This window comes from Octopus sinensis, linkage group LG26, assembly GCF_006345805.1.
Source record: "Octopus sinensis linkage group LG26, ASM634580v1, whole genome shotgun sequence".
NCBI classification, from domain to species: domain Eukaryota; kingdom Metazoa; phylum Mollusca; class Cephalopoda; order Octopoda; family Octopodidae; genus Octopus; species Octopus sinensis.
In genome coordinates, this window is record NC_043022.1 from 14,248,718 (window position 1) to 14,320,806 (window position 72,089).

The 72,089-nt window shown below is 38.8% G+C and overlaps 2 protein-coding genes across 2 annotated transcripts; both read left to right on the plus strand.

The window, feature by feature from the left end:
• The first annotated feature begins 16,878 nt into the window (after window positions 1–16,878).
• LOC115224679 lies at window positions 16,879–26,915 on the plus strand. The gene is made up of 4 exons (XM_029795537.2): window positions 16,879–17,095; window positions 21,139–21,332; window positions 25,302–25,425; window positions 26,803–26,915. The coding sequence occupies exons 1-4, from the start codon at window positions 17,041–17,043 to the stop codon at window positions 26,913–26,915; spliced, it is 486 nt and encodes a 161-aa protein (XP_029651397.1). The 5' UTR covers window positions 16,879–17,040.
• An 841-nt stretch (window positions 26,916–27,756) lies between these two features.
• On the plus strand, window positions 27,757–55,671 carry LOC115224892. The gene is made up of 9 exons (XM_029795849.2): window positions 27,757–27,956; window positions 31,092–31,176; window positions 33,408–33,640; window positions 39,563–39,656; window positions 43,305–43,528; window positions 45,664–45,763; window positions 48,317–48,358; window positions 50,434–50,485; window positions 55,050–55,671. The coding sequence occupies exons 1-9, from the start codon at window positions 27,891–27,893 to the stop codon at window positions 55,270–55,272; spliced, it is 1,119 nt and encodes a 372-aa protein (XP_029651709.1). The 5' UTR covers window positions 27,757–27,890; the 3' UTR covers window positions 55,273–55,671.
• The last annotated feature ends 16,418 nt before the right edge of the window (window positions 55,672–72,089 follow it).

The window sequence follows — 72,089 nt, forward strand, 5'->3', positions numbered from 1 at the left end:
ATGGATCAAGCAGAGACCGAGGTTGGGCGAATGGCACCACAAATGTTGCCAAGCTCTGGAGCAGCTTTGCCATCTGGGATCAGACTTGTGCAACTTCAAATCCACCAGGGTGTTCTATAGAGGACTAGTGGAGGTGAGGTCTGATGCCATTCTTGGGGAGAATCTGGGCGTCGATAGGAAATACATGACCCACCTCTTCAGGACCACATTCGGGCCAGGACCTATGGACAATTTCCAGAGATCCCTGGCCTGGCAGTGCTATGAAAAAGCATTGCCTGTTCAAGAGAAGGTCTTCTGACATGGTTCAAGAAACACCTAACCGACCTGCCCAAGATGCAGTCAGAATGATGAAACCTTTCACCACGTCAGCCTGACTTTTAGAGATAGCTTCCTCTCAGCTCATAGCTGGGTGAGAGTGACCACTCTACATGTTTTACATATATATATAGGAAAAGTTTAGATTAGAAAAATATGTTTGTGATATATTTCAACATCCAAAGACCAATTCACTTATGGTAAAAAGGTGGAAAAACATCAAATCTGTCCTGTGCTGCCCCTGTCAAATTCTCAGATTCTGTTTCTAGCTGTTTAACCATTATCAATGGGTAATAATGAAGAGAGGCAACTCTGGACAGACTTATTAAATCCATAGCTTTAACTAAAACACTGTGTTTTAGTTAAAGCTTTAAAGCTGTTCAGAGTTACCTCTATTTGTTATTTCTCATTCTTAACAGCCAAACAGCTAGAAACATGTCTGGGAATCCAAAAGGGATAGCACTGACCAGATACGGTGTTTTTACACCTCTCTACCATAAGAGAGAATGTTTTCTCCATGGTAACTGCAGTGAATTTGCTTTTAAAAGTTGAAATGTCAAACATATTTTAACAAACTTAAATTTTGCATATGCCTAAACACATATCTATATACACTTGCATGCATGCATGTATGTATGTATGTATGTATGTATGTATGAATGCATGTATGTACTTATCTATCTATCTATCTATCTACACACACACACACACATATATATATATATCTGTAAAATAATATGTGACAATTATTCAATAGCCAAGATCAAACTCTGAGTTTCGGATGCCAAGGTGGAAATCCACAACATCATCTCTTCGGTTATCTGGCCAGATAACCGAAGAGATGGTGTTGTGGATTTCCACCTCGGCATCCGAAACTCAGAGGTTTATCTTGGCTATTGAATAACTTTCACATATTATTTTACAGATAAATTTCCTCTATTTACATAATATTGAGGTCTCTTTCTTTCTTTTGTTATCTTACCGTTTTTACCAATAATATATATATATATATATATATATATATATATATATATATTATATATATATATATATATGTGAATTAGAAAAGAAACACCTTTAATCAATTCAAAATGAACAATTAAATTACACCATCTAGAAAATTACATATAATAGAATTATTAAAATTAAAATAACAATAATATACCGATGATTAAGTAAATTTTTTCCCAAAATCTAATTTTTATATATATATATTATATTTTGTGAAATTTGATTTAGTATTTCTAAATTGAATTTTTCCCTGTAAGTTAGGAATAATATTCCCTCAAATAATTATTATATGTATATATATATATATATATATATATATACATGGTGGCTGCCCCCTCGTTATTGAGAATGGCCATTGCACGAAGCTTAATCAATGTTGTTATTGTGCAATGCCTGTGCAAGAAGATTTTTTTTTAAGTGAGGAAAGGCTGTGCACTGAGTCAATCTCACTCACTAAGCAACAGCAGCCATAATCCGAAAAGAAGAGCAAGTCAACATCATCGGTAACCACTGAGCCGCAGGTTTTATGTCGGAGTTATCCCAGTTACCCGAGTTACCTTCTCCTAGAAGGATGCCTTACCAAAGGCTAGCAGTCCTTCACTCCCCATGGTTTAATCGCGCAATTGGGTATAATTTCTATGTCCCCGCGCATGATACAGCCTTAAGACATTTATTGGATGGCCGTTGACTCTCAAGAGTTCCTCCGCCCTGTGACGAGTTTTGTTTTTCATCCCGCAGGGTGTCCAATAAACACCCTCCTCACCAAGCAAGCTTGGTGGGGTTGCCGGTTTAGTTGCCGATGACCCGACCATGCAACAGGTTGTACTGGGTTACATGTTACCAGTAGCACTCGAAAGTGACCTGACATAATATATATATATATACATATATACATACATACATACACACACACACACACACACACACACACACACACACACACACACACACATACATACATTGATTGAAGCACTCCATCGGTTACGACGATGAGGGTTCCGGTTGATCCGAATCAACGGAACAGCCTGCTCGTGAAATTAACGTGTAAGTGGCTGAGCACTCCACAGACACATGCACCCTTAACGTAGTTCTCGGGGATATTCAGCGTGACACAGAGAGTGACAAGGCTGGCCCTTTGAAATACAGGTACAACAGAAACAGGAAGAAAGAGTGAGAGAAAGTTGTGGTGAAAGAGTACAGCAGGGATCGCCACCATCCCCTGCCGGAGCCTCGTGGAGCTTTTTTAGGTGTTTTCGCTCAATAAACACTCACAACGCCTGGTCTGGGAATCGAAACCGCAATCCTATGACCGCGAGTCCGCTGCCCTAACCACTGGGCCATTGCGCCTCCACAATACATACATACATACATATACACACACACATACATGAGGAAGTGCAGAAAATTTCTTGGCTTTTGTTAAAAGATAATGCAGGGGGTTCAGTTAATTTTGATTTTATTCAACGTATTCCCCTCTCAGAGTCACCCACTTATTACAGTGGTCCTTCAGTTATTTTTAAGCCCAGTAAAAGATGTGGGAAGTTTGAACCTCCAACCAGACACTTTGTGACACCCTTGAAACCAGGAACTTTAGCGGCACCCCTTGTTTGTGTGTGTGTGTGTGTGTGTGTGCATATATCTACGTATGAATGCAATGTATGCATATGTCTATACGCACACATACATATATATATATATATATATACTTTTCTTTTTACTTTTTTACTTGTTTCAGTCATTTTGACTGCGGCCATGCTGGAGTACCGCCTTTAGTCGAGCAAATCGACCCCAGGACTTATTCTTTGTAAGCCCAGTACTTATTCTATCGGTCTCTTTTGCCGAACCGCTAAGTAACGGGGACATAAACACCAGCATCGGTTGTCAAGCAATGCTAGGGGGACAACACAGACACACAAACATACACATACACATATATATATATATATATATACATATATCTATATTTTTGCTCCATCTATACCGGATGTCGCTTCTCCCACCACCATTATAGGTGTCTACTCTTCGAACCCCCCTCTTCAATACGCTATTTCACCATGCATTACCCCTCTCGTAATATCCTACGTTCTACTTGCCTAGAACCTGTCATCGTTTCTCTGAACCACCCCTCCCCACTGGTGCTCCCCTATATTTCTGCACCACCCCCCTACATAAAAAGCACCATCCGAATGTGGCCGATGCCGGCACCGCCCCGACTGGCTTCTGTGCAGGAGGCACATAAAAAGCACCAACCGACCGTGGCCGATGCCAGACCCCTCTGGCACCTGTGCAGGTGGCACGTAAAAAGCACCCACTACACTCGCGGAGTGGTTGGCGTTAGGAAGGGCATCCAGCTGTAGAAACACTGCCAGACCAGACTGGAGCCTAGGGCAGCCCCTGGCTCCCCAGACCCCGGTCGAAACCGTCCAACCCGTGCTAGCGCGGAAAACGGACGTTAAACGATGATGATGATGATGATATATACGACAGGCTTCTTTCAGTTTCCGTCTACCAAATCCACTCACAAGGCATTGGTTGGCCCGAGTCTATAGCAGAAGACACTTGCCCAAGGTGCCACGCAGTGGGACTGAACCCGGTACCATGTGGTTGGTTAGCAAGCTACTTACCACACAGCCACTCCTGCGCCTATATATATATATATATATATATATATATATATATACATATATATATATATATATATATATATATATAATATATATATATATATATATATATATAAATATATTATATATATATATATATATAATATATATATAATATATATATAGATATATATTACACATAAATACATGTATATATATATATCCACCGTGACCACCGTGACCGATCAGGCTATCAGATGTTGTTACACATCATTGGTCACAATGCGCTTCGCATTGTTTTAGCCTTCAAATCATGCCACCCCGCTGGCTAAGCGAGCAGGCCAACAGAAGAAAGAGTGAGAGAAAGTTGTGGTGAAAGTGTAGAGCAGGGTTCGCCACCAACCCCTGCCAGAGCCTCGTGGAGCTTTAGGTGTTTTCGCTCAATAAACACTCACAACGCCCGGTCTGGGAATCGAAACCGCGATCCTACGACCGCGAGTCCACTGCCCTAACCACTGGGCCATTGCGACTCCACACACACACACACACACACACACACACATATATATATATATATATATACATATATTTACATGTTTATGTGTGTGTGTGTGTGTGAATGTTTGTTTGTGTGTGTGTGTGTGTGTGTGAGAGCATTTCACTGTCTCTACCTGTCTGGCAAGTTATGCGAACTGAGACCCTGGCCCTTGACCCAGTTCCTTTCAGCAACTCGGTGGCATTGTGCCAGCGGGCCGTGTCATATGAGTGCGTCAAAAGTTTAAGACTCTTCACAATAGAATGGCCTAGTAAGGACAAACATAAACAAAATGGGTTTCTGGCGGGCTTTTCCTTTTATCATCATTGCCTTCTTAAACGGTTTCTTTGTCTCACCCACGCTATAACTGTTATGTAATCATATAAATTCTTTCATTCTTTTACTTGTTTCAGTCATTTGACTGTGGCCATGCTGGAGCAATAACTCAAAGAGTTTTAGTTCACTGGAGCATCTACCTCCATTGCTGGCATGGTCATCTCGATAACGGAAGCTATCAACTATTTCTAGGTGTCCCCCTTGAAGCACAGTGCCAGAAGCATTGTGTCCAGTGGTGGCTCATAGATAAAATTAGTTGGGGTGTTATGGTTGTGAGCTGGCAGAAATATTAGCATGCCGGGTAAAATACTTTTTGGTATTTAGTCTGCCGCTACGTTCTGAGTTCAAATTCCGCCAAGGTCGACTTTGTCTTTCATCCTTTCGGGGTCGATTAAATAAGTACCAGTTACGCACTGGGGTCGATATAATCGACTTAATCCGTTTGTTTGTCCTTGTTTGTCCACTCTGTGTTTAGCCCCTTGTGGGTAGTAAAGAAATAGGTATTTTATCTGCCGCTAAGTTCTGAGTTCAAATTCCACCGAGGTTGACTTTGTCTTTCATCCTTTCGGGGGTGATAAATTAAGTACCAGTTACACACTGGGGCTGATGTAACCGACTTAATCCGTTTGTCTGTCCTTGTTTGTCCTCTCTGTGTTTAGCCCCTTGTGGGTAGTAAACAAATAGGTAATTCATCTGTCTTTACATTCTGAGTTCAAATTCTGCCAAGGTCGACTTTACCTTTTATCCTTTCATGGTCAAGAAATTAAGTACCAGTTGTGTACTGGAGTCAGTCTAATCGACTGGCTTTCTCTCCAAAAATTTCAGGCCTTGTGCCTAGAGAAGAAAAGAATATTTTAGTATTAAGAAGATGGTGAGCTGGCAGAAATGTTAGCACGCCGGGCGAAATGCTTAGTGGTATTTCGTCTGTCTTGACGTTCTAAGTTCAAACTCTGCTGAGGTCAACTTTGCCTTTCATCCTTTCGAGGTCGATAAATTAAGTACCAGTTGCATACTGGGGTCAAGTGAATTAACTGTCTCCTTTCCCAAAAATTTTGAGTCATGTGATTAGAGTAGAAAAAAAAAGATAAAATTATTCGGGGTGCTGCTTCAGAAAATGTTTAGCCATTGTTTTAATTTTGTGTAAAAAGAAACAAACATAAGTAAAAAAAACTATGTACGTTTCATGGCTACAATTAAATTCGAATTACAATTAAATTTTAATTTAATTTAAAATTATAGTCAATCTTCAGGTTAACTATAAAAGTTAAATAAATAAGCAAATACAGTTAAACAATATTTATTTGAAAATAAATAAAATAATAATTTTTCTTGTAGAAAAAACACCATTAACTAAATTTGAAACTTAAAACATTAGGTTTAATTCCTACAACACATTTATTATGTTAATATTTAATATTTCAATTGTATTTAAATTTAATTGAAACTTGAATTTAATTGTAGCCATGAAACATACGTAGTTTTTTTTACTTATTATATATTGATCATTCATTTTTATACTGTTTGAGATCTAGTTATATGTTTTATAAAAATATATATTTTTTTATTTATGATTTGGTTTATGTCTATCATTGTTTGAATTGCATAATAGTGTTTTTTTTCTGTAATATATACATATATATATATATATATATATATATATTTATGCGCAGGAGTGGCTGTGTGGTAAGTAGCTTGCTAACCAGCCACATGGTTCCGGGTTCAGTCCCACTGCGTGGCACCTTGGGCAAGTGTCTTCTGCTTTAGACCCGGGCCGACCAATGCCTTGTGAGTGGATTTGGTAGACGGAAACTGAAAGAAGCCCGTCGTATATATGTATATATATGTATGAGTGTGTGTATGTGTTTGTGTTTGTGTGTCTGTGTTTGTCCCCCTAGCATTGCTTGACAACCGATGCTGGTGTGTTCACGTCCCCGTCACTTAGCGGTTCGGCAAAAGAGACCGATAGAATAAGTACTGGGCTTACAAAGAATAAGTCCGGAGTCGATTTGCTCGACTAAAAAAGGTGGTGCTCCAGCATGGCCGCAGTCAAATGACTGAAACAAGTAAAAGAGTAAAAGAGTAAAAGAGTATATATATATACATATATATTATATATATATATATATATAATATATATATATTATGCGCAGGAGTGGAGGGTGTGGTAAGTAGCTTGCTAACCAGCCACATGGTTCCGGGTTCAGTCCCACTGCGTGGCACCTTGGGCAAGTGTCTTCTGCTTTAGACCCGGCCGACCAATGCCTTGTGAGTGGATTTGGTAGACGGAAACTGAAAGAAGCCCGTCGTATATATGTATATATATGTATGAGTGTGTGTAGTGTTATGTGTTTGTGTGTCTGTGGTTGTCCCCCTAGCATGCTTGACAACCGATGCTGGTGTGTTCACGTTCCCGTCACTTAGCGGTTCAGGCAAAAGAGACCGATAGAATAAGTACTGGGCTTACAAAAATAAGTCCGGAGTCGATTTGCTGACTAAAAAAGGTGGTGCTCCAGCATGGCCGCAGTCAAATGACTGAAACAAGTAAAAGAGTAAAAGAGTAAAAGAGTATATATATATACATATAATATCTATATATATATATCTATATATATATATATATATATATATTATATATATATTATATATATATATATATATATATATATATATATATATATATATATAATATATATATAATATGTATGTGTGTACGTATGTATATAATTTCAAGGGCAAGCCTGAATTTGATAATTCTCTCTTTGTTTAATCTCTGTTCGTTTTGTCTGTCCCGTCCTTTCTCTTGCTGTGAAGTTAGTTCACTTCTCTTCTGGTCAGCCATTGCACTGGTTCACATGAAACTTTTATCTCCCTGTTTTTCTCTTTCCTTCATTCTCGTTCTCATGTTATATATTATTGTTTGTCTATTGTGTTGCAACAATAGAGACAATGAGAATATGTACATACACACACACACACACACGTATATATATATATATACTCTTTTACTCTTTTACTTGTTTCAGTCATTTGACTGCGGCCATGCTGGAGCACCGCCTTTAGTCGAGCAAATCGACCCCGGGACTTATTTTTTTGTAAGCCCAGTACTTATTCTATCGGTCTCTTTTGCCGAACCGCTAAGTGACGGGGACGTAAACACACCAGCATCGGTTGTCAAGCAATGCTAGGGGGACAAACACAGACACACAAACACACACATACATATATATACATATACATATATACGACAGGCTTCTTTCAGTTTCAGTCTACCAAATCCACTCACAAGGCATTGGTCGGCCCAGGGCTATAGCAGAAGACACCTGCCCAAGATGCCACGCAGTGGGACTGAACCTGGAACCATGTGGCTGGTTAGCAAGTTACTTACCACACAGCCACTCCTGCGCCTATAATATATATATATATATAAAACATCCTATATATATTTTTATTTTTGTTTTTATTCTCTTATCTCCCTTTATGCTTCCTATATCCATCCTTTTCCAAAATAACTCCTCATATTGAACTCTTCTATTTCCCTCTGCTTAACTCTCTCACATTGTCTTTGATGAAGGGATATCCGCAATATCCCAGATCCAGCTGTAAGACCAACATTTTCTTTATAAATGTCCTCAAAATTCCACACAGCCTTGACTTTGTTGTCTTATTTTATCTAACACACACACACACAGTCACACACATACATTTATTTATATATATATATTTTTTATTTTGACTACACATGCATAAGCACTGGGGAACTGCAGTACTCCCTATTTCTACTCGATATTATTCAATATAATGAGTCCTTCTTTCTTTATACTTGCACATTATATAACCCTTAAGCTTAATGTCAGTAACCATCCCCTAGTTTATGAAAAAAATACAGTTCCAGCGATGCAGTGCTTCACTTTTGTGCTCATGCTCACATGTCTGAGATAGGAAGCTGCACACTAGGAAGAGAGAGCACTGTTGTTAACGCAGTAGGGTCTGTTGGGCACAGTCTGTGAGAAAAACCACACCATAACACAATTCATTCTGCCATAAATTTGAAAGCAACATGCTGTACTACTTTGCATTTGTGCCAGAAGCTCTGATACGAACATTTCGGAGTGTTTGTGCGTCAATCTGAGGACATGTACCAAGAGTGAAAAAAATCAAACATCCAGTCAACATCATGGTGTTTGGAGTTATCACTAGCGATGGCGAGGTTATGCCTCCACTCATCTTCCCACATGGCCTCAGGCTCAACACGGAGGCCTACATCAAGTACCTGGAGGAGGTGGTGCTACTCTGGGTAAAGAGAGTGGCTGCTGGAAGACCTTAAGGTCTGGCAACAGGACTCTGCACCATGCCACACAAGCAGGAGAACCCAGGAATGGCTTTCAGACAATTTCTGTGACCACATCACCCCTAACATCTGGCCACCTTACTCCCCAGACTGCAACCCTCTTGATTATTATGTGTGGGGCGCAGTTGAGCGAGAAACCAACAAAACTCCTTGTAACAGCAAAGATGAATTGAAGGCAAGGATTATGGCAGCATTCGCCAACTTAAATAAGGATTCTGAAGTCATCTGGAGGTTGAAGCCAATAGCGATTTTATTGAATAAATTTACTCTTTAGTATTTCAAGATATTTTTATGTAATTTTGGTAAATATATCTGTTAAAATGAGATGTGAGTGTTATTTTCATTTTTACATATACATATACATATATATATAGATATATTTATATATATATATATATGTATATATATATATCTCAGATGCAGCACAAAGCTTTGTCAGGGAACAGGTCGCGGTCTCAAAGCGACGAAAATGTTTTGACAAATTAAATTTAAATGTTAAAGTGAATCTAACGGTTTTTGTGTGTTTCTTAAATGGCTTATAAACACACACACATATATATATATGTATAAACTAATTTCAACAGATTTCACCCAAATTTGACGTTGATATTACTTAGTTTGGTTTGAAATAAAGAATTTGATTAGCTTAATAATCGTAACTTAATCCCGGGGAAAGCCGGATTATACTGCTAGTATATATATATATATATATATATACAGGGGTTGGACAAAATAATGGAAATACCTTAAAATTTCAAGCAAATTTATTTTAATATAGGATAGGACTGCCTTTGGCAGTAATTACAGCTTAAATTTCTTTGAGGTATGGACCTGTACAAAGTTTGAATTATTTCCAAAGGAATTTTTGTCCATTCTTCAGCTAAAACAGTCTCCAGTTCTTGTAATAATGATGATGGAAGATATCGACTCTGTACATGTTTTTCTAAAATGCACCATAAATGTTCAGTAATATTGAGATCTGGGGACTGTGGTGGCCAGATAAGATGTTCAACTTCACTAGAATGTTCCTCGTGCCATTCAGTAACAACTTTAGCTGTGTGAATTGGTGCATTATCATCCTGAAATATTGTTTCTGGAGGGAAACAGTTCCACAACCATAGGATGAATTTGATCAGATAAAATGCATAAATAGTCTTGACTATTAATTCTGCCACAAAGGGAAACCATTTGGCCGGCAGATTTCCAAGATATAGCCCGCCAGATTATGACAAAACAATGTCCATGATAACACTTCCAATCAGTTAAGATCAGAAGCCATGAGGGCCACTGCCTGGTACTACATCAGAGCATTTATTATTATCATCATCATCATCATTATTCGTGTCACTGCCTGGAATTGAAATCAGAATCTTAGGGTTAGTAGCCCGTGCTCTTAACCACTATGCCATATGCCTATGGGCGTAGTGGTTAAGAGCGCAGGCTACTAACCCCAAGATTCAGAGTTCGATTTCAGGCAGTGACATGAATAATAATAATAATAATATTAATCATAGCAACATTGAAAAATACCTTAGGATTGAGAACCCAGATTCTAAATCTCTCCAAGACAGCTGATGAAGTCTGGAGAAAATATCAGCTCAAACACGTTAACAACAAACAAGATGAGGACAAATATCCATCAAATGTAAATAATGTACATAATTCCTCATCTCTTAAATATAGGACTATATTCAATTTCAGTGTTTATCCATAACGTTGTTGCTTTTACACTTGTTAATTAAATTTACCTGCCCATAAAAGTCAAATTAACTCAGCAAGATCAGCTAAAATTACTTAACTATAAACCAGTGGTATAAAAAGCACCCACTGACAAAATTTCCAAATAAATCTTACTCTTTACTCTTTTACTTGTTTCAGTCATTTGACTGTGGTCATGCTGGAGCACCACCTTTAGTCGAGGAAATGGACCCCAGGAATTATTCTTTGTAAGCCTAGTACTTATTCTATCAGTCTCTTAAGCTGAACTGCTAAGTTACGGGGACGTAAACACACCAGCATTGGTTGTCAAGCGATGTTGGGAAGACAAACACAGACACACAAACATACACACACACATACATATATATACATATATACGATGAGCTTCTTTCAGTTTCCGTCTACCAAATTCACTCACAATGATTTGGTTGGCCCGAAGCTATAGTAGAAGACACTTGCCCAAGGTGCCACGTAGTGGGACTGAACCCTGAACCACGTGGTCGGTAAGCAAGCTCCTTACCACACAGCCACTCCTGCAACTATTGTCTATTTTTTTTCTTTTTCCATAATATTAATCATTTTCAATTGATTTCATGTTTCGTGACACATTTTAAGCCACTCAGATTGATCCAGAATATAACTTTCCCAAAATATTTAGTCTTAGTGATTCTTTCAGCTGATCCTTATAACTTAGCAGGCAGTCTACCACACAATCCCTTTGCTTCAGGGCCACTTAATGTATTGGGATAGTTTTCATACAATAATATTGTCCAAGCTTTAAAAACCAAAAACACAGAACTTTTTGTTTTATCAACCTTCGCCACATCCTTCTCCATAATCACAAGAAGTTGAAGTAGCATGGATTATAAAACCTGGAGTAGTCATTCGCTGAAAATATCAAGTGATCCTGTTTGTCGCTTCTTTATATATTATTCCAGTTTATAAAACAGCTGAATGGAAGAACGCAGAGAAATTAAACGGAATTTGTCTCTCAGAACTTAATATTCATTTTTCACTGACGTTATTACTGTTATTTCTTTATTTTCTACAGACAAAATGTACAAATAAGTTACACGTTTGCCTCATGTTATATATACAATAATAATAAAAGACCTTACCAAAAACATTTTTACAAACCAAAGACGTTATATAGACCTCCTTAGAGAAGGGGTGCGTATTATACACAAGGTTTAGGTTTTTCAGAGGTAAAGCCCCATAAAGATCCCCTGCGTATTATACTCAAGGGCGGGCTATACTTGAGGATGTATGGCAATTAAAAAATAAGAGAGACATACATACATTCATACATACACACACACAAATACATCTGTCTATACATACACACATACATGCATGCATAGATACATACATATATAAATATGCGAGCCTACACACACACACACTGGAATGCACACACATGCACACAACAAGGTCTCAGACAGACAATTGCAGCCTCTTTAGCAGACTAGGACACTGCAAAGTCCCAGGAAAGTTTGCAGATAGCAACAAAACAGCTTTGACAAAAACAACGAAACAATAAAAAAACAAATGATTTATTGTTTAACCCCTTAGAGAAGGATTTAGTGGTGACGGTTTGTGCTGTGTCCCCGGTATTAGGCCGTTCAGCAACTCTCTCTCTTTTACTCTTTTACTTGTTTCAGTCATTTGACTGCGGCCATGCTGGAGCACCGCCTTTAGTCGATCAAATCGACCCCGGGACTTATTCTTTGTAAGCCCAGTACTTATTCTATCGGTCCTTTTGCCAAACCGCTAGGTGACGGGGACGTAAACACACCAGCATCGGTTGTCAAGCAATGCTAGGGGGACAAACACACACACACACACACACACATATATATATATATATACATATATACGACAGGCGTCTTTCAGTTTCCGTCTACCAAATCCACTCACAAGGCATTGGTCGGCCCGAGGCTATAGCAGAAGACACTTGCCCAAGATGCCACGCAGTGGGACTGAACCCGCAACCATGTGGTTGGTTAGCAAGCTACTTACCACACAGCCACTCCTGCGCCTATATAATTATACATACAAGGAACTTGACAGACTCTTCTTAGTGTGGCATATTTGAAAACATGGTGTCGTGCAGAGCGAGACATCACACTGCTCACACACCCAGTGTTTTGATGTGATCAGTACTGCTTTCTGTCTGCAAGAGCTTCAACCAAGTTAAACAAATAATTGTTTCGTTAGTTGGATATTTAACCAATTGACTAAAAATAGAGAAAGGCAATTGAATCAAGGAGTGTGTTAATAACACTGGCTTTAATGACTCACCCTATTCACCACAAAATGTATGTATGTCATTATTCAGTTTTATTTCAGGATTTCCGGCCAATAGAGAAACAGCTGGTTTCTAACCGCGATCCAAGAGGGTCAAGAGGGTATCGTTGTAAGTATGTATGTATACTTTCCATAGAATAAACAAAAATATTACTTGCTTTTCATATAATGTGTGGTTAGTTGAACCTTGATTTTAGGTCAGTGACATGTGTTTGCATTGTATTGTATTGGCATCCTTTCTGTCTCGGGAGACAATGGAGTTGCGTATGAATTAATCTAGTCCGGCTTTTACATTTCATGTCCTGATACATTTCCTGCTGTGGCTGTGTAGTCCTATCCTGGACAAACACTCCCTCTGGCAGGTACCTCAAATGTAGCGAAGACTGTTCCTGGCTGGTTGTAATGCCATAGTTTCTTGTTGACGTCTTTTCTTGTCTTTCCATTTCTCCTCTCTCTCTCTGTCACACCTTTGTATTCCCTCTTTTACGGTACGTCGCCATTATCCACGGTTGCCAGCAACTGCCTCCCAACCGCTAATATTGATGTTGCAGGCCTTCATGTCCCTTTTGCAAACATCCTTGTAGCGTAAGATCGGTCTACCCACAGACCTAGTACCCCTAGCAAGCTCTCCGTAGAGTATGTCCTTGGGGATTCTGCCATCTTTCATACGGCTAACATGCCCAAGCCATCTCATACGTCTTTGTATGAGGAGTGCAAACATGCTTGGTATTCCTGCTTGCCTGAGGACATCTTTGTTGGGGATATGATTCTGCCATTTGATGCGGAGGATTTTTCGGAGGCAGCGCAGGTGAAAGATGTTTAGGCGACGCTCTTGGCGTGTGTATAGCGTCCAGGTTTCACTTCCATACAGTAGAGTGCTGAGTAGACATGCCTGGTAGATCTTCATTTTCGTGGTCTTGGTCAGCTTATTGTTGTCCCAAGCCCGTTTAAGTGCCTACTTTAGCACTCCCTGCAAATTAGAAGCAAAACAATTGAATAGTTCTCTCCAATGTACATTTACTCGCTCTCCTATGCTTCTTGCTGTTTCCCCTACGTATGTCGTTGTCTTGTTCCTGCATCGTCCCTCTATACATCTTATACTAGAATTTAATCCCCTGTGTTCCTGTTCGGTGTGTTGGTACAGAATCGATGAGTTTTTACCTTCCTTGAGTTCTCTCCAATTTTCATTTACCCGCTCTCCTATGCTTCTTGCCGTTTCCCCTACATATGATAATCTCATCTCTCTGTTGGAATTTTGCAAGCATCCACAGCATGTTATGGCATAAATTAAATTCTAGGAATTGCAAGAGAAATTTTCTTTCATTTTGAAAAGTTGTGCATTCCATAATTTGGAATTGCAAGCCTTCAGTTGATACAGACAGGTGCTGCAGTTTGGTTTACCATATTTTGTAACCATGAGGTTGGATAATCGTTTGAAAACCTTTACCAAACTTAGTATATTCTTCCAAAGTCTGTGGTTGCCTTTAGCTTTTACTGATAAGTTGATTTTCTTGTATTTTATTCATTTTAGGGGGGAGGGGGGAATTATCAAACAGAATAGGTATGTTGCATTTTTGTATATATTTAGATATTTCCTCATCTCATGGCTTTCGTAATCATGGGCAATATTCGTGTATGCTCCAGCATGGCCACAGTCTAACGACTGCAACAAGTAAATGATCAAAAGAAACAATAATTGCATTTTGAGTGGATGTGTTTGGTGCGTGATTAATTAAATCTAAATCATCTCAATTAAATACTTGGATTGTATTTCAAGAAAGGTCTTAGTAAGATGTCCAGAAAATTGCTTGTCTTGTATGTTTCACATGCAACGGCCTGCAATAATCAAGCTCAGTTTCAAATCCTCTGCAGGCAGTCTTTCCATGGGCTCAGATTTACAGTTGTTTTTACAAGCAGTACTTATGGCTTTTATTTTTGTGAATCTTGGATAGACCATAGAATTTGCTGGTTTTCTATCGGAAATTGCTTATATAGTCAAATAATTTGGGTGTCAAACACTTGGGGTATTTATTCAAGAAAGCTACAAGATTCATTTTGATTGGTAATATTTACTCTTTTACTTGTTTCAGTCATTTGACTGTGGTCATGCTGGAGCACCACCTTTAGTCGAGGAAATGGACCCCAGGAATTATTCTTTGTAAGCCTAGTACTTATTCTATCGGTCTCTTTTGCCAAACTGCTAATTTACGGGGATGTAAACACACCAGCATCGGATGTCAAGCAATGTTGGGAGGACAAACACAGACACACAAACAACATACATATATATACATATATACGACGGGCTTCTTTCAGTTTCCGTCTACCAAATCCACTCACAAGGATTTGGTCAGCCCAAAGCTATAGTAGAAGACACTTGCCCAAAGTGCCACGTAGTGGGACTGAACCCTGAACCATGTGGTTGGTTAGCAAGCTACTTACCACACAGCCACTCCTGCAACTATTGTCTATTTTTTTTATTTTTCCATAATATTAATCATTTTCAAATTGATTTCATGTTTCGTGACACATTTTAAGCCACTCAGATTGATCCAGAATATAACTTTCCCAAAATATTTAGTCTTAGTGATTCTTTCAGCTGATCCTTATAACTTAGCAGGCAGTCTACCACACAATCCCTTTGCTTCAGGGCCACTTAATGTATTGGGATAGTTTTCAACGAGATCTCTGGAGATATGCTGTGACTGCAAAGACCCGGGCTGCTTCCTGCATCAGTTCAGCATAGCCCCGGCCCATTCAAAGTACCCCGGATCCCAGAACGTCCCGCTGTGCTTGAGGAGACCTGTTGAGTCAAGTACATGAACATGAACATGAACGTCGAAATAAATATCAATGGAAATTGTAGTTGTGATGCCTGTGCCGGTGGCACATAAAAAGCACTATCCGAACGTGGCCGATGCCAGCACCGCCCCGACTGGCTCCTGTGCCGGTGGCACATAAAAAGCACCATCCAAACGTGGCCGATGCCAGTGCCGCCCCGACTGGCTCCTGTGCCGGTGGCACATAAAAAGCACTATCCGAACGTGGCCGATGCCAGCACCGCCCCGACTGGCTCCTGTGCCGGTGGCACATAAAAAGCACTATCCGAACGTGGCCGATGCCAGTGCCGCCCCGACTGGCTTCTGTGCCGGTGGCACATAAAAAGCACCATCCAAACGTGGCCGATGCCAGTGCCGCCCCGACTGGCTCCTGTGCCGGTGGCACATAAAAAGACCATCTGAACGTGGCCAGCGCCGCCTTGGCTGGCTTCCGTGCCACTGGCACGTTAAAAGCTCCAACCGATCGTGACCGATGCCGGTCCCCCCCCTGGCACCTGTGCAGGTGGCACGTAAAAAGCACCCACTACACTCGCGGAGTGGTTGGCGTTAGGAAGAACATCCAGCCGTAGAAACTCTGCCAGATCAGACTGGAGCCTGGAGCAGCCCCTGGCTTCCCAGACCCCGGTCGAACCGTCCAACCCGTGCTAGCGCGGAAAACGGACGTTAAACGATGATGATGATGATGATGAATATTGTCCAAGCTTTAAAAACCAAAAACACAGAACTTTTTGTTTTATCAACCTTCGCCACATCCTTCTCCATAATCACAAGAAGTTGAAGTAGCATGAATTATAAAACCTGAAGTAGTCATTGGCTGAAAATATCAAGTGATCCTGTTTGTCGCTTCTTTATATATTATTCCAGTTTATAAAACAGCTGAACAGAAGAACGCAGAGAGATTAAACGGAATTTGTCTCTCAGAACATTTGATATAGAAATTCTTATCTGCTTTGCAAGAGATCTGACAAAAAGACAAGGGGAAAATCACCATTTCTGAAGACTGACCAGTTCCTTCCATCTCCTACCATGATGCTTCTTCTATATTGGAGTATTTTAGTCATAATATTCCCTCAGTTAATAAGTAAGTTCTCTTCATTATTTATTTGTGCAATCATTGTCGTTGGCTGTGGATGATTAAAATCTTTCTTTCCTTCATCTGTGTTTCCCATTCAGTTGTTGCAACTGCATTAGTATCTTGAACAAGAACCTCAACTCAACTAAATTTTCACACTTTACCATTCGAACTAGCCATCCAATACATATATATATATATACACCAACTGGCCATGTCCAGACCCTCACACCCACCATGCAATGCCATTCTAAATCTAAACAATCACATCTTGAAATCTTGAAGCTACAAGAGAATGAATAATTAATTCAAGGCAACGTGAATAAACAAGGATTACATTTGATAGAATAGTCCGAATGCTAAAGAGTTAAAGAGTGGAATTTGGTAGGTGGCGCTTCTGTGGTCGCTTCATTGTAGAGTCCATTTCTGTCCCTGGTCTTGGGTGGTCAACTTCATCTATCACTTGTTTCAACCTTTTTCACACCAAACTACCTGAGACTGTCTCTGGTTGTTTGATATAAACTTCTTTGTTTGATATAAACTTCTAAATCAAAACCTTCTGTCAAAATTTCATATTAATTTCATTTCCAAACACTAGTTTAATAATGATAAAAGTTATTTTACTAAATTCTTCCTTATTTCCAAACATTTATTGAAGCAAAGATAATCTGTTTCAACAGATATATTCCAACAAAAATGTTAAGATGAGCTGAATTAAGGCATCATCATCATCGTCATCATTTTTCATCTGTTTTCCATACGAGCATGGGGAGGATGGTTTGACAGGATTCGGTGAGCCACAGGGCCACATCCATCCCTCGTGGCAGATTTGGCATGGTTTCTATGACTGGATGCTCTTCCATCAAAATTTCCTGGTAAATCATATATTCCAATCTCCAGTATTGATAATGACTAAATTCTTCATTATTTTCAAAACTAATTGACAATCGCAATGTTTTCCAGCAGAAATATTCTAAGAAATGGTTCAATGCTATCACCTGACTCTTGAAGAATGTTTGCACAATTCCCTCTGCTGCAATCAATCCTTTCAACTTTGTCTTCCTGTCTGAAGACAACTCATTTGCATCATTCTTGGGGACTTGGAATATTTTTGGCCAAAACTAAAAATCTTACTCTCCATCCCAATTACCTTGATAAACTCCCTTTTAAATTTATTGATCTGAAATCAATTTAATTTTATAAAAACAAATCAATAATATATTATTTCTTGATTATTATCTCTCCAGTGTTAAGGCACATGACCTAGTGGCCAGGAAACTGGGTTCACAATCATAAGTTCATGGGTTCAATTCTTGGGGGTTGGGGGGGGATACATTGTGTCCTTAAACAAGGTGCTTCATTTCATGTCACTCCAATCTACTTGGCTGAAAACAAGTACCAACCTAATGCTAGTACTTTAATTTTATCAGCTGAGTACACTGGGGTTTAGTGTTGGTACAGCCCTTTTTCCTTCCAGCAAGGCTGTGTTGTGTGTGTGTAAGAAATAAAACCACCTAAAATCATTTTTGGTGTTCATATTAATCTGTCAAATGTAATGCTTAATTTGCTCACCTTATTCAGGTTCCAGAGGAGGGTCCACAATATTTGCTTGCAACTTTGTGTCTGTGTTTGGTCCCCTAACATCGCTTGACAACCGATGGTGGTGTGTTTACGTCCCCGTAACTTAGCAGTTCAGCTTAAGAGACTGATAGAATAAGTACTAGGCTTACAAAGAATAATTCCTGGGGTCGATTTGCTCGACTAAAGGTGGTGCTCCAGCATGACCACAGTCAAATGACTGAAACAAGTAAAAGAGTAAAGAGTAAGATTTATTTGGAAATTTTGTCAGTGGGTGCTTTATATACCACTGGTTTATAGTTAAGTAATTTTAGCTGATCTTGCTGAGTTAATTTGACTTTTATGGGCAGGTAAATTTAATTAACAGGTGTAAAAGCAACAACGTTATTTTTCCTGCACTCTTCTTGCTTATTTTTATATTTTTTTATTTATTATCAGTGTTGCTTAATATGTTTTGTTAAAATTGCTGTTTCTTTTCAGATATCATCAGAAAAAGGTAATTAAAAGTCATTAAAATGACAGATCTATCAGACTTTCAAGGAGGTCAAATTGTTGGTACTCGTATGGCAGGCACCAACGTAGCGAAAACAGCCAAAATGTTTGGTGTATCAAGAATTACTGTCTCAAAAGTAATGACTGCCTTTGAGAAAGTGGAAAAAAGCTTTCTTGTCAAAACAAAGTCTGGAAGAAAACCAAAACTTTCAGATAGGGACCACCAGAATCTTATACGAATTGTTAGAAAGGATCACAAAAGTACAGCTCCTAAAATTACTAAAGAGCTTAATGACCACCTCCAGAACCCAGTTTCCACAAAAACTGTTCGCTGGGAGCTGCACAAAGCTGGATTTCATGGGAGGGCTGCAAGCAGAAAACAACTTCTTTCAAAAACAAAAGTTGCAAAGCAATTAGAATGAAGTAAAAACCTACAGAATTGGTCCCTAGAGCAGTAGAAGAATGTTATTTTCTTAGATGAACTATCCTTTACCTTATTTCTGACCACCAGCTGAGTATACGTGTGGAGACAGCCTCAAGAATCATTTGACCCAGACTGCCTTCTTCCAACTGATAAGCATGGAGGAGGATCTGTGATGATCTGGGGAGCTATATCTTGGAAATCTGCCGGCCAAATGGTTTCCCTTTGTGGCAGAATTAATAGTCAAGACTATTTATGCATTTTATCTGATCAAATTCATCCTATGGTTGTGGAACTGTTTCCCTCCAGAAACAATATTTCAGGATGATAATGCACCAATTCACACAGCTAAAGTTGTTACTGAATGGCACGAGGAACATTCTAGTGAAGTTGAACATCTTATCTGGCCACCACAGTCCCCAGATCTCAATATTACTGAACATTTATGGTGCATTTTAGAAAAACATGTACAGAGTCGATATCTTCCATCATCATTATTACAAGAACTGGAGACTGTTTTAGCTGAAGAATGGACAAAAATTCCTTTGGAAATAATTCAAACTTTGTACAGGTCCATACCTCAAAGAAATTTAAGCTGTAATTACTGCCAAAGGCAGTCCTATCCTATATTGAAATAAATTTGCCTGAAATTTTAAGGTGTTTCCATTATTTTGTCCAACCTCTACACACACACACACACACACACACACACACACACACACACACATATATAGATATATAAATAATAATAATAATAATAATAATAATAATAATAATAATAATAATAATAATAATAATAATATGAGGGAATATTATTCCAAACCTACAGGGAAAAATTCAATTTAGAAATACTAAATCAAATTTCACATATATATATATGTATGTATGTGGGTATGTATATTTATATATATGTATATATGTATATATATATATATATATACATACATATATATGTATACATACATATATACATTCATACATACATACATACATATACATATATATGTATATGTATATATTTATATATATATATATGTATGTATGTGGGTATGTATATTTATATATATATATATGTGTGTGTGTGTGTTGTGTGTGTGTGTGTATGTATATGTGACCGCATGTGTACCGTTGACGATTTTTTTTCCTCCGTCTTCCCTTCTCTGGATCTTTCCTTTTCCTATGTTTCTGACAAAGAGCTCCGCTCGAAACGTAAAGCCCTCCTTCTTCTCTTCCTTCCTGAGCGTCCACTAATACTATATTTGTTCCATGTCCTCGCATTGTTGTGTTTTCTCTTTGTGTTTTCATGTTTGGATTAACTATATATATATATATATTATATATATATATATATATATATATAATATATATATATATATATATATATATGTGGTGGAAAATTAGTGCTCTAATTTTTCTTGCATAACTGGGGTGGGTCATGCCCACAGCTTCTGGTTGAAATGAATAATAGAATACTGATATAACTATTCACATCGTAAAAGAATTTTCATGCTAAAAAAATTGATAAATCTTTTTTTCCCCCCTTTTTAAAACCATTTTCTAGTTACCAAGGCCACAATGTGGAGTGTAATGCTTCACTTTGATAGTAAATACAAATTTGTACACATTTCTTTGGATAAGGTTAAGTATGTAAACATAACAAGTGAGAAGGAGCAAGGAAATTTCAACACTGAATTTGAATTAGACAATGCAACAAAGCCAAGTTTTGTAGAATCTGATACGGGTAGAATCTATTGGGTAAGTAAATTGAAATATATATGCACACACGCACATCATTTATTACAGAAAAAATTTAAAAACACCTACTAATTGTTTCATGCCATAGAGGTGAAATTCATTTGGCAGATTTATATAACATGTTTCAAGGATTACATGGAGACATGTGGCATGTTATATAAAACTGCCAAATTATTGTATCTCTACAGCATGAAACTATTAGAAGCACTTTTTAAAATTTTGTGAATATTAAATGACATTTATCTGTCACTAAAATAGTTTTTCTATTGATCCTACCTAAAACAAAACAGTAAACTATATGTATATAGCAAAAACTAACCATGCTTCTCTCTCTAGACTCATTCTTAAGCTAAAACATTACTCAGTTTTATGCATTATAAAAGAGTGAATTGTTACTCATGCCAAACCATGTAGCAGTTCTAACAACAAATGCCATCTCTGCATTGCAGAACTCTTTTCCATTATATTGTAGCAATATTGCTATCTTCACTGTTTGAGATTACAAACGTCTTTGGTTAGTTTAACCTTGTTGTGTCCACTGATCTGATTGGTTAGCATCTAAGCGCGGTCTGTCTCTCTACTTATTTCGCGCACAGCTTTTGGATAGGACTTTTCATTTGAGCCATTTTAACTCCATAAATAGGCTGATTATTTGATGATTCGCCGTCTTTCGGCTTAAGACCTTTTAAGGTCTTGGTCGGAGACCACACAGAGCTTACTCAACCATGTTCCAGTTCGAAAGGCAGACGACAGCCAAGCCAACCATACTATGAAGACGCTATTGTAAACCAGCAATAGACATAACGTCATCACCAGCATCTTCTCCATCTACGAAGACTTCAACTTGTACACAACAAGATAAATACAGATTCAACTCATGCTGTTGGTGTGAAAATCTCACCACGGAAAAACAGTTGCAGTATATATATCTGAAAGAATATCTATATCAAGAGAAAGATATGCACAACAAGTGATTCAACTAATCTGCACTCCGAGACTCAAATCTTGTTATAGAACTCATTATCGTGTACTACATGAACTGGTAAAATAGCTCTAAAGTAACTCCATTTTAACTCAAATTGTTGAGAATTCTCTTATGCTCTGTTGTATTCGCATGCACCATATTCTGTACTTCTGTCGCACACACGAACACACAGACACAAATATTATAAGCATGCATTCATGACACAACACTACGCTAATAATCACAAATCACTTTGTACTCTGTGAATAAAATCTATCTTCTCTTTATAAAAGTAGAACGGTTTTTGGCGTCCTTTATTCATTTACTTTGGCACGGTATACAAACGAGTCTTATGGCATTGTTGTTATCATTTTTGTCTCGGGAGACGATGGAGTTGAGCATAAAACAGTCTAGTCCGGCTTTTACATTTCATGTCCTGATACATTTCCTGCTGTGGCTGTGTAGTCCTATCCTGAACAAACACTCCCTCTGGCAGGTGCTTGGCTGGTTGTAATGTCATAGTTTCTTGTTGACATCTTTTCTTGTCTTTCCATTTCTCCTCTCTCTCTCTCTCTCTCTGTTACTCCTTTGTATTCCCTTTTTTACGATACGTCGCCAATCTCCACGGTTGCCGGCAGCTGCTTCCCAACCAATACCGGATATCTCTCTATTCTCTCCCCTCCTCTTTCTTATCTCCTTTCTTCTCTTTTTCTATCTCCCTCCCTCTCTATTATGGCATATATATAATGTTATATTATGTTGGGATGCGGCCGTGCGCTGTACAAGAGGAGAAATATGTCACCAAACTCATCACGTACGGTCGTATTCTAACAATATAATGCAGCAACAGCATTAACCCCTTCGTTACCGTATTTATTTTGAGGTGCTCTGTGTTTCTTTCAATTATTTTAAATATAACAAAGAATTTAGTAAAATAACTTAGCTATCATTCAGCTAGTGTTAGGAACATAAATTGTGACTAAGGTTTAGTGGAAGATTTTAATTAAAATCTTTTGTAAACTAGAGAGCCAGAGCTGGTTTCAGCCAGGTTGGTAACAAAAGGGTTAAGAATTGTTTCTCTATTATATATTTTAACCCTTTTGTTACCCTATTTCTGTTGAGATGCTCTGTGTTTCTTTCAATTGATTTTAAATATAACAAAGAATTTAGTAAAACAACTTAGTTATCATTAAGCTAGTGTTTGGAACATAAGTTGCGACTAGTTGCTCACCATGAGCTGTATAGAAATAAATTATTATTCTTAATGACCACACACTGTCCACATTTTGTTTTCTCTACATGCCACAGACTGCTTGAAGCTTACTAACTTCCTACACTTGGATCTATGAGCCATGCACTTATATGTCAATATATATATATATCTCAGGTGATTAAGAATATGTGTCTGGGTGAAATCTATAGAAAAACAAGACGAAGACAGGTGTATGAACAACAAGCGAGTGTAATAGTTTGACGCTTGGGAAAATGAAAAAGTCTTTTATGTTTCAAGCTTATGCTCTGCAACGGAAAGGAATAAGAGAAAAAGAAACAGAGAGAGAATAAAAAAAACTTGTAGATTTCAGTGTTAGGTAGATAAATAGATAGACAGATAGATAGATAGATAGACAGACAGACAGACAGACAGACAGATAGATAGATAGATATACAGACAGATACGCAGGTAGGCAAGTAGACAGACAGATAGATAGATAGATAGATGGATAGACAGACATACATGCAGGTAGACAGACAGACAGCCAGATAGATAGATAGACAGGCAGACAGACAGATAGATAGACAAACAGACAGACATATAGATAGACAGATAGATAGATTTCTTTATTTAGCCACACAGGGCTTAACACAGAGGGAACAATACAATGTAGAATTTCTCTTTTTGGGGACGTGTCACAAATAGATAACAAGGTGACATTTTTTTAACAATTTGAATTCCCAAAAGAGGAAGAACATATAACACTGACTAGAGTTATCCATAGAAAGAAAAACCTACGATAAATAACCATGGTAACCTCTGCAAAAGGAAAAAAATTATGAGAGCATTATGTGATGCATTAGAGTAAATGGTACCTTTTTATAGTCTCTGTTGAGTTAAAATCATTTTTGGATGGGTGGTGTTGAGTGGGGTGGTAATTAGGTTTTTAGGGTCTGTTGTTATGGAAAGATGTTTTGGAATAATTTTTTATTGATTAAATTTGGGGTTATATTCATCATCATCATCATCATCATCGTTTTACGTCCGTTCTCCATGCTAGCATGGGTTGGACGGTTCGACCGGGGATCTGGGAAGCCAGAAGGCTGCACCAGGCTCCAGTCTTATCTGGCAATGTTTCTACAGCTGGATGCCCTTCCTAACGCCAACCACTCCGTGAGTGTAGTGGGTGCTTTTTACGTGCCACCTGCACAGGTGCCAGACGAGGCTGGCAACGGCCACGGTCAGATTGGTGCATTTTACGTGCCACCGGCACGGAAGCCAGTCAAGGTGGCACTGGTATCGGCCACGATTCGGATGGTGCTTTTTACGTGCCACCGGCATGGAAGCCAGTCGAGGCGGCGCTGGCATCGGCCACGATTCGGATACAGAGGCCACAATTCGGATAGGGCCACGATTCGGATAGTATTGTTTATTATTCATTCATGCATGAAGAACTTTGGAAACAAGCCTGTAGGCTTGTTGGGGAGGCACAAGGTGTGAGAGTATTCTTGTTGCTTTTGCTATTATTGGATTTAATCCTTTTGCTTTGGCAATATATAGGTCAAAGGCACAAAAGTCCAGTATTTAAATCCTTATGAATTGTGTGTGTGTGTGTACACTACTGATCTTAAACTGAGAAACAAAATACTACTTGTACACTATTAATGTTTTACCATCATCAACCACCAACACCATCATCATCATCATCATCCTCATCACCATTATCATCATCATTATTAACCTATTTTAAATAATCTGCTGCTCTTAATTTTGTTGATTTATTTTATTTTAGGCAACTGTTCAAAATCTTGATCTTCAAGAAAACTATTATGGCAATTGCCCTTACACATTTTGTGATAAGACAATGATCACATTGCGGAAAAGGAAGCTGTTTGCCTTAAGGCTGTTTTTTTTATGTTTGTTGTTTTGGCTTGTTTTTTCCTTTGCAACTCATTAAGGAATTCTTTTGTTTCACACACACAGACATTGAAGAATAAGGATTATAGGATTAATGTGCTCAACTACAAACATCAGTTTCAGGAGTTCAAACCTTATTGCTGCCATTCAATCCCCAGGAAAGACACATTATTCTATTGCTTAGTGGTTCAATTCACAGTTGTGTAGTCAGTAATGAGAAAGACAAACAAGTGCAAAATCAATATCTCCAATCAATCACAAATCATGATTTGAAAGTTTCCAGAACTTTTCCAATTAATGCCAACATATGAAAATGGATATAAAAGTAGTATTTTCTAAAATGGCAAAAGCACTAAAGTTTACTCTGAGTTTAAGACTTTGTATAAATAATTTAAGGGTTCATTTATGAAAAATATTTATTGGAATTTCATTTTTAGATGAAGAAAGGAAAAATCTAGAGGAAATTGTTGGAGACTCTTAAGGAGAAGGGGAGATAATTTTAAGACATTGGAATTAATTTAAATGATTATCAAGAATCGAAGTCTGGTCATAATCTACAGGCAATAGGAGGGAGCAAAAGATGCATTTTTACAATTTTTTCAGTCTTTGTCTCATATTTAAATTGTAATTTTTTAAATACTTTTCAATGAGAAATTATCATAAACTGCTTGTTATCGAAAGTTATAATGCTGACAATAACAACAACAATATCAACAACAGAAATAAACTTTGAAATGGCAATAAGTAAACAAACAATACAAAATGTCCACTAACCTATGGCATGTAAATTACAAACCGTAAACTTAAGTTCGATTTAAAAGACATTGTCAATGTTTCGAAATATTTCCATACATGCAATAAAGACAGCTTCTGCACCTGCAGTGTTATGTAATGTCCTGACTTTGAGCATTAAAAAGATTTCATGTAATGTGTTCAACTGCTTCTTAACCACAATCACAACAAGAGTAACAACAAATACAACAACACAAGAATAGAAATAATAATGGACAGTGAAATATGAATCTCTTGGTCTCTTTTGCCAAGCTGCCGAATGATGAGGACGCAAACACACCAGCATTGGTGGTCAAGCGTCTCTATATGGTTCTACACCCACACCACCACAAGTATGAGATGCCTCTACCAGAAGGCTCACATAGCTTCCACTACCACACCACAACCACCACAACAGCAATCTCATCCCCATTACTGCATGCATCGAAAGGGAGATGTATTATTTAGTAAATTAACAAACCATCAACTCCTTTCTCTCTACATGGTGGTTTCGGAAGCAATGTTTCGAAGATGCACTGGCCGATCTAATATGTTTACAAACTTGGGATATGGCTATATTCACACTCCTGGTATATCTCTGATAGGCTCTGGGCCTGAGGATGCTGTTTTTAGCACCATTGCTGATGCAGTCAATATAGCACAAAAATCTGGTGGTGTTATCACTATGGTTATCACTTCTGGTTGCCAATGTAGCTGACGGCATTAGGGTGGGTGTGGCCTGTGGTAACATATGGTGTGGGGCTGGTCATCCCATCAGTGTCGATGATAACTGTTTGGTCATTATCTGTGGTAGTGGTACTGGGAACGCCCGATACCTCGTCTGTGTCACTGGTCCTGGATTGGCCATCATCTCTCAGTGTGGTGATTATACTGGTGGTCACTCTGTGTTTATGACAATGGTTTGTCCATCATCTGTGGCGATGGTGCTGGGGCCGTGTGTAACGCCCTCTGTGATGCTGGTCTCGAGCTGGTCATCATCTCTGGGGGTGGCAATTTTACTGGAATGAGATCTGGTTAATCTGCTAATATTGCTGTTGGATGGTAATGCAGATAGCAGGTCTGGGTATCACTGTAGCTGCATAAATGACTCTTCAGCCTCACATTGGCCTCCCACTGGACAGTTATTACATAACCTGCAAGAACTACCTGCCTCCTCCTTTGTATTGTGGGTACTTGTTGAAATGTTTTTATGTTAGGTGCATCACTAAAGGAGACTTTTAGGTTGCGCCTGTTAAATAATTGCCTGTATCTATGTGTGTGTGTGAAATGTTTGTCTGTTAATCTAAGGAAAATCCTTCACACATGCTTGCCTAAAACCATTTGGCTGGGAAGCAAACTTCCCCCTATACAGTCCCACCTAAATGTAAAAACTGTAATAAACTATGGTGGAATAGCAGAGACCATATTTTCCAGTCATGTTCTTGTAATTTCCTTTTAAACCTTCCTCCTTATAAAAGTAATTACCATTTTAAGTTAATTAATTTTGAAACTTTGCTGTCACTGATGTCCAATTTTCTCTCTCTCATTTCTAGTGGCACGCTGGACTCTTGAAGCTACACGTAGTGACATACATAATAATAATGATTCTTTTTATATTTTGGGAAATGGTATTGATTTAAATATTACATTTAAAAGAAATTCCAGAACATCAAATGCATCATTCTTTCTTGCAATGCGATACAATAAATGGTCAGAAATAAGTTTTCTCATTGGAGGAAGATTTTTGTTGGATAAAAAGGTGAACCAAACATTTACTTTGTTTTCATTTGGAAAGAAATTTCCCTTCTTCTCTCAACTTCAACATTTTACATGGTTCCAGGGCTTCTACAGTTATCTTTTCTTTTTCACTTGTTTCAGTCATTAGACTGCGACCATGCTGGAGCACCGTCTTGAAGGATTTTAGTTGAACAAATTGACCTCATTGTTTTATTTCAAAGCCTGGTACTTAGTCTGTCAGTCACTTTTGGTGAACCACTAAGTTCCAGGGAAATAAAAACACCTACACAGGTTGTCAAGTGGTGGTAGAGGGGGGGGGAATCAGACACAAAGTCAATGACACACACACACATAAATACATACATATATATATATATATAATATATATATATATATATACATATATACATATATACATATATATATATATATATATATATATATATATATATATATATATATATATATATATATATATATGTGTGTGTGTGTGTGTGTGAGGAGGCGCAATGGCCCAGTGGTTTGGGCAGCGGACTCGCGGTCGTAGGATCGCGGTTTCGATTCTCAGACCGGGCGTTGTGAGTATTTATTGAGCGAAAACACCTAAAAGCTCCACAAGGCTCCAGCAGGGGGTGGTGATCCCTGCTGTACTCTGTCACGATTCTTTCTCTCACTCTTTCTTCTGTTGGCCTGCTCGCTTAGCCAGTGGGGTGGCGTCATTTGAAGGCTAAAAAACAATGCGAACGCATTGTGACCAGTGATGTGTAACTACATCTCCAGCTCTCTCTCTCTCTCTCTGGCCAGGTAACCATGTACCTCCTCTTCAACAAGAGACCTGTTTTTGTCTCTCTGTCTCTCTGTCAAACTCTAACCTTTCATAATCTGAGAAAAGATCTCCTCCTCCTCCAATTCCCCCTCCCCTCTCAAAGGATCTTTGTCTTGCTAGTTACATGGTGACCCTTACAGAGCTGGTGCCATGTGAAAAGCATCCAGTTCACACTGAAAAGTGGTTGGCATTTGGAAGGGCATCCAGCTGTAACAAACATGCCAAACCTCACCTCGCCTTTCCTGGAGCCATGTAAAAAGCACTCAGTACACTCTGCAGGGTTGTTCATGTAAGGAAGGGCATCCAGCCATATAAACCCTGTCAAAACAGACACTGATCCTGGTTCAGTCTTCTGCCAAAACAGTTCTTGTCAACCTGTCCAACCCATGCCGGCATGGACAGCGAACGTCAAATGATGGTGATGAAGATGATATTTACATATTCAAATCTGAAATAGAAGCAGTGCTAGCGTAATAAACATTATCAACCCCATAAAAGTAATGAACATGTCTGGTGTATTTGCCTTAGGCTGAGATTTGTCATGGTGGAGAAAACTCTCTCAAAGCACTTGCCCATGACTTTTAAATGTTTTGAGCCCTGGTGCTTTGCAAGAGTATTCGCAAACATGCTAATAGCAACCTAGTGGCAAATATGTTAAGCACATGTGTTTCTCATTTTGGACAAGTGTGTTTTGTTAAAGCCCCAGGAGAAGCGAAGCCTTGTGAGTGGATTCGGTAGATGGAAACTGAAAGAAGCTCATCACATACACATATATATATATGTAGAGGTACGTGTGTGTGTGTGTATGTGTGTGTGTGTGTGTGTGTATGAATAAATAGATACATAGATAGAAAAAGAGAGAGATAGACAGATAGATAGATGTATATATTTGTATGTCTTTGTGTTTGTATTCACCCCTGGTGTTGGTTTGTTTACATTCACATAACTTAGCAGTTTGGCAAAGGAGAACAATAGCATAAGCATGGGAGTTAAACAGAAAATATGCACAGGAGTTGATTTGTTTGACTAAAACAGTTCAAGTCAGTGCCCCAGCATGGCCACAGCACAATGACTGAAACAAGTAAAAGATTCCAGGTTCAAACTTCAAAGAAGGGTGTCTTCTACAGATATCTAAATAACATTAAATTTTTGTTAATTAATACATTAGTTTATTAATATAAGTTTAATTAATAAGGAATCTTGTTCTCCTCATTTAATTTCTCAGTTAACGAGTGTAAAAGCAATTTTCAAATTTACTTTACATTTAACATCTTCATGTTTATTGTCTCTTAGTATTCACTGATTATTTTAGGGGTGGGTTATGTGTCCCTTAGGGGCCACACTAATCCAGCGGTGCAGAGGACACTAAAATGATGATGTCAGTGGTGGTGGTGGTGGTGGTGATGATGATGACAGTACTTGAGCCATTGGTGATCCATGAGGAAAGCTGGATCTACTGTTATGATCCAGAGATCAAAAGATAGAGTGCTCAGTGGAAGCATCCTATCTTCCCCAGACCCAAGAAGGCCAGCCAAAGAATGTCCAATGGAAAGCTCATGTTGAAACCCTTTTTCCAACAACAAAGGCATCATCTACATCCAAGCAGTTCCCTTTGGCCAAACTGTCAACAAAGTGTACTTTGTTGACCTTTTCAGGGAGTTCCAGAAGAGATTTCATTGCAAAAGTTCAAGGCTCTTCCACTCAGGTCAGTGGCCCCTGCACCAGAGCAATGCCTCTGTCCACAATTCCATTTTGGTAACCAACTACTTAACAGAAATGGCCATCAAAGCCGTCCCTCACCCTCCCTAAAGTCCAGACCTGGCTCTCTCTAACATTTGCTTGTCTCCCAAGCTGAAGGAGAACCTCAGGGGCAATGATTTTGAAGATATTGAAAAGATGAAGGAGTCTATGACAAGGATCCTGGACACCTTCTCTTTAAAGCACTTCCATGGGGCCTTCATTAAGCAGTTGGAACACTACAACAAGCACATTGAAGTCCAAGGATCCTGCTTTGAAGGAGATTAGAGTTTTGTATTTCTTTAGAATTAAGAAATGTCTCTCCTGAAAAAGTCTCAAAACTTCTGCAATGCACCCTATATTTGAACAGCTGAGCTCCTGTAAACATGGTATTGCGTGACTATTTATAAAGCTATCAATATTTGAAAGAAGATTTCAGTTGAAGGAGAGATAAAATTGCTGAGTGGACAGATAAGTTAGGTATTTCTCATCTGTATAATTACTGGATCCAGAACTAAGTGACCCCTGTTCAAAACCCATGTAATTCCTGGAGACATAATCATCTCTTTTCCCCTTTTTTTCTTTTACTTTTAGGTAAAACTGAAGAATATGGAAAATTCCAAAATATATTCCTGTGTAGCCACTGAGTATCCTAGGCTTAGATGCTTGTTGACAAATGGTAAGTTCATAAAAGATATTTCTTATCTCATTTCCATTTAGCATGGATCAGAAGAAATTCATTGAAGCAGGTTTTCTATGGCTGGAAGCATTTAATCTCATACACACACACACACAAGCACACGCATACTCATTCATACACACAAACACCCCCCCACACACACACACTCACATTCATACACACACACTAATACACACACACTCACTCATACACACACACGCTCACGCATAGACACTCATATATTCATACACACACACACACACACATATATATATATATATAGGGAGCTTGCTTCCTAGCTACATGGTTTCGGGTTCAGTCCCACTGCGTGGCATTTTGGGCAGGTGTCTTCCGCTATAGCCCCCCCCCCCCGACCCGACCGAAGCTTTGTGATTCAATTCAGTAGGCGGAAGTTACTGCCGTGTGTGTATATGTGTGTGTAGGTGCTTGTGCCTCTCCGAAAGAGAGAGAGGGATATATGTGTGTGTGTATGCCTATCACAGGCTGCTTCTAGTTGCAGTCTATCAAATCCACTCACAAAGCTTGGCTCAGCCAGGGGCTATACTAAAAGACACTTACCCAAAGTGCCATACAGTTAACCTCCCTGAAATTTGAACCTGGAATGTTTAAGTTCAAAACCCACAGCCACTGGTGAATAATAATACTATGTTTGGTAATACTGACCAGAGCTATTTTGGCTTGATTCCTAAACTTTGTTATAATGTCTACCGATATTTTCCCAGTTGGTCTCTCACACCAACCCTACAATATCATTTTAAAAATTAACAGCTACCTCATCAAAATCTCATAGCTACAAGATAATGCATGATTAGTTCAAAACAATTAGGATAAAAAAGCATTAATTGTGGCAGAATAATGCGAACACTAAAGGGTTAAAACAGTAAGTTGATGCAAGTCAGCTGACAAGAATGTAAAATTTGGACAGCCAAAGCATGGTCAGCCCTGATCAACATGGATGTTGGAAATCAGTCCTGACAGACAACCTGAAGAAGAATTTTGTTTCCATACAATGGTAGAGTCAGTTCTTTTATGGATCAACAGCCTGGACACTTACCAAAACACTGGAATCCCAGCAAGATGGAACTTACACCCAAATGTAAAGAGAAGTCTTAAACATATCTTGGAGGACTCATCTGATCAAGAAACAGCTGAATAGAGATCTGCTGCTTGCTTCCAATATTATAAGGGTAAGACACACTTTGAAGGACATTGCTGGAGAGCTATAGAAGAGGTGGCAAGTGACCTACTGCTATGGACATGAGAGCATGGCTGTACTCAAGCTGGTCAACCAAACACAACATATGTAGACCAACTCATCAGAGACACTGGATGCCCCCCTGAAGACCTCCCTCAACTAATGCCGGACTGAGGGGGATGGCATGTACAGGTTAAAAGTGTCCGAGCAAACTCGACCAGATTATGAAGACGAAGCAGCAAGTTTGTGTCGTAGAACCAGACACGGTTTCAGGTGGGTTTGGTATGGAAAGGGTTGAATTTACCTTAAAGAAAACCTTTCATTGAAATTGCATCTTAATTTATATTCCAAATACCAGATTAATAATAGCTAAATTATTTAATAAATTGTTCATTATTTTCAAATTTAATTGAAACAAATCAGATTTTAACAGAAATATGGTAAGAAAAAGCAAAGGCTAGGTGCAGGTGTGGCTGTATGATAAGAAGTTTTCTTATTGCCAACCACATGGTTCTGAGTTCAAACTCTGTGTGTAGCACCTTCGGCCAGTGTCTTCTACGATAGCCTTGAGCTGACCAAAGATTTGTGAGTGGATTTGCTAGGTGGAAACTGAGAGAATCCTGCCATGTGTGGGTGTGTATCTTTATGTTTGTGTTTGTCCTCCACCACTGCTTGCAATCCAGTGTTGGTGTGTTTACATCCTGTAACTTAGCAGTTCAGCAAAAGACACTTTGAAAAACAAAATAAGTACAGGGGTTGATTCATTCAACTAAAAATTCTTGAAGGTGGTGCCCCAGCATGGCCACAGTCTAATGATAGAAACAAAATAAAAGATTAAAGGTTAATGTTAACAAAATCATTTACTGTTGAGGAATAACTCAAATCTCAAAATGTCAAGTAATTCCCCATTTTTACTTTTTGATTGCTGGACATATTTTTGTTAATGAATTACAGCCACTACACCACGTTTGCTATTGTTATTTTTCCTTTAATTATTTTCTTCTTTCTTCTTTAGATTCCATGTGGAAAATAGAATTAACCTATCAACCCATGCAAATATATCGTGAATTCATTATGTCTGCATCTATTGGAGTGATTGGGAGTGAAAAAAACACTTCACAAACTGTAAAATTCAGAAAGTTAGCTTACGTCCACAAACTATCCTCTGTTATCAATATTCCATATAAAAGCATCAGTGAGGTGGAAATAAAATCCATGTCCATTTACCAATCCATTCACATATCCAAGGTAAGTATTTTCACCTTCTTAAATTTGTGTTTGCTTTTCTTTCATTTCTTCCTTCCTTCCTTCCTTTGTCATAGTTATTGTTAACCATTTCATTACCAACCTGGCTGAAACCGGCTCTGGCTCTGAGTACAAATGTCTTCATTTCATAAGTTCTGAATTAAAATCTTGCACCAAACCTTAGTCACAATTTATGTTAACTAAGTTAATGATAACTAAGTTGTTTTACTAAATTCTTTGTTATATTTAAAGTAATTGAAAGGAACACAGAGCATCTCAACAGAAATACAGTAACGAAAGGGTTAAAGTAAAAAATGTACATTATATATATATATATATATATTACTATGGCAATCCCTCAAGGTCGAGGATGATGGTCTTCGTGCAAATTTATTGGTGAGTCCGCAGGTGACTGATAAGACCAATTCTTGCTCGAAAAGATCGGTCACAGTGCGGACATCTAGTGCCGGAAGGGAGAGTCGCACGTGGTTGTTGTTGGCGCTCCTTCCGTCGTCGTCTTTTCTCCTCCAGCTCTGCAGACCTTTTCGACTCGAAATTCGCCGTTCTCTCATGGATGGTGGTTTTCCAGAGTGGTCTGTTTTTTGCCGTTTCCTCCCAGTTGGTGAAGTCAATGTCACACTTTTTGAGGTTCGATTTCAGGGAGTCCTTGAAGCGTTTCTTCTGGCCTCCTTTTGTACACTTGCCGTCTTTGAGTTGGGAGTAGAAGATCTGTTTGGGAAGTCGTTCGTCAGTCATTCTAACCACGTGGCCGCTCCATCTTAGTTGGCCTTTGATGACATAGGCTTCGATGCTGGTCATTTTTGCTTCTTGTAGCACGCTGACGTTAGTTCTTCTGTCTTCCCAGCTGATGTTGAGGATCTTCTGAAGACAGCGTTGGTGAAATTTCTCGAGCGTTTTCAGGTGGTGACTGTACAGGGTCCAGGTTTCGGATGCGTAAAGGAGGGTTGGAATAATGACTGCCCTGTACACCATGAGTTTGGTTTCGGTTCGGATGTCCCGATCAGCAAAAACTCTTGTTCAAAGCTTGCCGAAAGCTGTTCCTGCACACTTCAGACGGTGTTGGATTTCATCGCTGAGGTCTACCTTTGCTGACAGATGGCTCCCAAGGTAGCAGAAGTGGTTCACATTGGCAACTGCTGGGAAGATATATATATATATATTAAAGAGATACCACCATGCTGAAAATAGCAGTCGCAACTTGACTCTAAAACCACATTAAATGTTCATATAGCACCAGGAGAGAAGACAAAGAGACAAAATAAACTAGCAAAAATTTATTGGTTATGATATTGATACTGACTGAATTAGTACTGAGTTTATATATCCTAGTTTATATAGAATGGGTCTAAAAGTTGTTTTGTTCGCATGAAGGTTTAAGAACCGCATCTCCTTAATACCTGGCCCTAGCGCTCAGAAAACGAAGCACCACACAAATTTCATTTGGTTTACTCCACCCTTCTCACTCAACATCAAGACTTGCGTAGGAAGGATTTTCCTTAGATTCATAGAGAAACATTTTACACACACACACACACACACACACACACACACAAACACACACACGTAGATGGAGGCAGTTGTTTAACAGGCACAACCTAAGAGTTTCCTTTGGTTGTGCACCTCACATAAAAACATTTTTTCAAGTAGCAAAAGTGCAAGGGAGGAAGCAGGTTGCTTTCACAGGGTATGTGATAACTGTCTAGGAGGAGACTGCTGCGAGGCTGAAGGGGGAAGTTTGCTTCCCAGCCAAATGGTTTTAGGCAAGCATGTGTGAAGGATTTTCCTTAGATTAACTGACAAACATTTCACACACACACATAGATACAGGCAATTATTTAACAGCACAACCTAAAAGTCTCCTTTAGTGATGCACCTAACATAAAAAACATTTCAACAAGTACCCACAATACAAAGGAGGAGGCAGGTTGTTCTTGCAGGTTATATAATAACTGTCCAGTGGGAGGCCAATGTCAGGCTGAAGGAGTCATCCATGAAGCTACGGTGATACCTAGACCTAATGTCCATTATACCAGTAATGTAGCATCAAAAATTAATATTATTAGCAGATTAACCAGATCTCATGCCAATACAGCTGCCATGCCCAGAGATAATAACCAAGCCAGGACAAGCATCAAAGAGAACATCACCAAAACCCCTGGTACCACTGCCACACATTAAGGAGAAATAACCCATCCTCATTAACGCTTTTTCGTATTCCTCAAGTTCTGAGTATTGTCTCATATTTGTGACATAGACATTTTAAAATTTTGTATTCATATAGAGACTGACAAGCTGTCCACAAGACTTTGGCTTTGCGGGTGCAAAACCTTGGGTAACTCTATATAAAATTTTGTTGTAATATATATATATGTAAAGGTAGACACTCCGAGTTGATGTGAAATATTTTGTATAATATATATAATTAAATAGATGGAGTTAAATGCAGGTGTTATTCAAATTCTTTTACTTCCGACATATGTTTCGAAGACAACATTGGTATTATTCCAAAAGGAATACAATGGTGTAAAACAATGCAATCTTCTCATCAGGGAAAGAAAGAAACCAAACACATCAATAAGACATTTTAAAAGAATGTGATAACTGTGTATAGAGATGAACGGAACGCTGTTAATTTTTTTTTAAAATCTATTAGTAGATATAAAGTCAAAGTTAGCCTATAGGAAGAGAAGGGGTAAAAGAAAGGAATAAGCAGAAAGCTAATAAAGGAGAAGAGACTTTGCTATACGGAATGGAATCTGCATAGCGCGAAACAAATCCATCATTGCGTTTACATACTAGTCCAAGAATCAAAATCAAAAATACAAAATGACAAAATATATACTCTATCCATATGGTATATTTATGTTTGACATTTTAAATTTGGCTGCGTGCCTGCATAAGTTCATCAGCTCACTTCTTTGATTCAAAGAATTATTGTCTTTGAATAAAATATAGAGTTTTTCTAATAGGCAAAGATTGCATTTGAAATTATTCTTGTGTGCTCCATGCCTGTATGGTGCCGCTCTGTCCAGAATGCTCCATGTCACGTTGAAAGGTGGGGTTTCCTTTTCTTTTAGTTCCCAGACATATTTTGCTAGGCTGGTCCTCTTCCTATTTTCTGGGTATCTAAATGAATTTTTATGCGAATAAAATCGTGTTTTAAACGAGTTTTCTGAAGCCCCTGTATGTCTTGTATTCCGATGAGCCTTCTATTTGTACCTTCGCTCTATAAACTACTCCTTTTACTAGACATTTCCCTTCTAACGGACAGGAGGATTCATTTTTGAAATTGCATTTCTTGATGGGCTCGGCACCATGTTTAATCTCAATCAGATTCCTATTATGCTGGCTAATGTAAGAGGCGAAATTTCTGCAACAAGAATAGCTAACCTTCAGGTTCTTCTATTAAATTTCCTATAGAATTTATGGTCCTGCTTAAAATGCCTAGAGACTAATTTCAAAAATTCCTTACCTATTTTAGTCTTTACGGCCAAATTGAAAGCCGGGTTGAACCAAAAAACTTTCCTGGTCCTAGTTCTTCGCGCAGCATTATTATCAGCATTAAGCTGGTTGTACTGGATCTTCTCAGAGAATCCACTATTCCTTAATGCGCTATCGTAATAAGGTGCAGCATTATGGAATGCTGCCTCATCCGAAGAAATTGAAGATATTCTCTACCTACATTGCTGACTAAGTTCCTAAGGATAACTGGCGGATGGTTCGAATCTTTGCTAATATACAATAGCTTTTCATTGGGCTTACGGAAAGGTTTAAATCTATCCAACCTTACATTAAAATTTACGTCTAAAAAATCTACACTATTCAGGTTAGTATCTATATATATATATATATATATATATATATATATATATATATATATATATATATATATATATGTATATATGTATATATGTATATATATATATTATATATATATATATATATATATATAATATATATATATACATATATATATATACACACACACACATATATATATAATATATATATATATATAATATATATATATATATATATATATATATACATACACATACATACATAAATACATGCATATATATATATACATATATACACATACATGTGGTGAGAGAGAGAGGGGGAAGGAGAGAGACCCATTTCTAACCATCTGTGTTACTCTCCCCTCACACACTTACAAAAGACCCCACTCACTCCTTTCCTCCCATAACCCACAGTCTGTATCCCCTGTCCCCTAAGAGTCTTACCTGGCACAGCATCTCTATCACATTTAGCCCCTCCCAACCACCCCAATATGTGTGGTAGCCATGTTTCCCCGTCTGTAGCAAGAAACCTGTGCTTGTCCCTCTATCATACTTTAGCCTTGGCATAAAGCCACCTGACCACCCTCATCGATCAACGTAGATGTTTATATTAATTTAACCCTTTTGTTACCAACCTGGCTGAAACCCCCTCTGGCTCTATAGTACAAATGCCTTGTTTTCATAAGTTTTAAATTAAAATCTTCCACCAAACCTTAGTCACAAATTATGTTCCTAACACTAGCTTAATGATAACTAAGTTATTTTACTAAATTCTTTGTTATATCTATATATATAAAACTCTAGTTGTGTGAGTGTCTGCCCCCTTCGATTTAGATTCCTAACTCCTCCCACATTTTGCGGTGCAGTTTAACCAAATTCGGGTATCTTATAGTCGTGATTCATATTGAGCCCGTCTGACTATTAGCGCGCGTCAACGATGAGTCTACGATTTTAATAATAATTTAACATCATTTTTTATTCCATTTTAATGCATAAAATGCATCGTGTGTTGATGGCGGCGGAGTTGGCGTCCACGCTCACAGCTGCACCTGTTTGCTTCTCCCCCTTCCCTCCCTCGTGAAGCTGTGGGGAAGGGAGTGTAAAGAAATCAACGTCGTAATGCGTTGTGAAGGAAACCAGCGTTCTTTTAGAACAACGACTTCATGGCTTGAAGATACCAAAACAAAAATGGCTAAGAAAGCCCGAATTTATAAGGGAAGTAACTCTCTAGAAATGCTTATATAGTTATTTCCCTTACAAACCCGAGCAACGCCGGGCGATACTGCTAGTCTTTATATATAAAAGTAAGGTTGTGTGTCTGTCTCCTACGATTTAGATTCCTAACTACTCCCACATTTTGCAGTGCAGTTTTACCAAAGTATCTTATAGTCGTGATTCATATCGAGCCCTTCTGGGTATTAGCGTGCGACTACGATGAGTCTACGATTTAAAAAAAAATTTACCATCATTTTTTTCCATTTTAATGCATTTTTTCACTATTATATAAGGGAAGTAACTCTCTAAAATTGTCTACGATGAGTCAACGATTTAAAAAAAATTTACCATTTTTTTTTCCATTCTAATGCATTTTTCCGCTATTATATAAGGGAAGTAACTCTCTAAAAATGTCTACAATGAGTCAACGATTGAAAAAAAAATTTACCATCATTTTTTTTCTATTTTAATGCATTTTTTCGCTATTATATAAGGGAAGTAACTCTCTAAAAATATCTACAATGAGTCAATGATTTTAAAAAAAATTTACCATCATTTTTTTCCCATTTTTAATGCATTTTTTCGCTATTATATAAGGGAAGTAACTCTCTAAAAATGTCTACGATGAGTCTACGATTTAAAAAAAAATTTACCATCATTTTTTTTTCCATTTTTAATGCATTTTTTTGCTATTTTTTGGTTATAACTCTCTAAAAATGCTTATATAGTTATTTCCCTTACAAACCCGAGCAACGTCGGGCGATACTGCTAGTTTAAAATAATTGAAAGAAACACAGAGCATCTCAAAATAAATACTGTAGTGAAAGGGTTAAATATGTCATAAAACTAATCAACTTGAAAACCATTTTTAAAAATCATTTTTCAGATTGTCCTAACAAAGATGCTTACTGATGAAGAATATGACTGTATTAACATAAATAGGAGCAATGCAGGGGAAACTAATTGTAAAGTACGAAAAGGTAAGTACGAAAAGGTAAGAACAGCTAAATGAAACACAAGTGGTCCCTCTTGTGGTCAAGGCTATTAAAAGGGAGATAATCATTTTGTGGGAATTCAAAGCAGGTTTAATAACATTTTAACCCTTTCGTTACCAACCTGGCTGAAACCGGCTCTGGCTCTTTAGTATAAATGTCTTGTTTTCATAAGTTTTGAATTCAAATCTTCCACCAAATCTTAGATAAAATTTATGTTACTAACACTAGCTTAATGATAACGAAGTTAATTTACTGAATTCTTTGTTATATTTAAAGTAATTGAAAGAAACACAGAGCTTCTCAACAGAAATAGGGTAACAAAAGGGTTAAAATATATAATAGAGAAACAATTCTTAACCCTTTCGTTACCAACCTGGCTGAAACCAGCTCTAGCTCTTTAGTATAACTGTCTTGTTTTCATAAGTTTTGAATTCAAATCTTCCACCAAATCTTAGATAAAATTTATGTTACTAACACTAGCTTAATGATAACGGAGTTAATTTACTGAATTCTTTGTTATATTTAAAGTAATTGAAAGAAACACAGAGCATCTCAACAGAAATACAGTAATGAAAGGGTTAAATTGAAATTCAAGAAATTTAAGGAATGGGATATGTAGAAGTTATATATTTAAAAAATTTTGTGTTTAATTAATATGAAGTTCTTAAAATCCTTTGACTGTTTGATAGGACAGATTGTCACAGTAATAATAACCCTCTTAATAATTTCCATAACTGTATGGCTCTTATATAAAACCTCTATTAATTAATACTTGCAAAACCATTTAATACATTTCTAGTGTTAACACTATTCTTTCGTTGGAAGTGAGTCGTAAGGTTCACATGTACTCTTTGAATGAACTGTAGAAACGATCATTGGAATACACTCTTTTTTATTCTTTTTACTTGTTTCAGTCATTTGACTGCGGCCATGCTGGAGCACCGCCTTTAGTCGAGCAACTCGACCCCGGGACTTATTCTTTGTAAGCCCAGTACTTATTCTATCGGTCTCTTTTGCCGAACCGCTAAGTGACGGGGACGTAAACACACCAGCATCGGTTGTCAAGCAATGGCTAGGGGGACAAACACAGACACACAAACACACACATATATATATATATACATATATAAGACAGGCTTCTTTCAGTTTCCGTCTACCAAATCCACTCACAAGGCATTGGTCGGCCCGGGGCTATAGCAGAAGACACTTGCCTAAGATGCCACGCAGTGGGACTGAACCCGGAAACATGTGGCTAGTTAGCAAGCTACTTACCGCACAGCCACTCCTGCGCCTATACTTCATTTCCTTTTAATATGGTACCAATAACTCTTTTTGAACATCTTTTACTCCCTCCATTCCATAATTTCAATGGTTGTACACTGCACTTATTTGATTGTATTGTCTGTTGAAATGTTTTGTTGTTTATTAAATTGTAATTGATGCATAATTGAATAAATAACACTCACGCTCATAACACAGACATTTGAATTAATTTTTACAATCCAGCCGTCCTTTCACACAGAATTTCGTCTTTTTCTAAACCAAAGGCACCGAAGTGATTATATATATAACTGAACTGTGATTAAGTAAATCAGAAAAAATATATATAAGTTGAAACAGTCTGTTGGCCTTTTATGGTTTTATAATCTTTATATATAAAAGTAAGGTTGTGTGTCTGTCTCCTACGATTTAGATTCCTAACTACTCCCACATTTTGCGGTGCAGTTTAACCAAAACCGGGTATCTTATAGTCGTGATTCATATCGAGCCCTTCTGGGTATTAGCGAGCGTCTACGATGAGTCTACGATTTAAAAAAAAATTTACCATAATTTTTTTCCATTTTAATGTATTTTTTCGCTATTATATAAGGGAAGTAACTCTCTAAAAATGTCTACGATGAGTCTACGATTTGATATTTCTAATATTTATGTGGTATCCAAATAACATACCAGTGAATTGGAAGTTTAACACACCCCTTTGGAGGATTTCTGTCCCTCAGTTTGTTACTTCATATATATATACTCTTTTACTCTTATACTTGTTTCAGTCTTTTGACTGTGGCCATGCTGGAGCACCGCCTTTAGTCGAGCAAATTGACCCCGGGACTTATTCTTTGTAAGCCCAGTACTTATTCTATCGGTCTCTTTTGCTGGTGTGTTTATGTCCCTGTCACTTAGCGGTTCGGCAAAAGAGACCGATAGAATAAGTACTGGGCTTACAAAGAATAAGTCCTGGGGTCAATTTGCTCGACTAAAGGCGGTGGTCCAGCATGGCCGCAGTCAAATGACTGAAACAAGTAAAAAGAGTAAAAAAAGAGTAAAGAGATGCTTCTATCTATATTCGCATTCTGAAGAGATTTGCTTAAACCAGTAAATCGAAACGATCGTAAATGCCACCCTCATCTCTGCTTCTTCCTTCTTTGTTACCTATTTAATTAAAGACATACCAGCGAAAACCACGAGTTTCCCATTGTTACTATATCCATTTTCTTCTCCTATATAACCTAAACTCCAGCTTACCAACCGAACCACTTGCTACCGTACAATCTTACAAAAGAATGTACCTACCCAGGTAACAACCAGGAGTGACTCTGGATTTAATTATCCCTTAGAGGTATTAGACCACTCTAACTTGATACCTATATATATATAAATATATATATATATATTATATATATATATATATATATATATATATATATATATATATATATATATATATATATATATAATATATATATATATATATATATATATATATATAAATATATAAATAAATATATATATATATATATAAATATATAAATATATATATATATATATATATATATAAATGTAAATAGAACATATGTATGTATATTGCTGTATATTATTATTATTATATATATGTATATATATATAGGAGTATGGATATATGCACTCATATGTATGTGTATATTATACTATACATTATATATTATGGGTATGTACCCACTATTGTATGGGTGTAACTCCTCTGATTTTCATATTTAATTTAGTTTGTTCTTCATAATCTCTGAAGAGGCCTTGAGATATTTTTGTAAGTGTCTCATTTATAACTACATATTAACCTATCACACATAACGAGGCACCCATATCTGCAGGGCTGAAACAGCTGTAAGATGTAGTTTATATTTGTATTTGTATGCATTTATTTATATTCACTTATACATACTGTACTTATTGTATCATATTACTCTTTCATGTACGTTGTTTTGTTCTATATTATTATGTTTGACCTTAATGTTCATCACATTACAATATAGATGTTATTGTTTCACTTTTGACACGTAATACCAAACCTGTGTAACAGATTGCTCAAGATTCACATTAGGCAAGAAGTTGAAAGCTTTTTTGGTCCATGACGCTCCATATATATATATATATATATATATATATATATATATATACATATAAGTAATGCATGTGTAAAACTTGAATGAAATCAGTTGGGTAGTTCTGGAGTTTTAGTGATGCACACGTAGACATACAGACATGCACACACGCACACACACACACACACTCGCACTCACGCACGCATGCACACACACACACATTCTCAGGTTTGTATATATAGATGAAGTTAAAGTCACATATTCTATATTTTTATTTCAGGCAAGAATTGGCTGTTGAAAGTTATTTCTCCTGAAGCACAAGAACGAAATTTCTCCGTAGAAATAATCCAAGACATGTCTTTTTTCACTGAAGATTTGATGTGGAAATATTTCTTTTCATATGGATATATGTATATCCAGTATTTTTCCTTGAAGAGTTATGGAAACGGAGAAATCACAGATATAAATCTCCATTTTCATAATAAATCTCTGAGAATCAATGAAGTAAATATATTTTCTTAACCTACTTTAACCCTTCAGCATTAAAAACGGTCCCATCATATCCAGCCCCTATATTCTCCTTGTTTTATGTTCAAACCAGCCATATCTGACCTCTCACACCTACCCTACAATCTTATTCTAACAATAAACATCATTGAAATCTTGAAGCTATGGTCTAAAGCATGATTATTTCAAAACAACGGGAATCAATCGGCATTACATTTGACCGAGAAACCTGAATGTCTGAGAGGAAACATGTAGAGATGTTAGGGGGTCAGGCTACATGTAGAGATGTTAGGGAGTCAGGCTACATGTAGAGATGTTAGAGTGTCAGGCTAAGTGTAGAGATGTTAGGGAGTCAGGCTACATGTAGAGATGTTAGAGAGTCATGCTACATGTAGAGATGTTAGGGAGTCAGGCTATGTGTAGAGATGTTAGGGAGTCAGGCTACATGTAGAGATGTTAAGGAGTCAGGCTACGTGTAGAGATGTTAGGGAGTCAGGCTACATGTAGAGATGTTAGGGAGTCAGGCTACATGTAGAGATGTTAGGGAGTCAGGCTACGTGTAGAGATGTTAGGGAGTCAGGCTACATGTAGAGATGTTAGAGAGTCAGGCTACATGTAGAGATGTTAGGGAGTCAGGCTACATGTAGAGTTGTTAGGGAGTCAGGCTACATGTAGAGATGTTAGGGAGTCAGGCTACATGTAGAGATGTTAGGGAGTCAGGCTACGTGTAGAGATGTTAGGGAGTCAGGCTACATGTAGAGATGTTAGGGAGTCAGGCTACATGTAGAGTTGTTAGGGAGTCAGGCTACATGTAGATGTTAGGGAGTCAGGCTATGTGTAGAGATGTTAGGAGTCAGGCTACATGTAGAGATGTTAGGGAGTCAGGCTATGTGTAGAGATGTTAGGGAGTCAGGCTACATGTAGAGATGTTAAGGAGTCAGGCTACGTGTAGAGATGTTAGGGAGTCAGGCTACATGTAGAGATGTTAGGGAGTCAGGCTACATATAGAGATGTTAGAGTCAGTCTACATGTAGAGATGTTAGGGAGTCAGGCTACGTGTAGAGATGTTAAGGAGTCAGGCTACATGTTGAGATGTTAGGGAGTCAGGCTACATGTAGAGATGTTAGGGAGTCAGACTACATATAGAGATGTTAGAGTCAGTCTACATGTAGAGATGTTAGGGAGTCAGGCTACATGTAGAGATGTTAGGGAGTCAGGCTACGTGTAGAGATGTTAGGGAGTCAGGCTACATGTAGAGATGTTAGGGAGTCAGACTACATATAGAGATGTTAGAGTCAGTCTACATGTAGAGATGTTAGGGAGTCAGGCTACATGTAGAGATGTTAGGGAGTCAGGCTACGTGTAGAGATGTTAGGGAGTCAGGCTACATGTAGAGATGTTACTGAGTCAGGCTACATGTTTTATGGAAGTGAATTTCATACTTCAAAATGACTGGGTTCACACTTTCTGTGGGGGTCAACTTCTGAGACATACTTATAATGAGGGATAGCCCTGGGCCTGACCCTCCCCCACCACCATCCTCACTATACAACCCACCCTCTCACCTCTCAACTCTGTCTCCTCTTTTTCTCAACCCTGTTGCTAATCCACTGCCACCACCACGGTGATGGCAGTGGTGATGACGATGTTGCTGATCAAGATGATGATATTTGCGGCAGTGTTGCATTTTACAGTGACAAGCAGTGGGAGCAGTGTGTAATTGCTGACCGTTCTCTTCATCTGCAGGACTAACTCCATATCCATATCGTCAGTGGAGAATGTTAAGTCACTCTCTTAATTAAGATCAAAGACGCTAATAACCCGTTGAGGGATATTTCTGGTTTGGAGAAAAGGCAAGCAGTAGAATCTCTTTATCAAACTTGTGAGAAAGAAATATTATTGATCGATTGATCTATTGACTGATTGATTGACTTGAGATAAGATTTGAAGGAAGAAGGAATTTAATGCTTCCCCCGCTGGCACCACCCCCCACTTCCAGCAAAGAACATTGACACAAACAGAAAGTGCTAAGGACAAACGACACCAACCCCTTGACAAGGAACCGAGGCAACTCATAATCAGAACTCAAACAGCTGAGGTATCTTAACGATATTTCAAATCTATCATTTCAGATAAGTCTGATCAGCAATTACACAGAGTATAAATTCAAAAGAAATGAAGAAAGCAGTACTCACAATTCCTCGGTGGCAAGATTTTCTCGAATAACAAAAGGTATTTGGTGTATCTGAACTTGTCTCATTCAACCCTTTTCTTACCATATTTCTGTTGCAATACTCTGTCTTTGTTGCAATTAGTTTTGAAAAAATAGGAAGAATTTAGTAAAATAGCTTTGTCATTATCAAGATGGGGTTTGGGGAAAAAAGGAACATATAGGCACAGGAGTGGCTGTGTGGTAAGTAGCTTGCTAATCAACCACATGGTTCCGGGTTCAGTCCCACTGCGTGGAAACTTCGGCAGGTGTCTTCTGCTATAGCCCCGGGCTGACCAATGCCTTGTGAGTGGATTTGGTAGACGGAAACTGAAAGAAGCCTGTCGTATATGTGTATATATATATAAGTGTGTGTGTATATGTTTGTGTGTTTGTGTTTGTCCCCTTAGCATTGCTTGACAACCGATGCTGGTGTGTTTACGTCCCCGTCACTTAGCGGTTCGGCAAAATAGACCGATAGAATAAGTACTGGGCTTACAAAGAATAAGTCCCGGGGTCGAGTTGCTCGACTAAAGGCGGTGCTCCAGCATGGCCGCAGTCAAATGACTGAAACAAGTAAAAGAGTAAACGAGTAAAGAGTATGAAATTTGGATGGAAGGTTTTAAGTGATGACCATTCACTTTAAACAGGATATTTGTATCATAGAAGGAAGGGCAGTGTTGAACAGGTTAGCATGAAAAGGGTTAAATGTTTTGTATTTGGTGTCTCAAGTGTTGATGACCATTTCTCGTCCATTTACAACCCTTCCCTTGCTCCAACCATCAGGTCCATCAAGGGTAGCACGAGTTTCATCCATAAACAAAACTGTTGAAAAGCCCAACTTCTTGTTATCTTCTGCCCATTTCAGATGATTTTGTGTGTGTATTGTGTTCAAAGGAACGATATCACTGGTTTACCTTTCCAGGAGACAACGTCAGGTAGTTCTGGATACAGGTGTTATGCCAATGTGCTTGGAAGCTTCTCCACCTGTAATACCTGGTTTCTTTACAGCTTCATGCTTAATTCATGACAGAGAACATTGAGAAACAGCCCTCGATTGCCCCTTGTCGGCCCTCTTAACTATCTTCATAGGAGCTGTAACAATTTTTTTCACAGTTTGGTGATACTTTCCAATTATTTTAGGTATTTCTAATTTTGGTTTACCTTTTGTAAGTTCAGAAGTAATAACAGATTTCTTTAAAGCGGTTGAGTCACACTTGCGACCCATAATTACATGATTATCAGACAATTCATTAATAATTTGGAACACCAAATCTTCACAAAGCCATGGATATGGCTACAGTTTATTTATTCTTATGCAAAGCCTCGTGTTTTTTACATGCCATGGACATATGACTGTTGCCATCATTCTGTGGAAATTTTGTTGAATGCCAATGAGAAGTTTTCAAATAAAATAAATAAATGTTATGTTGTTAATAATATGAAACACATACACACACACATATTTATGTGTATTGTGAAAGCATCTAACCCGAGCCAGCTCGGAAAGCTGATGTTAAAAGATGATGATGATGATAATGGTGATGATGATAATAATGATAATGATGATGATGATGATGAGGCCCAGACATGGTCATGTAGTAAAAAGTTTGTTTCCTAACCAAATGGTCCAAGTTTTTCAACAAAAACCTGTCATGTGTATGGATATATATATATATATATTATATATATATATATTATATGTAAATATGCACCCCCCCCCCAACACACACATGTGTATGGATATATATATATATATATATATATATATTTATATGTAAATATGCACCCCCCCCCAACACACACATGTGTATGGATATATATATATATATATATGAAAAGGATGTTATGATACTATTCTATACATACAAAAACAGCCACACCAACAATCCAACATATGTCCATCATCAGCTGCCCCATGGATTTCATTATAGTTTCAACACCTGGGCAGGACCATTCAATTCGGCAGTGTCAGCAGCACTAAAAGGAGTGTTGTTTGAGAACAAACATACCTAAGGAACCACCACATTCATTCCATCTTAATTCTAGGAAGGATTAAACATTAACTTATTAATTACACCACAAGAAACATGTTTCCCCTATCTACAACAGTATCAGTAAATAAATTCAATAAGTAAATCTATAACCAACCTCTGTGGAGGCGCAATGGCCCAGTGGTTAGGGCAGCGGACTCGCGGTTGTAGGATCACGGTTTCGATTCCCAGACCGGGTGTTGTGTGTGTTTATTGAGCGAAAACACCTAAAAGCTCCACGTGGCTCCGGCAGGGGTTGGTGATCCCTGCTGTACTCTTTCACCACTCTTTCGTCTGTTGGCCTGCTCGCTTAGCCAGCGGGGTGGCGTCAATCGAAGGCTAAAACATTGCGAATGCATTGTGACCAGTGATGTGTAACAACATCTGATGGTCTGTTCGGTCACGTGATAACCAACCCCTAAATATATAGCTAAACAGCAACCAATCCTTTAAGTCGTACGTCTTCTCAAATCAATAATAATGTTCATTCATATTAGAAAGATTTTTGCTGATTTTTAATTAAAGCTTTTCTTTACTTTTTAGAGAAAATTAATTGTAATGAAATATCTCTCATCATGATTATAGGTAATTATTGTTTTTCTTCATGTAACATCTCATAATTTTTCCTAATAAATTTTTTCCTTATGCAACCACAAGGTTTTGTGTTCAATCCCACTTCATGACACCTTTGGCAAGTGTCTTTTCTTCTAGTCCTGGGCCAGCCAGCAAAACCAATGCTTTGTGAGTTAATTTGATAGAAGCTTGGTAATTATTTTCTGGGTATGATTGGAAGGGTTCCCACTAAATTTCAAGGATTGAAAATCTGGGTGTCATGATTGGGTAGGATTGTCTGTTTTTGGTCCCAACTCAACTCTGAATTTAATTGACTGTTTAATAACAGCACCAAGGATGTCTGAATTAATTTAACCCTTTTGGGATTATATTTCTAATCAAATATTCTATCTTTGTTTTAATTGATTTTGAAAATAATGGAGAAATTATTATTAAAAGATATTTGATGTCTGTCACTTTATTAACTGCATCAAGAATGTCTGAGTGAAAGACAGAGAGTCAAGCGAGGCTAATAAACTTAAAATAATTACTCCTCCACACCAAAATATTTATTTAATTAACTCTGAAAATCATATTGAAGATTTTCCAAGTCAAAACGCCAATGTTGTAGTGATTCTGTGACAGAAGAGAACTGAATGATTGAAGAAGGGGTTAGAGTTATCTGCCCTTACATGAAAGACCTCTTCACTTCCCTCGAAATGACTATAAACAAGGTTCCTACATTTCCTTGTTGTACTGTGTCCTAGAACAGGAAGTGAAGAGTTCAACTTACAGTCAGGAGGGAAAGAGGAATCATTTGTATTAATGATAATCAAGGAAGAACAGCAACAACTTCAAAATTGAAATTGTTTCAAGAAACTAATTGGTCCCTTCATGCAGTGGGGAAAGTGAAGGGGCCTGGCCTAGGGGTTAGGGTGTTGCACTCACAATCACAAGATTGTAGTTTCAATTCCCAGACTGGCTGCTGGGCATTGTGTTTGTAAAGGGAACTGGTTGCTTTTTTACACTTTTGGGGTGCAACTTGGGTGCAACACAATTTCCTTTCTTTTTGTTTCTAGAAACTACCAGTCAGGAACAAAACGCAACTTTAAAAATATATATGATTCTTTATTCTCTTATTCACAAATGAAGCACATTGGTATATTGGTATCCACTTAGTTCAACACAGCAAGGCTGAATTTTAACGTTTGTAAGATCTTACAACAAATTCAGCAGCAACAGAGCAGGTCAAATTCTAAGCGTCTGGGACAGGAGAATTGGCTGATCACACGTTTGAAAATACATCCTTTCTCTTCTATCGCCGTGTCTCAAGTCCCCGACGCTATTAAGGAACGCGATAGAATTTCTTCCCCAGTCTCTAGCGCATGTGCATGAGGGAACTTCCTTATGCCTTTCCGGAAGGTTCCAGAAGGTTCCAACCCCGCAAACACACACTGAAGAAGGACGTTCCGCACACGCACACTGAAGAATGACGTTGCGTGTGAGCACACTTGAATATGACGTCACTACATGTTCTTGAGCAAAACACTTCATTTCATCTTTCTCCAGTTCACTCAGCTGTCAATGGGTAACCTTGTCACATAGATTGGCATAGAAGGGCGAGAGGGTGACTCACAAAAATCCGCCAAATGGAGGGTTTTGTCAACCACCTTTTTCTTTTCAGTGATTGAAAGGATGAAGAGTACAACCCTTACTATGAATCCGAAATTGTTGGGATTGGTTGTTCAAGCATGTTGAAGCTCATCATTGGAGAGAGTGTGAGGTCTGGGAACAACAAATATCACTATACTTTACTGAAAAGGTCTTATAACACCAAAACCTGTCTAGAGTTGTCTGTATACCTACCAACAATCAGATTCCCCTCCTACAGCATGTCTCCAATTTGAATCAATTTCTATCCAGGAATTTGTTTCCCTTGATTTTAACAGCTATTATCAAAGCTAATGAATTCCCTTTCCATTACATTAGTAATTTTCAAAGACGGTAACTTTCTTTCCTTAATTATTATTACATTAATTAAATCAGCTGCCATTTAAGTATATACGTAAAACATTGTTTGATTGAGTATTTTTGTTTCTCTTCTTTAGTTATTGGTCTCCTTGCAGTCATCATATTGTTACTGTTAGTCCTTCTTATCAGGTAAAACTCATATATCATCAATCTTTATTCTCATTTCATTTCCTTCTTGTGCTTGCATGTGTGTCTGTGTGTATATGTGTGCTTGTCTATATCTGTGAGCGACTTTCAGGAAGCAACCTATCTCTGTGTCATGTGGGATGATGTCAGCAGCTGGGTGCGCTGATCGGAAGTTGTGTATTTATTTTTTTCTCTGTTTCCTCTATGTATTTTTGGGGGGTAGTGGTTTAAGGTACACTTGCAAAGAGAAAGTAGGAGAAAATGTGGTAATAGAAGGAGTAAATGAGAGAGGCAAATTTTTGCTTAATTGGGGGTCAAATTGAAAAAAATTTATATGCCATGACCCAATGGAATCTACTTCGAAAAATCATAGGTAAATTCCAATTGAAGAAATTCTATATTGTACAATTGTATTAAAAACAAACATAGTCACAGACAGAGAAAATCTGCATTTTATCATAAGAGATATATATATATGTATATATATAGATGCCACCGGCATGGAAGCCAGTCAAGGTGGCGCTGGCTTCAGCCACATTCGGATGGAGCTGTTTGTGTGCCACCGGCAAAGGTATCACAACTACAATTTCCATTTGATTTTCATTTTGATGTTGATGCACTTGACTCAATGGGTCCCCTCAAGCACAGCAGGTTGCCCTACGATCCAAGGTAAGCACAGCAGGCCGTCCTGCGATCCAAGGTACTTTGGATGGGCTGGGGATTCTATGTGAAGCTGGTGCAGGAAACAGCCATGAACTCATGTTATTTGTCAGGTCTTCGCAGTCACAGCATATCTCCAGAGGTCGCAGTCTTTCGTCATTGTCTCTGTGAGGTCCAACATTTGAAGGTCATGCTTGACCACCTCATCCCATGTCTTCCTGGGTCTACCTCTACTCTGGATTCCTTCAGCTGTTTGGGAGTGGCACTTTTTCACACATCTCTCCTCATCCATCCGTAGTACATGACCATACCAATGCAAACGTCTCTCTTGCACACCACATTCAATGCTTCCTATGTCCAGCATTTCTCTCAGGGTGCTTACACTCTGTCATGTGTGTTCACTGATATTACACATCCAGCGGGTCATGCTAGCCTCATTTCTTTCAAGTCTACGCATGTCCTTTGCAGTCACAGCCCATGTTTCACTGCTGTGAAGCATGGCAGTTCTCACACATGCATCATACAATCTACCTTTCACTCTGAGCGAGAGACCCTTTGACACCAGTAGGAGTAGAAGCTTTCTAAACTTTGCCCAGGCTATTCGTATTCTAGTGGTGACACTCTCCGAGCATCCACCTCCACTACTAACTTGGTCACCTAGGTAGCGGAAACTATCAACTACTCCTAGTTTCTTCCCCTAGAGTGTGATGGAATCTGTTTTCTGAGCATTTGTGGTATTTATTGCCCCTGTGCATCTGCCGCACATGAAAGCTATCTTCTTGGTTAGTTTTCCTTTGATGTTGCTGCACCTCTTATGTGTCCATAGCTTACACTGGGTACATCATATGGAGTTTCTACCTACACCTTTTCTACAGATCGAGCAGGGCCACCTACCTGAGGGGGTGTGTGATGAGTTCGCCTTCCAACTTACTAGAACTTTGGTCTTTGCTACATTGACTCTAAGGCCTTTTGATTCTAAACCTAGCTTCCACACCTGAAATTTCTTTTCTAGTTCTGGTAGTGATTCTGCTATGAGAGCCAGGTCATCAGCATACAGGAGCTCCCAGGAGCAACCTGTCTCGAAATTCCTCTGTTATTGCCTGGAGGACTATGAGGAATAAAAGGGGAAGGAGGGCTGAACCTTGGTGGACCTCTACTTCTACCTGGAATTCTTCACTATACTCAATGCCAATCCTAACCTTACTAATGGCGTCTCTGTATAGGGCCTGAACAGCCCTTATTTACCATTTGTCAATCTCCAGTTTCCCCATTGCCCACCAGATAAGGGATCAGGGGACCCTGTCAAAGGCTTTCTCCAAGTCTACAAAAGCTAAGTAGAGGGGTTTATCTTTAGCTAGGTATTTCTCCTGCAGTTGTTGAACTAGGAATATGGCATCAGTGGTGCTTCTACCTGGCACAAAACCGAACTGCATCTCATCTAAGCAGACTCTCTCCTTAATGAGATGGGCTATGAGCCTCTCCGTGACCTTCATTGCCTGATCCAGCAGTTTGATACCCCTGAAGTTATTTCTATCTAGAGCATCACCTTTACCCTTGTAGCAGTTGACTATGGTGCTGCTACACCAGTCATTGGGTATGACTCCATTATGAACTACCTGGTTTACAATGAGGGTGACTAGGCCACACCACCAGCTATTTTAAGCATCTCAGCAGTGATTCCTGATGGGCCGGGGGCTTTTCCTGGCTTCATACCCTTAATTGCTTTATCTACTAGGGAGCTGTCTATTGGGATAGCTGGTCCCTCTACTGGGTCAACATTTGGCAGGCTCTCCTTCTCATATACAGCCAGTACTACCTGCCTGGCTCTGGTGCCGGTGGCATATGAAAAGCACCATTTTAGCATAGCTGATGCTGGTGCCACCTGACTGGAACCTGTGTCAGTGGCACATAAAAATCCCCATTCAAATGTAGTCAATGCCAGTGCTGCCTGACTGGCTCCCGTGTCAGTGGCACGTAAAAGCACCATTCAATCATGACCGATGCCTATGCCACCTGACTGGCACATAAAAAGCGCCATTCAAGCATGGTTAAGGCTAGTGCTGCCTGACTGGGTCCCGTGCTGGTGGCATGTATAAAGCACCCAGTACATTCTCGCAGTGGTTGGCATTAGAAAGGGCATCCAGCTGAAGAAACTTTGCCAAATCAGATTTGAGCATGATGCCGCCTCCTGGCTTGCCAGTTCTCCAATCAAACCATGCCAGAATAGAAGGCAGATGTTAAACGATGATGATGATGGTGATGAGATGGATGGATGGATGGATAGATGGATGGATGGATGGATGGATAGATAGATAGATGGACGGATAGATAGATGGGTGGATATATAGATATGTTTCTTTATTAGCCACATAGGGCTGAACTCAGAGGGGACAAATTACAAAGTAGAGCATTTCTTTTTGGGAAGAAAAAGAAAAAAAATGGGGTAGGTTTTCGATCAAAAGGGATCGTAAAAAAGAAAGAAAAAAATTATCAATAGGGATCGTGTATCACAGAAATGTCATGATGTAAAGTGTAAGGGGGAAACAGATAAGGTTTATCTGTGGAAATAAAAGCCTATGGAAAAGACACCGGTAACCTGGGTCAATAATGTTACATGTTACCACATTTGTTTGCAAGTAGGTAACTCTGTTTTAAATTTTTCTGGGTTCATAGGATTACGCTCAAGGTGGCTTCGTCATTCATACGTGCCATCCTTGCTACATTCACCCATCTTTTTTTGAAACATTCGCTAGACAAAACTTGCCTCTCTACTCTCACTTTCCTTTTCAAGTGATACTTGAAGAAGTTGATGAGAGATTGACCAGAGAGGAAAGTGTTTGTCTCCAATCCTTTCAGACGCATCCACCAGACACATTCTTTCGCCATAGCCACATATATGATGAAAATAGCTCTTCCTTCCCGTTTGAAGGAAGGAGGCGTGACAATATTGACAATAGACTCGGCTGATAAACCAACTCATCACACACGTGACAACAGTCGTTCGACATAAGCCCACAGATCGGAAATGGTTGGACACTGCACGAGTGCGTGCAGAACGGTTTCGTCACTCTGACCACATTTCGGGCAGGTCGGCCCAATGTTTCTCAAGCTGTGTCTGAAGAGCTTATTCCGAATGGGTAGCGCTTCTCGGTAGCACTGCCAGGCCAGAGATCTCTGGAAGTTGTCCATAGGTCCCGGCCCGAAAGTCCTCTTGAACAGGCGGGTCAGGTATTCCTCGTCAACACCCAAGTTCGCCCCGAGATCATCATCGTACCTCCCCTCCACTAATCCCCTATAGAATGCTTTGGTTGTGTTGAAGTTGCTCAAAGTCGACCTGGGATGGCATAGTTACTTGAGAGCAATGCGACACTCGCGATGCCATTCGCCAGATAGATAGAGAGAGAGAGAGAGAGAGAGACAGATAGACAGACAGACAGGCAGATAGAGAGAGACAGAGACAGAGACAGACAGACAGACAGACAGATAGACAGACAGATAGATAGATAGAGAGTGAGAGACAGACAGACAGATAGACAGACAGACAGATAGATAGAGAGAAAGAGAGAGAGACAGAGACAGAGACAGACAGACAGACAGACAGATAGACAGACAGATAGATAGATAGAGAGTGAGAGACAGACAGACAGATAGACAGACAGACAGATAGATAGAGAGAGAGAGAGAGAGAGACAGATAGACATATAGACAGATAGACAGACAGACAGACAGATAGATAGATAGATAGAGAGAGAGAGAGAGACAGATAGACAGACAGACAGATAGATAGACAGACAGATAGATAGATAGATAGATAGATAGATAGATAGATAGATAGATAGATAGATAGATAGACAGATAGATAAAGATATATGTATACATATACTTATATATGTATTGTCTATTGCAGGTCTAAGATGCTCAGAAACAACAAAGGCAAAGGTAATATATCAGGATCTCAAGTCACTTCCTCCTCCATGCAAAATACCAACTCAATTTATATCAACGGACCTGGACAAGAATTACACTTCCATAGGCAAAAATCTGAAGAATTTTATGAAAGTTTAGATTCAGATCCAGGAATTTCAGCAGCCGGAGAATATGATAATGTAACTTATCTTAAGCCAATATAAAAAAAAAAGAAGAAAAAAAGGAAAAAACCACCTCCTCAGCCTCTTGATAAAGCTGGTATTGAACAACTCTGCATGCAAAATTTCAACCTTTTATCTTTTTTACTTGTTTTAGCCATAATATTATGGCCATGCTGGGGCACCACTGTGAAGAATTTTACTCATACAAATGAACGCCCAGGACTTTTGATTTTCTTTTTTAATCCTGGTACCTATTCTATCAGTCTCTTTTGTTGAACTGCTACATGATAGCAGATGTAAACACACCAGCACCGGTTGTCCGATGCTGGCAGGCAACAATCAGAACCACAATGATACACATATATATGTATGTGTGTGTGTGTGCTTCTTTTTTCAAATTTATGGTTACGGATGAAGCATAAATATACCATCATCATCATCATCATCATCATCTTCGTTTAACGTCTGCTTTCCATGCTGGCATAGGTTGGACGATTTGACTGAGGTCTGGCGAACCAGATGGCTGCACCAGACTCCAATCTGATCTGGCAGAGTTTCTACAGCTGGATGCCCTTCCTAGCACCAACCACTCCAAGAGTGTAGTGGGTGCTTGTACGTGCCACCAGCATGAGGGCCAGTCAGGTGGTACTGGCAGCGGCCACGCTCAAATGGTGCTATTTATGTGCCACCAGCGGCACTGGCAACGATCTCGCTCAAGTGTTTTTTCACATGCTACCAGCACAAGTGCCAGTAAGGTGACGCTCGAATGGTGCTTTTTACGTGCCATTGGCATGGAGGCCAGCTTGTTGCTCTGGCAACGGTCACGCTCATATGGTACTCTTAGCGCTCCACTAGCACGGATGCCAGTCATCAAATTTGATTTTGATTTTGATTCCACTTGCCTCAACAGGTCTTCGCAAGCAGAATTTAGTGTCCAATGAAGGAAAGGTACACATAAATGGGCTGGTTACACCCCTGGCATAGGCCACAGGGTTATGGTCTCACTTGAGCTTGCCAAGTCTTCTCAGGCACAGCATATTTCCAAAGGTCCCGGTCACTAGTCGTTGCCTTGGTGAAGCCCAATGTTCTAAGGTCATGCTTCACCACCTCACCCCAGGTCTTCCTGGGTCTATCTCTTCCACAGGTTCCCTCAACCGCTAGGATGTGGCACTTTTCCACACAGCTATCCTCATCCATTCTCACCACATGGCCATACCAGCGCAGTCGTCTCTCTTGCACACTACATCTGATGCTTCTTAGGTCCAACTTTTCTCTCAAGGTACTTACCCTCCGTCGAGTATGCACACTGACATATATACACACACACACACATATATATATATATATATATATATACTTACTGGCACTCGTAGCCGTGCTCGTAGGGTGCCAAGAGCACCATCTGAGTGTGATCGTTGCCAGAGCAGCCAACTGGCTTCCGTGCCGGTGGCATGTAAAAGGGCACCATTCGAGCATGATCGTTACCAACGTCGCCTTACTGGTACCTGTGCCGGTGGCATGCGTAAAAAAATTCGAGCGAGGTCATTGCCAGTACCGCCTAACTGGCCCTCATGCTGGTGGCATGTAAAATGCACCCACTATACTCTCGGACTGGTTGGCATTAGGAAGGGCATCCAGCTGTAGAAACTCTGCCAAATCAAAATTGGAGCCTGGTGCAGCCATCTGCTCCGCCAGTCCTCAGTCAAACCGTCCAACCCGTGCTAGCATGGAAAACGGACGTTAAATGATGATGATATATATATATATATATATATTTATATATTTATATATGCATGTATATATACATGTAGATGTAGGTACGTACATATATGTATGTATGTATGCATATATTTTATTTATTACACTATATATATATATATATATATACTAGCAATGTATCCCAGTGTTGCCCAGGTGTTATGACCTACAGCCACATTGTTGCTGCCTTATGGGCATAATTGGCACAGCTGTCCCATCATTCTGAAGACTTTGGTGAAAAACATCGGAAAAATCCTCGTCAAAACTCGAATGTATGTGGGCCGTCTGATCCGAAACTCCATTTTCTGGAAACTACTTCCCTGTCCCCTTCCAAACCTTTTGCCTTCAAATTTCTTTATAATCGTAATCTACACCATTTGAAAGGTATTTATATAAAATTTCCTTAGCAGTTGCCTATTTTCCAGAAAGTTATGAGGTGGGAAAATGTCGGGTTCTGTGAGTTTTTTGAAACTCCTTGGAAAATTTTTTCCAACAAATCTTTAATACACTTAATTGAAGAGAATAGAAACAAACGTTTCATTAAAAAGTATCCGCTTTTTCTGAAGCAACAAAGTCAGTGGGGTATTAAACTGTACTTATGCCTTTTTTCACTTAATGTTACCGGACTAACGTTAACTTTTATCACATTTTCAAAAAATCTGCACAACAAATCTGAAAAGTATTTGTAGAAAATTCTATTAAAAAACATCCATTTGGTGATCTTTCGTCTCTAGTAGACCTTTCCGTCGATTTCCGTAAAAAAATTATTTTTTTTACATATGGGCTTGCGGGAACTTTTGAAGTAATGAGAGCGAAAGAGACACATTACTCTCTCTGTCTCTTCACACACACTAACAGAAGCACTTCACTTACACAACATACTGCCTGTCTCCCACACCCCATCAAACACACACACACACACACATGTACATCAATGCTCCCATGCACGGTAACTTCAAAAGAACTTCCCTCGTCATACAATCGCTTTCTCTCAGTTCTCTTTCGCTCTCATTACTTCAAAAGTTCCCGCAAGCCCATATGTAAAAAAAAAAATTCTTTTTACGGAAATCGACGGAAAGGTCTACTAGAGACGAAAGATCGCCATCCATTTTTCTGAATGTTACGAGAGAACAAAGTCGGTGGAGGAGGTGGGTAACATGTAGTAGTTATATATTTTTCTTCTTTTTTTTATTACCCACAAGGGGCTAAACATAGAGGGGACAAACAAAGGGATTAAGTCGATTACATCGACCTCAGTGCGTAACTGGTATTTAATTTATCGACCCCGACTTTGCCTTTCATCCTTTCGGGGTCGATTAAATAAGTACCAGTTACGCACTGGAGTCGATGTAATCGACTTAATACCCATGTCTGTCCTTGTTTGTCCCCTCTGTGTTTAGCCCCTTGTGGGTAATAAAGAAACAGGTATTTAATTTATCGACCCCGAAAGGATGACAGGCAAAGTCGACCTCGGCGGAATTTGAACTCAGAACGCAACGGCAGACGTAATACGGCTACGCATTTCGCCCGGCGTGCTAACGGTTCTGCCAGCTCGCCGCGTGCAGTGGCACCTTGGGCAAGTGTCTTTTGTTATGAGCCTCGGGCCAACCAAAGCCTTGTGAGTGGATTTGATTGACGGAAACCGAAAGAAGTCCGTCGTATGAAATATGTGCGTTTTTGTGTCTGTGATTGTACTCCAACACTGCTTGGCAACCGGTGTTGGGTGTGTTTGACAAAAGACACCGACAGATTAAGTACCGAGGTTAATAAAAAAAAAACAAGAAGAAGAACTGAACAAGTGAAGGATGTGAGATAATGTGTGTCTGTGTGTCCGGTGACATGTGGATGGATGGATGGACGGACAAATAGATAGATAACGAAAGAGAAAGAGACAAAGGAAGATGCGCTGGGACGAGAATTATATCGATTTCGTATGTGAATAAATAGAAAACCGGGTTATGTTTTATCTCCATTCCGTCTGATGACACACAAAACTCGATTGCAACAGTTTCTTGTCAGCATTGCAACATCATCATCATCATCATCTTCGTCATGACAGATCATTCATGGATGTCGTATTATTTAGACGCTGTCAACTTAATATAAACTATTTCAAAGAAGACATCAGTCACATTTATGTGTCATATTTATTATCGTTTACTCATCCCTATATTTATATATATTATAAGTTACATTTGTTTCGTTAATTCTAATCTTCATTTACCCCCCGCTATCTCTGACCGTATCTTCCTTCTTTCTATCTATCTATGTTTTAGTCTATCTATCACTATTAATATATCTATTATCGTTGTCATAATCCCTCTTTAATCGCTTTCCCATCTCCATTCATTCATTCATTCATTCATCTAACCTATTCCTAATCTTGCATCATCGTATGTTTTATCCGCTTCAAATTATTCGTCCGTCTCTCCGTCTATTTCGGTATATCACCGGCATGTTTCATATATTTCCCTCTCTATCTTTTACTTTATCCATTTATTACTCCTTTCTTTTCATTCTGTCACTTCCTCTTCATTTCAACTCCACCCTTCTTCGTATACTTCCAGGTTCTTACTCATAATAATTTCCTCGTTAATTTCTTCCCTTACGTCGTATAATTATCCAGTTGCGGTGCTTTGCCATTGTTCTGGTAGTTTTTCCTCTTTTTTTTGGTTTAATTATTTTTCTGTATTATTTTACATTGAAAAAAAAGAAAAAGAAAGAAGAAAAACGCGTTAATCAGGGAGAACAGATAGAAAGAAAAGTCTGGAATAATGAATTTTTTCGTGTGTGCCTTTCTTTATTCCATTCAGTTATTTGAACCTTATCCTCTGGGCAGCATCTTGCGCTTTAACCGAGGGAGCTACGACCATTATGCAATTTATGCCGGTTTAGGCTCTGTAATTCATTACAGCGGAGAAGCGGACGTGAAGACACAATATGATGCAAAGGTCCGCCTCGAGAGTTTGAGTGCAGTGGCGGCGGGCAGCCCTGTGGCGGTGGCCAACATCCACGACGAAGAGACCCAACCTTTCGGCGGGTGTGACATCGTGAGAAGGGCTCAGTCGAGAATCGGCGAATACAAATACAGTTTATGGAGCAACAATTGTGAACATTTCGTTAATTGGTGCCGATATGGCAAACATTTTAGTTCACAAGTGAACGACAAACTTAGATCGGCCACCAGGTATGTACTGAGAACTGACTTGTAGTTATGAAGTTGAAAAAAAAAAGTTTTTTTTTTAAAGAACTAGCAAAACTCCACATCAATTTTGGAAGGTTTGCCTCTCACAGAACCGAATACCAATCACCTCATCATACTTTCTCGAAGAGGCAAACTGAGAACCATCAATTTTACTTATACATACATACAAACAAACAAACACATACACACATGTGTGCATGCATATATTCTCTCTTTATTATTTCTGTTTATTTCCTCGTGTTCCTTTCTGTTAAAGAGCGTAGGCTCGAAACGTAAAGACTTTCTCACTTTCCCGAGCGTCAATCTATTAGACACCTGCTGTCTTCGTCTTTTGTTTTTCTGTAACTTTCAACTATATATATATATATATATATATATATATATATACACACACACACACACACACACACCATACACTCACATGCTCAACCCCACCGTCAAATTAACATAAACTACTTTTTATAAACTTTATACCACGTTGCTGCGTCTACGTTATATATATGTTTGTATGTCTGTATGTATGTATAATGTATACACACATATTCAAACATTACACCCAGGTTGCCTGGTGTTTTATATATTTATATGTCTGTATGTATGTATGTATAATTCACTTGTGGGATTAAAAAACAATCTCTTCTAAATCCAAACGAACAATTCTGGAATGGAATTCCTTAAACAAACCCTTCTTAAAGGTCACCGATGTGCGACCACAGCACGGTTGGTGGTATTTTTTCTTCTTCTTTTCTCTCCTTAAATTTACCATTGCTGTTTCAGTGAGAGTTGATTGAATATTTGAACAATACGTCTTCAAATGAATTTAAGGAAGAAAAATATTTATCATCCATTATTCATCGTGTGAACAAGAATAACAAGAACGTTGTTGGTGTTTTTCTCACCGAAACCGCCCCAGTAATTCGATGTGTGTTTAATTAATGTCACTTGTATGTTGATTGCTGATTGCGATATTAATTGCCTGATACATTTGTAAGGAATATTAAAAATTGCTTTCATTAAAAAAAACAACAACTAAAACTGATAAAAAAAAAACATGAGGTATAGACTTTTAATCAAGGACCGCCGAAAATTCCTAAAAGTTGTTGAGGTTAGCAATTAATACATGTTCCCTTCCAAAATGCCTACGATCTCAGATAATAAAATTATAGGCGATCCTTCGGTATAGGTACACATGTGATTGTTTACATTTCTGAAGGTAACAGAAACCCTTTTCCTCCCACCTAACCCTAACCCTAACACATACCCTGACCCTAATTCCCCCATATATAAAAAAACACTTTCTTGAAATGTATCCGGTACTTATACCGAAGTTACGCCAAACTATATTTTTTATGAATTAAAAAAAAATAATGATGATGATTTAAAAAAAAAAATGTCGATAATTAAACGTGAAAAGAAGACTTGTGTTAATCTGTGATTTCTTTAAAACAATAGATGTTGATTATTATTGTTGTGCTGTGAGAATAATGAATGTTGATTTTGTGCGTATGCGTGTGTGTAAAATACACGCATTGCCTGGTCACTTAAAGTCGCAAATCGCCGCGCCCATGTGAAAATGAGATGCGTGTATGCACACATGTGTGTGTGTATGGCGAGCTGGCAGAAGCGTTAGCACGCCGGGCGAAATACTGAGCGGTATTTCGTCTGCCGCTACGTTCTGAGTTCAAATTCCGCCGAGGTCGACTTTGCCTTTCATCCTTTCGGGGTCGATAAATTAAGTACTAGTTACATACTGGGGTCGATGCAATCAACTTAATACCTATGTCTGTCCTTGTTTGTCCTCTCTATGTTTAGCCCCTTGTGGGCAATAAAAAAAAAGAGGTATATATATATATTGTATTGTATTGTATTGGCATTCTTTCTGTCTCGGGAGACAATGGAGTTGCGCATTAAAAAAAAATTTTTTTTTATATATATAAAGAGAGAGAGTGGTTGTATACTATCAACTTAACGTGACGTCAGCTAGCAGGCTTCTGCTACTCTAGACCGATGATGGGCAAAGACCCTGAAACATGCGTGTCTCTAGATGCAGGCCTAGCTGTTGGGGTGTTTGTCTCCCCTTCATAAATACATAAGGACACAGGAAATGCGTCGATGCTTCCTAGGGCTAAACAGCGGTGTTGTAATCCCCTACTGTCACGTTGAATTGACAGTATACAACCATTCTATCGCCCCACCACCGTACATATCTCTATGAGATATTTAGAAATTTAATATTTCTGATATATATATATATATAAAACATAAGTAATATTAGGGTAATAAGAATTATAGAAATTGTTATTACCAGTGGCCTAGCACAAAAAAAAATTAGTCGGATCTTTTCGGTTTGAATGGCAGTTTTTATCTAGCGGTGTCATATGAAATTGTCACCCATAATTATGACCCTGGTATCGATCTATTGCATTTCAATCTATTTTAGGGTTAGGGTTAGGGTATCTTTTTTTCTTCACAAATGTAAATAAACCCAATCTGTTTCTTAAACGAGGGACATATTCATTCGGCACAGAATGTGTTTTTTTTACCTCAATAGACGTCAGTGATTGGTTGAAATTGCAGAAATTGAAGAAAAAAAACAACAAAAATCTTACAAACCATAGAATTTTCTCAATAAAGCCAAGAGAAAAAGATGTTTTATAAACACATTCTACCAGTATACGAAGTTTAAAATTTTTTAGTTACCTAGAAATTATGTTAAAAACTGCTGTTCAAACCGAAAAGATCCAATTAGTCAATAGAGTATATATTATTCACATAAAATGTACAATTTGTATATATATATATAACTCTGAGCACCTTTTCAAATGCCACCTGTCTACCACCTGTGAACATGTTTACAAAGTCAGAAAACAGCACAGCTCCTTCTATGACTTTCAGAAACATTTTTTTTTTCCCGCTAACAGTTGCTGAAGTATGGAACAACTGCCAGCATCAGTTGTTAGTTGTCGGAGCACTGCATCCTTTAAAACTTCCGTGCTTCCAGAGATTGGACAACACTACACCTGATCTTCTCCCCTCCATACACACGCTGAAGTATGGAACAAACTGCCGGCATCAGTTGTTAGTTGTCGGAGCACTGCATCCTTTAAAACTTCCGTGATTCCAGAGATTGGACAACACTACACCTGATCTTCTCTTCCCCTCCATACACACGCTGAAGTATGGAACAAACTGCCGGCATCAGTTGTTAGTTGTCGGAGCACTGCATCCTTTAAAACTTCCGTGCTTCCAGAGATTGGACAACACTACACCTGATCTTCTCTTCCCCTCCATACACACGCTGAAGTATGGAACAAACTGCCGGCATCAGTTGTTAGTTGTCGGAGCACTGCATCCTTTAAAACTTCCGTGCTTCCAGAGATTGGACAACACTACACCTGATTTTCTCTTCCCCTCCATACACATGCAAGCATCTATCTGACTCATACACTGTTCACTTCCCAGACATTACTGCATATGCTTTATATGCACTTTTGATAAGTTGCGGTGCACCTGAGCAGAGGCAAGTGAAAATCAAAATCAAAATCGATCAACATCAATGGAAATTGTAGCTGTGATACCAGTGCCGGTGGTGCGTAAAAGAACCGTCCGAACGTGGCCATTGCCAGCACCGCCCGACTGGCCTCCGTGCCGGTGGCACGTAAAAAGCACCATCCGATTATGGCCGTTGCCAGCCTTGCCTGGCCCCCGTGCTGGTGGCATGTAAAATGCACCATGTGATAGTGGCCGTTTGCCAGACTCGTCTGGCACCTGTGTTGGTGGCACGTAAAAAGCACCCACTACACTCACAGAGTTGTTGGCGTTAGGAAGGGCATCCAGCCGTAGAAACACTGCCAGATCAAACTGGGCCTGATGCAGCCTCTTGGCTTCCCAGACCCCAGTTGAACCCTCCAACCCATGCTATCATAGAAAGCGGACACTAAATGATGATGATGATGACAAATAAAGGGATTAAGTCGATTACATCGACTCCAGCGTGTAACTGGTACTTTATTTATCGACCTCGAAAGGATTAAAGGCAAAGTCGACCTAGGCGGAATTTGAACTTGAACTCAGAACGTACCGGCAGACGAAATACAGCTACGCATTTCACCCGGGCGTGCTAACGGTTCTGCCAGCTTGCCTATATCATCATCATCATCATTTAACGTCCGCTTTCCATGCTAGCATGGGTTGGACGGTTCAACTGGGCTCTGGGGAGCCCGAAGGCTGCACCAGGCCAGTCAGATCTGGCAGTGTTTCTACAGCTGGATGCCCTTCCTAACGCCAACCACTCCGAGAGTGTAGTGGGTGATTTTATGTGCCACCGACACAGGTGCCAGACGAGGCTGGCGAACGGCCACGCTCGGATGGTGTTTTTATGTGCCACCGACACAAGGGCCAGATGAGGCTGGCGAACGGCCACGATCGGATGGTGTTGTTACGTGCCCACAGCACGGAGGCAGTCGATGCGGTACTGGCTACGGCCACGTTCGGATGGTTTTCTTGTGTGCCACCGGCACTGGTACCACAAAGATACAAATCCATTGATGTTCATCTATTTTGATTTGGTTGATTTTCACTGCCTCAACAGGTCTTCACAAGTGTCACAACACTTGCCTCAACAGGTCTTCATATATATATATACATATATATATATATATATATAATATATATATATATATATATATATATATATATATATACACATATATATATATATATATATATATACATATATAAATATATAATATATATGTAGGTCCGGGTTGAGTCGCGGTTAACCACAGTAAATAAGGTACTCACTATAAAATAAACATATATATATAATCTATATATATATATTAATATATATATATATATATAACATATATACATATATACATATATATATATATTACAATATATATAACCCATGCTAGCATGGAAAACGGATGCTAAACGATGATGATGATGATATATATATATATATATGTATATATTTGTGTGTCCATGTTTGTCTCCCCACCCCCATCGCTTGACAACCGATGTTGGTGTGTTTATGTCACCGTAACTTAGCGGTTCGGCATAAGAGATCAATAAATTAAGTACTAGGCATACAAAGAATAAGTCCAAGGGTCAATTTGTTTGACTAAAGGTAGTGCTCCAGCATGGCTGCAATCTGAAACAAATAAAATAAAAAAATAAAAACATTTCGAACTTTAGGTCTCACTGAGAAAATGACTAGAGACCGAGACCTCTGGAAGTGTGCTGTGCGCGAGAAGACCCGGCAGGACAAGTGAGTCCATAACCCGTGGCCTTCTACATGGGATGGAGCCAGCCTACGTATGCATACCTTCCTTCTTGGGACACAAAACTCTACTTGTGAAGAAGTGATGAGGCAAGTGAGGATCAGAATCGAAATCGATCAATGGAATTGCGGATGTGCTACCAGTGCCGGTGGCATGTCAAAACTCTGCTTGTGAAGACCCGTTGAGGCAAGTGACGATCAAAATCGAATCGATCAATGGAAATCGATCAATGGAAATTGCAGATGTGTTACCAGTGCCGGTGGGATGTAAGAGAACTTTCCGTTTCGCGACCGTTGCCAGCACCACCCCGTTTCGTGTCCGTTGCCAGTATGGCTGGCCCTCGTGCTGGTGGCACATAAAAAGCACCATCCGTTCGTGGCCGTTTGCCAGCTCTGTCTGGCACCAGTGCGGGGGTGGCACGTAAAAAGCACCACTACACTCACGGAGTGGTTGGCTGTTAGGAAGGGCATCCAGCCGTAGAAACACTGCCAGATTTGACTGGGCCTGATGAAGCCTTCTGCTTCACAGACCCCAGTAGAACCGTCCAACCCATGCTAGCATGGAAGCGGACGCTAAACGATGATGATGATGATGATGATGATATTGTAATGATATGTGTGTGTGTGTGTGTGTGTGTGTGTGTGTGTGTAAATACATGGAGTGTCTGGTCACTTTAAGTTGCAAATCACAGCAAGCGGAAATGGCATGTGTGTATATACGTATGTGTGCATATATATATGTATATTTAAGTAGGTGAATGAATATCCTAATATGGAAAATTCGTTCGACTCCATTCTTTCATTTATATATATATATATATATATATATATATATATATATATATATATATAAATATATGTATGTATGTATGTATATGTATGTATATATATGTATATATATGTGTGTATATATATATATGTATATATATATGTATATATATATACATATATATATGTATATATGTATATTATATATAGATATATGTATATATGTATATATTATATATATATATATACATATATATATATGTATATATGTATATATATATAGATATATGTATATATGTATATATATGTATATATATATATATATAATATATATATATATATGTGTGTATTTTGTGGTGTAGGAACGCTCTTGTTCTCTCTATATATATATATATAGATAGAGAAAGAGAGAGGGAGTATATGTGTGAGAATGTTCTTGTTCTCTTTCTCTCTCTCTCTTTCTCTCTCTTGTGCATATATATCATCATCATCATCATCATCGTTCAATGTCCGCCTTCCATGGCTGGGACGGTTTGACAGGAGCCAGCCAGAGAGAAGCCTGCACCAGGCTTCTGTAACAGTTTTGGCAGGATTTCTTCTGTTCGATGCCCCTCCTGACACCAACCACTCAGCAGGGCCGGGGGAGCTAGTGCTTTTCATGTGGCTCAGCAGAAGCAAGGTTTTTTTTCTAATGGATGCCCTTCCAAATGCTAACCACTTTACAGTGTTGACTGGGTGCTCTTTAAGTGGCACCTGCACTGACAGGGTCACCAAGTTCTTGCAGGACCAAAAAAATAAAACCTTCAAGAGGGGAGGGGGCATTGGAGGAGGTGATCTTGTGTCGCATGATGAAAGGTTATACAGGTGTCTTGCTGTACAGGAAGTACAAAGTTACCTGGCCGCGGAGAGAGAGAGAGAGAGAGATCAGGAATGAAGACAGATACAGGTGCGCTGTCGAAAACGACATACATGGTTACCCAACCCGTGAGAAGTGCAGGAGAAGGAGAGAGTGAGAGTGGGAGACAGCAGGATAGAGATGGTGGCATATGTATGTATGTGTATATATATATATATATATATATATATTATATATATTATATATATAATGGAGGAGTGGCTGTGTGGTAAGTAGCTTGCTAACCAACCACATGGTTCTGGGTTCAGTCCCACTGCGTGGCATCTGGGCAAGTGTCTTCTGCTATAGCCCCGGGCCGACCAATGCCTTGTGAGTGGATTTGGTAGACGGAAAAAAGAAAAGCCTGTCGTTTATGTATATATATACATGCGTTTGTTGTGTCTGTGTTTGTCCCCCTAGCATTGCTTGACAACCGATGCTGATGTGTTTATGTTCCCGTTACTTAGCGGTTCGGCAAAAGAGACCGATAGAATAAGTACTGGGCTTGCAAATAATAAGTCCCGGGGTCGATTTGCTCGACTAAAGGCGGTGCTCCAGCATGGCCACACTCAGATGACTGAAACAAGTAAAGAGAGTAAAAGAGTGTATATATATATATAGATAAAACTTACTTGGAAACGGATGCGTGGCGTTCGATCATATAATAACAAATTAATATATAAACATATGCATATATACATACATATATGTACATACCTACATCTATATGTATATATACATGCATATATGGGTACAGGGCACAAAAAAAAAACGTTGAACGCAATGAGAAACGAAAACATAAAAACAAAAACATGGAAACAAACTTTAATTTTTCAAACAACAAAAAAACAGGGTACAAGACATACAACACAAGGAATATTCCCCTTCTGTTATTATATATACATATATATATATATATATATATACACACACACATACAATGCCATTTATATATATATATATATATATATAATCGAAATAAGCAACAAGAATGACTCCGGTAATTTGGTACGATCGTTTCGTACTACATCATTTTATTTGTGTCATTCTTGTTGCTTATTTTGATTATAGTCACCCCACGGATTTTTATGGATAACACCATACAGAATTCTGGTGCATCTAAATTAAGTACCATATTCATTTGAATCTAAATTTTTGCTGAAAAAAATAAAATATATATATATATATATATCTATATCATTAATTAAATATATTCTGATAGAATACTATACACTAAATTTATAATGAGTACCCTTTGTATAAAATGTCAACCGATGGTGGAGACTGATAGAATAAGTACTAGGCTTACAAAGAATAAGTCCTAGGGCTGATTTACTCGACTAAAGGCGGTGCTCCAGCATGGCCACAGTCAAATGACTGAAACGAGTAAAAATGTAAGTATGAATCATTCGTTTTATTATTTAATCATTCATCTACGGCAGTGGCTAAATAATATTCTTAAGGCTGCAATTTACTCCCACGCAGCATCTCTTCAGAGCTTTATTGCTAATTCAGTTCTTAACCAAATGGAAAACCATGAACATTTTTGAAGAGGACAGGTCCCTAGCTATAATTTGGTAAAAAATTTAGATTTGGTCCAGAAGGAAAAAAGTCTACATCAAAATTCGGAGAGACATTATAGCCTTGGGCTGATCAAAGCCTTCTGAGTGGATTTGGTAGAAGGAAACTGAAAGAAGCCTGTCATATATATACATATATATATGTGTCTGTGTGTGTGTTTGTCCTCTGTCCAGAAGAAAAGAAGTCTACATCAAAATTTGAAGTGACATTATAGCCTTGGGCTGATCAAAGCCTTCTGAGTGGATTTGGTAGAAGGAAACTGAAAGAAGCCTGTCATATATATACATATATTATGTGTCTGTGTGTGTTTGTCCTCTGTCCAGAAGAAAAGAAGTCTACATCAAAATTTGAAGTGACATTATAGCCTTGGGCTGATCAAAGCCTTCTGAGTGGATTTGGTAGAAGGAAACTGAAAGAAGCCTGTCATATATATACATATATATATGTGTCTGTGTGTGTGTTTGTCCTCTGTCCAGAAGAAAAGAAGTCTACATCAAAATTTGAAGTGACATTATAGCCTTGGGCTGATCAAAGCCTTCTGAGTGGATTTGGTAGAAGGAAACTGAAAGAAGCCTGTCATATATATACATATATATATGTGTCTGTGTGTGTGTTTGTCCTCTGTCCAGAAGAAAAGAAGTCTACATCAAAATTTGAAGTGACATTATAGCCTTGGGCTGATCAAAGCCTTCTGAGTGGATTTGGTAGAAGGAAACTGAAAGAAGCCTGTCATATATATACATATATATATGTGTCTGTGTGTGTGTTTGTCCTCTGTCCAGAAGAAAAGAAGTCTACATCAAAATTTGAAGTGACATTATAGCCTTGGGCTGATCAAAGCCTTCTGAGTGGATTTGGTAGACAGAAACTGAGAGAAGCCTGACATATATATATATGTGTGCGTTTGTCCTCTCTCCATCACTTGACAACTGATGTTAGTGTGTTTACGTCCCCGTAACGTATCAATTCAGCAAAAGAGATCAATAGAATAAGTACTAGGCTTACAAAGAATAAGTCCTGGGGTCAATTTGTTCGACTAAAGGTACTGCTCCAGTATGGCCGTAGTCAAATAACTGAAACAGGTAAAAGAGTAAATATATATATATATATATTATATATATATAATATATATATATATTTCTTTTATTCTTTTACAGGTTTCAGTCATTTGACTGCGGCCATACTGGAGCACCACCATTAGTCTTATTTCCTTTGAAAACTAGTACTTATTCTATCAGTCTTTTTTGCTGAACTGCTAAGTTACAGGGACGTAAACACACCAACATTGGTTGTCAAGCAATGGAGGGGAGACAAACACAGACACACACAAATACATACATACTTACATACATACATATGTATATGATTATATATATATATATATATAGATAGATATATATATATATATATATATATTATAGATATATACGATGGCTTTTTTCATTTTCCGTCTAGCAAATCCACTCAGAAGTCTTTGGACGGCCCAAAGCTATAGAAGACACTTGCCTAAGGTGCCACGCAGTGGGACTGAACCCGGAACCATGTGGTTTGTAAGCAAGCTACTTACCACACAGCCACTCCTGCTGTATATATTATATATATATATAATGGAGCAGTGGCTGTGTGGTAAGTAGCTTGTTTAACAACCACATGGTTCCGGGTTCAGACCCACTGCGTGACACCTTGGGCAAGTGTCTTCTACTATAGCCTCGGGCCGACCAATGCCTTGTGAGTGGATTTGGAAGACGGAAACTGAAAGAAGCCCGTCGTATATATGTGTATATATATATATATATATGCGTGTGTGTGTTCGTGTGTCTGTGTTTGTCCCCCTAGCATTGCTTGACAACCGATGCTAGTGTGTTTATGTCCCTGTTACTTAGCAGTTCGGCAAAATAGACCGATAGAATAAGTACTGGGCTTACAAAAGAATAAGTCCCGGGGTCGAGTTGCTCGATTAAAGGCGGTGCTCCAGCATGGCCGCAGTCAAATGACTGAAACAAATAAAAGAGTATATATATATATATATTATATATATATAAGAGAGAGAGAGGAGAGAGACAGACAGAGATATTCGTAACGTCTATCTCTCTCTCTCTCTCTCTCACAACATACATTGTGTGGATGAAAAAGTTACGAAATATGTATTTTTGAAAAAGTTTTAATGGAATCTAGAAACATTTTCATCAATAACCACACACACACACACACACACACACACTGCACCCCCACACGTGTGTGTGAGAGAGAAAATGGAAACAGTAATGACACTTGTAGCATTTATCAAATAAATAACAGCACACACACACACACACGATCATTAAGTATTTAATTAGATGACTCTTTTCATATGACAAACAGAATGAGTCACTATCGTCTGCTTTTTAATGGCTGACGCACACAAACCATAATCTCTCTCTCTCTCATATCCTGCCTCCTTCTCTCTCTCTCTCTCTCTCTCTCTCATATCCTGCCTCCTTCTCTCTCTCTCTCTCATATCCTGCCTCCTTCTCCTTCTCTCTCTCTCTCTCTGCCTAACTCTCTCCCTCTCCCCTCTCTCTTTTCTATCTCTCTGATACTCTGCCTCCTTTCTCTCTCTGCCTAGCTTTCTCCCCTTCCCTGTTTCCTTCTCTCTCTTACCCGGGGTCGATCTGTTCGACTAAAGGCGGTGCTCCAGCATGGCCGCAGTCGAATGACTGAAACAAGTAAAAGAGTCAAAGAAATATATATTTTTAATCTCTTCTGCTCATTCACTCGGATCTCAAACCTGTTGCTCCTCATTTACTTCTCTCTCTCTCTCTCTCTCTCTCTGTCTAGCTTTCTCCCTCTTCTCTGTCACCATCTCTCAGACTACTTCTCTCTCTTTCTCTGTTTATTTAGCTCTCTCTCTCCTTCTCTCTCTATCTTCTCTGTCTCTCTGTCACCCAGCCTCTGTTCTCTATTTGCCTCTCTCTCTTTCTGTGTTACCCTGCCTCCTTCCCTCTCTATTTCCCTCCTTCTCTCTGCCTACTCCCTCTCTCTGTTACCCTACATCCTTTCTCTCTCTCTCTGTGCCTAACTCTCTTCCTCTCCCCTCTCTCTTGTTTCTTTTTCTGGTTCCCTCTCTCTGTTTCCCTGCCTATTTTCTCTCTCTGCCTAGCTTTCTCCCCCTCCGTATGTTTTCCTCTCTTTCTCTCTGGACACCTCTCTCTTTGTCTGTCTTTCTCTCTTATCCTGCTTCCTTCACTCTCTAAGTGGTGGTGGGGGACAAATGCACAAAGACACACAGATGTGTGTGTGCAATGGGCTTCGAGCGTAATTTTAAAAAAAGAATGCTTTCAATTAAGCAGTTGTGGTCAAGGGGAAGTAACTTCATCTTTCAGGGG

Coding starts and splice junctions, on each gene's coding strand:
- LOC115224679 (XM_029795537.2), top strand. CDS start 17,041: ATGATGCTTCTTCTATATTGGAGTATTTTAGTCATAATATTCCCTCAG. Junction 17,096..21,138: donor AATATTCCCTCAGTTAATAA/GTAAGTTCTCTT, acceptor ACCATTTTCTAG/TTACCAAGGCCACAATGTGG. Junction 21,333..25,301: donor ATACGGGTAGAATCTATTGG/GTAAGTAAATTG, acceptor ATTTTATTTTAG/GCAACTGTTCAAAATCTTGA.
- LOC115224892 (XM_029795849.2), top strand. CDS start 27,891: ATGCGATACAATAAATGGTCAGAAATAAGTTTTCTCATTGGAGGAAGA. Junction 31,177..33,407: donor TAGATGCTTGTTGACAAATG/GTAAGTTCATAA, acceptor TTTCTTCTTTAG/ATTCCATGTGGAAAATAGAA. Junction 50,486..55,049: donor CTGTTAGTCCTTCTTATCAG/GTAAAACTCATA, acceptor TGTCTATTGCAG/GTCTAAGATGCTCAGAAACA.